The 72,089-nt window shown below is 37.0% G+C and overlaps 5 protein-coding genes and 1 pseudogene across 5 annotated transcripts; 5 read left to right on the plus strand and 1 right to left on the minus strand.

The window, feature by feature from the left end:
- Positions 1 to 2,224: 2,224 nt before the first annotated feature.
- Positions 2,225 to 4,949, plus strand: LOC133869505 (pentatricopeptide repeat-containing protein At1g28690, mitochondrial-like; annotated as a pseudogene).
- Positions 4,950 to 8,871: 3,922 nt separating this feature from the next.
- On the plus strand, positions 8,872 to 9,456 carry LOC133868043 (signaling peptide TAXIMIN 1-like). The gene is made up of 2 exons (XM_062304845.1): positions 8,872 to 9,106; positions 9,204 to 9,456. Exons 1-2 carry the CDS (start codon positions 8,988 to 8,990, stop codon positions 9,325 to 9,327), a joined length of 243 nt encoding a protein of 80 aa, XP_062160829.1. The 5' UTR covers positions 8,872 to 8,987; the 3' UTR covers positions 9,328 to 9,456.
- A 3,818-nt stretch (positions 9,457 to 13,274) lies between these two features.
- LOC133868042 (pyruvate decarboxylase 1) lies at positions 13,275 to 17,989 on the plus strand. Its single transcript, XM_062304844.1, has 7 exons — positions 13,275 to 13,984; positions 14,283 to 14,446; positions 15,208 to 15,769; positions 16,128 to 16,216; positions 16,313 to 16,430; positions 16,542 to 16,730; positions 17,553 to 17,989. The coding sequence occupies exons 1-7, from the start codon at positions 13,508 to 13,510 to the stop codon at positions 17,721 to 17,723; spliced, it is 1,770 nt and encodes a 589-aa protein (XP_062160828.1). The 5' UTR covers positions 13,275 to 13,507; the 3' UTR covers positions 17,724 to 17,989.
- Positions 17,990 to 21,786: 3,797 nt separating this feature from the next.
- LOC133869376 (GDSL esterase/lipase At1g31550-like) lies at positions 21,787 to 28,130 on the plus strand. The gene is made up of 5 exons (XM_062306354.1): positions 21,787 to 22,159; positions 22,285 to 22,512; positions 24,919 to 25,067; positions 26,914 to 27,190; positions 27,772 to 28,130. Exons 1-5 carry the CDS (start codon positions 21,907 to 21,909, stop codon positions 27,999 to 28,001), a joined length of 1,137 nt encoding a protein of 378 aa, XP_062162338.1. The 5' UTR covers positions 21,787 to 21,906; the 3' UTR covers positions 28,002 to 28,130.
- Positions 28,131 to 38,012: 9,882 nt separating this feature from the next.
- Positions 38,013 to 41,654, plus strand: LOC133869665 (GDSL esterase/lipase At5g45910-like). The gene is made up of 5 exons (XM_062306723.1): positions 38,013 to 38,366; positions 38,507 to 38,728; positions 39,269 to 39,417; positions 39,527 to 39,803; positions 41,364 to 41,654. Exons 1-5 carry the CDS (start codon positions 38,132 to 38,134, stop codon positions 41,582 to 41,584), a joined length of 1,104 nt encoding a protein of 367 aa, XP_062162707.1. The 5' UTR covers positions 38,013 to 38,131; the 3' UTR covers positions 41,585 to 41,654.
- Positions 41,655 to 45,511: 3,857 nt separating this feature from the next.
- Positions 45,512 to 51,003, minus strand: LOC133868957 (uncharacterized). Its single transcript, XM_062305948.1, has 2 exons — positions 50,781 to 51,003; positions 45,512 to 47,682 (listed from the first exon to the last, which is right to left on the minus strand). The coding sequence occupies exons 1-2, from the start codon at positions 51,001 to 51,003 to the stop codon at positions 45,512 to 45,514; spliced, it is 2,394 nt and encodes a 797-aa protein (XP_062161932.1).
- Between the last annotated feature and the right edge of the window lie 21,086 nt (positions 51,004 to 72,089).

Below are 72,089 nucleotides of genomic sequence, written 5' to 3' on the forward strand. Positions count from 1 at the left end.
ATATTAAGTAATAAAAGAGGTTTGTTTATTGAAAAGTCCCCCCCCCCCCCCCCCCCTAAGCAAAGGGAACAGGAAGATTTACAAGGGGATTTTTTTGACTGTTGATTTATAATAAAAAATAATAATAGAAAAATAAGGAGAAAAAAAAAATTGAAAATGCTTCCAAAAAAAATTATTTGAAGCAGTCCATTTTGCGACTTGATGATGTGCTGGGTGATTAGCACTCTCAGAAAATTTAGATGCAGTCTATATTTGAAAAAGGTATAGCTGCGGGTAAATGTCTCTTCAACAATTAGAACAAAAGTCCATTTCAGAAAAGTCTACCTACCTTTTGTTAATGTTTTGAGAGATGATGAGAGAATCCCAAAGTATGAGAAATTGGCTGCCATGATAAAGTGCATATTTCTTATCCTTATCTTCTAGACTTCTACAACTTAAATATTATTTAAATTAAATGGTAGGAGAAAGAAAGAGGAATGACAAATCTTTTAAATATTGTTTCTCATTTAGAAAAAAAATAAAAATAAAATTGTTTCAAATAAATACTAGAGAAAAAATAGAGATAAAAGATAATTTTTTTTAAGATTTTTTTTTATTATTATTATATTAAAATAAACTTTTGCTTCCATTGATTTCGGTATAATTTTTGTATTCCTTTTGTGTTCTACTGTTCTCTTAGCCTAGAAACAATAAAAAAATCTGTTTCAGAGAGTTTTTACTGTATACATTTAAAAAGAAAATAATAAATTTTAAAAAAGCTGCTGCTGCTAAACTCTTAATGGCTAGAGCAATTTCTCAAAATTTACCTCCAAACAAAACAGACATTAATTTTCGATCTCTATATCTCCCAGACTAACTATGCAGATTGGGATTAAACTTCAAAGCAAAATATTTAGGAGGGATCGATTGCAAACTTTGTATCATCTTAATTAATCAAAGACGTAATTTCAGAGTCATTGTGGCAAACCAAAACCCAATAAAGAATAAAATTATAAAAATGGTAGAGAAACAACATTATTCAAAAAAGAATCGATCTGATTCAGGTCATAAAGATGTAAAGAGAAAACATTAAAAAGGTGTAATACGATATATTGCAATACAACCCCCCCCACATGCCAAATATTTTTTTTCTTTAAAAAAATTTGATAAATATTTGTAAAAAAAATACAATATGTTTCAAACTATTTACAGCATTATAATATTTTGGGAATTATTTACAAAAATTTCATCTAAACTGGATTAGAAGAACTTCGTTCAAACCTAATCTATGATATATAGTGACATGAGTCTCCAACCATGTGAGAAGTATATATATATTTTTAATATAATATGTTAGATGCACATGCTTTTTTCATAAAAAAAAAAAATTCAAACTTTGTTCATATTTTTTTAAAAAAACCATGTGCTTTTTATGTGTTCAAGGAAAATATATCATTTTAATAGATTAAGTTGATGAAAATTCATTTAACCCAATTTACAAGAAAAATCCGTCCACTATATTTCACTATATATACCTTCTTCTTCTTCTTCTTTTATATTTTTATTTTTATTTATTATTATTATTATTATTATTATTATTATTATTATTTTTAATGTAAAACCCTATTTTTAGTTTGACGTCTGACGAAATGAAGGTTTGAGTTTTGTATCACTTTGATCGAATCTGAGGGCTCCTATTTTCTGTCGGATAGTATTTAAAATATGATTTTCAGGTTCAAATTATATTTTAGAGACACCATTTCATACAGATTTAATAAAGTGCAAGTATGATATTATAAATCTTATTTTTCTTTTAAAAAACATTAATCTAGAATCAGTAAGAATTATATTTATAGATAATTGTATCATTGGTCTCTGATGTTGGCCTAAATTACGAATTACTCCTTGTTGTATAAAAAATTATTGTAGGGTCTTTGTAGTAAACTAAAATTACGAATCATTCTCCGAAATTGTTTTCCATCCACAAAATTAACAGAAACAGTTAAGTTGCCACGTCAAACTAATAAAAACGTGACACGTGTCACTTTTTAATGATATGACAACTTAATAATTTGTAATTTTAATTTATTACAAAAATTTTATAATAATTTTTTGTACTACATGATCTGTAATTTATGTTAATCTCAATGACTAATGAATATTTACGAAAAGAATTGTGTTTTTGTAGATACCGAATAAATTTCCTAGTTTTTAGCCCGTTGCAAAAACGCGGGTTCTTTGCTATGCTTTCTCAGCTCAGGCGACCCGCAAACAGTTTGTATCAGATGAAATGGGAAGATGAAAAACGCCAGTTACGCCAGACTACCGACAATCAGACCATCAGTTTTATCATCACCCCAGAATCACAAACTTCAGGTTACAACAAACCAAACTTTCCCGCCAACACAAGACTCTCTCAGTCTCTCTCACCCAGCTGCCACCGCTCTCTCCTCTGCTCTGCAGCACTACATCAACTCAGATAACCCTTCCATGGCCAAAAGATACATTCCCATATTCTCAAAACTGGGTTCAGGCCCAGTACCAATATCTCCATCAAACTCATTATATTGTTCTGGAAATGCCGCTGTCTGAAATATGCACGCCAGGCGTTTGATGAATTATCTCAAAAACCTCTTTCTGCTTATAATTATTTGATTGGTGGGTACCTCAAACATGGGCAGGTTGAAGAATCACTTAGTTTGGTTCGTAGACTGGTTTTGTCTGGTGAAAAGCCTGATGGGTATACGTTTTCTAAGATTTTAAAGGCGTCAACTTGTGGTTGTAATGTGCCTTTGCCCAGTAGTTTAGGAAGACTGGTACATGCCCAGATACTGAAATCTGATATTGAACCGGATGATGTACGGCACTTGTTGACTCGTATATTAAGAATGGGAAGGTTGGTTATGCAAGGACTGTGCTTGCTATGATGTTGGAAAAGAATGTGATATGCTCAACGTCGATGATTTCTGGGTACATGAATCAAGGCTCTGTTGATGATGCTGAAGATATATTCAGGAAGGCAGTGGAAAAAGATGTGGTGGTATATAATGTGATGATTGAAGGTTACAGCAAATCAATTAAATATGCTAGGAGATCACTTGAGGTTCATGTTGACATGCAACGATCAAACTTTCGGCCTAGTATCTCTACATTTGCTAGTCTGATTGGGGCTTGCTCTGTGTTGACCACATTTGAAATTGGCCAACAAGTCCAAAGTCAACTTTTGAAGGCTGAATATTTCACTGACAGTAGGCTGGGAAGTGCTCTCTTAGATATGTACTCTAAATGTGGACGAATAGAGGATGCAAGAAGAGTTTTTGACCACATGCCTGAAAATAATGTTTTTTCATGGACTTCCATGATTGATGGATATGGGAAGAATGGATATCCAGGTGAAGCACTTGAGCTCTTTAGCAAGATGAAAAAGGAATACCACATTGAACCCAATTATGTTACATTCCTTGGTTCTTTATCAGCTTGTGGACATGCTGGACTTGTTGAGAAGGGCCAGGAGATCTTTGAGAGTATGGAGAGAGATTACTCAATGAAAAGGATGGAGCATTATGCTTGCATGGTTGATCTCTTAGGTCGTGCAGGGAGTGTAAAGCAGGCATGGGAGTTTGTAATAGGGATGCCCGAGAAGCCCAATTCTGATGTTTGGGCAGCTCTGCTTAGTTCTTGTAGGCTGCATGGTGATGTTGAGGTTGGAAGCATAGCTGCCGATGAACTTTTTAAGTTGAATGCTAATGATCGGCCTGGGGCATATGTTGCACTATCCAATACTTTGGCAGCTGCTGGGAACTGGGACGGTGTAAGTGAACTTAGGGAGATAATGAAGGCCAAAGGGATATCCAAACATACTGGCTGCAGTTGGGTTGAGTCTGATAGTGCTTTATAAGTTTTCATGTTGAGCCAAAGATATAAACGTTAACTGACATTTATTTATGAGGGAGATGATTCAGATTCACATAAGCCATCTATTAGAAGTCATTCTTTTTAAGGATTTTCAAGTATTGTTGTGTTTCTATGAACTTAGATCTGAAATTATATAATGCAGTTGACCGTGAGTGGAGACAATAATTGTTCTCAAGATAAATACATGCAGATAGCAAGGTTTGGGATGTTCTCTCTGGAAAGATTCTAGAGAAGTCCTAAAGGGCTCACTTCCACCATTTTCTTTGGTGGGCAGGTGGCTAGATTCATCCACTTTCTCCAAGGTTCGGTAATTCAGAACTTCCAAGTTATAAATGCAGTTTTGAAATTCGTGGGAGGGGCTTCAAAGACAGGCGTCTTAGGTCTTGAACCTGATGGACAAATATGAGGTAAGAGATCTGCGGCTTACTGCATACTCAAACAGGGGTTATTATTAATCTATATTCGTTCTATTAATGCAAGGCTAATGAAGTAAGTTCTCTTGCCACTCCTGCTGTATGGCCAATGTCTAAAGAATTTTAGGAGAGCAAGAGGCTGAACTCAAAGGCAAAATCAGTTCAATACCAGGTTGCTCATCGTTCCTGAGATGGAGATATCTGTTGTGGCGAAACAATAATTTGGAATTTGTGGTATTACTTTTAAACCATTCCCAGTTTATACACTTGAGCATGATTTGGTGGTCAATAGTTTAGATATCCAGTGACCTGAAGGAGCCTAGTCCATCTGCCTATCATGGCTTCATAGAATCATAGAGCACCAAAAGGATGGTATTACTAGGTTGCTATAATACTATTTGTAACTACTTAGTAAAAACGTTAGTTATATATGTTTTATCACTTTAAAATGACTAGTCAAGCTATAATTGGAGTTCCTAAAATCACTTATTGTTGGTACAGTTTCCGGTATGGTGTGAATCTGCACGTTTCTTTGATGTTCTTCATGCTTCTCAATAATCCTGCAAAACAACAAAATCTAGGGACCCTTCCGGGGATCCCGCTCCGATGCCTAAGTTAGCTTCTGTGAGAGAAATAATGCTCTATGCATACAAATTGAGTTTTCGTTTATACCTGAGGTATGAGCCTATTTATAGGCAAAGTGGTGAAGTCAAAGCTGGATTAGAATTCCTGCTCCTTGTCGATCTAGAACTGCTGTCAGAGTTCTAATCGAGATTTAGAATTGATGTCAGAGTTCTAATTGGACTCTGATATTTTATTAGACTTCTAATCTGATATCTTCTTAGACTTTTGATCTGATAATTCTTCTTATCTGATTTTCCTGAAGTAGTTGCTAAATGTCTATCTCCTCCTTGGATCGGGTTGAGTGGAATTTATCCCCAACAGTTACCCCCAATTCTCTTATCCGAAGCTTGCTTGAATAATAGGAATTCCATGTCTAAGGAAACCCGAGCTTTGTCTCCTTTTGAAAACCTGCTAACCTGCAAAACCCGAGGGTTAAATCTTACCCCCTATTACCTTCTTGTTTTTCCTTAGGGTTTTCTCCATGTCTCATGAAAAACCTGCAAAACCTGAGGGTTAAAACCGACCCCCCTGGCTCTCTTTATTTCTCTCTCTCGGCAATGATTGATCCGAGAATGCTTTCTTGTTGCTCTCGGCAAGGACTGATCCGAGACTCTCGGCTAGGACTGATCCGAGAGTTTTTCTTCTTGCTCTTGGGTAGGACTGATCCGAGAGGCTCCTTCTCGGTTAGGACTGATCCGAGAAGTTTTTTCTTGCTCTCGGCTAGGACTGATCCGAGAGGCTTCTTCTCGGCTAGGACTGATCCGAGAAGTTTTTTCTTGCTCTCGGCTAGGACTGATCCGAGAAGTTTCTTCTTGCTCTCGGCTAGGACTGATCCGAGAGGCTCCTTCTCGGCTAGGACTGATCCGAGAAGTTTCTTCTTGCTCTCGGCTAGGACTGATCCGAGAGGCTCCTTCTCAGCTAGGACTGGTTCGAGAAGTTTCGTCTTATACTCGGCTAGGACTGATCCGAGAGATTTCTTCTTGCACTCGGCTAGGACTGATCCGAGACTCTCGGCTCGGACTGATCTGAGAGTTTTCTTCTTGTACTCGGCTAGGACTGATCCGAGACTCTCGGTTATGACTGATCCGAGAGTTTCTTCTTGCACTCGGCTAGGACTGATCCGAGAGGCTTAGCTTCTTGCTCTCGGTTAGGACTGATCCGAGAGGCTTTACCTACAAAATAAGCGACATCAACGGGTTCCTAGTCCCTAGACCGGGAACACTCCGATGCTTAAGTCAGCTTTATTTATTTATTCTGAAAATACTTATTCCCAAAATCTGGGGAATTTTTTGTTTAGTCTGAATTAAAAATAAAAGTCTAGTTCTTTGCAAATATAAATGCTAAAAAATAAAAGCAAGCCTGAAATTCCCGAGAGTCCTTTTTATGGGATCACGGGCAGATACTGTTGTTGCCTCGGCTCTCTATGCCTAGAGCTTCTGCTTCCTCGGTTTTCTCTTCTTTCTACATCATCTCGGGGATCATTCTCTTGATGCCTCTCGCCTAGTTGAGGACGGTCTCGGGGATAGTAATCCCGTGGCTGCTGATCTCGGGGCTGATAGTTCTGATGATTCCGAGGCTTGTTATTTCCTTGCTGGTTCCGTTTTTCTCCCAAGAACCGAACCAGCTTGCCATTCTTTATGAATTCTTCTATTAACAACCTTAGGGTTACGCACCCCTCGGTGTAATGACCTGTTTGTTTATGAAAATCACAATATTTGTCTGCATTCCTGTAAGGAGAATTACCTGGTATCTTTTGTGGTTCTCGGAACACTGGATCTCTTTTTATCTCCATAAGGACTTCTGATATCTCGGCATTGAGAGGTGTAAAATTGTAATCTTTGACCTTCTTTACCTGCCTCTGCTCTTCCCCATCAGCTTTCCTGAATTCTTTCCTTTTCTTTTCTGGGGCTGTCTCTCGGGGTGGCCTAGAACTGGCCATAGACTTCAGCGTTTCTTCCTGATTGATGAATTCTTCTATCTTATCTATGAGGCCCTGCAAGGTACTCGGTTGCTTCCGGACCAACTTCTTCATCAAAGGCTCATCGAGTGAAATTCCTTGATAAATGGCAGCAAAGACCATATCCTCGGTTGGATCTTCGACCGTTACCTTCTCTCGGTTAAACCGAGCCATGAACTCCTTAAGACTTTCGATGCTTTGTTGGTGCAATGATAGCAAATATCCCGAAGGCTTCTTCCTTGTTCGGAAAGCTAGAAATTCGGTTAAGAATATTTTGGACAACTCCTTGAACTGATCAACGGAATTCGAGGGCAGCTTCCTGAACCAGTCTCGGGCATTCCCCGAAAGAGTAAGAGGGAAGGCCCGACATGCTACTTCATCGGTTGTCCCGTGAAGGTCTAGATGAGCTCGGAAATTTTCTAGGTGATCCAAGGGATCTCTGTCTCCTGCATAACTTAGAATTTGGGGTACCTTAAACTTATCGGGAAGCTGATAGTCTGCCACCCGTCTGGTGAAGGGTGAGTCTATACCCATTAGGAGCTTGTCCACCATTACGGATCTGCTTTTGTCCTTTCTTTCCATCTCCATGTACGTGCACCTTCTCTCCAGCTCAGCAATAACTCTTCTCAGATCTCCTTGGCAATCATCCTCCCTTCGAGGATTAGTGTTGCTGTTGTGATCTTCTTCCTCACGCTCATCCCTGTTCATATCAGGATTGGGCTGTTCCGGCCTCCTACGCAGCAACTCGGCATTCCGCTGTGTTAAGGATTCAATTTGGGCTTCCAGCGCTGCTATGAGATCTTGATCTCCACCCCCGGGGGAGGGTTCGGTGGAGGCTGCAAATTATTTTGAATAACTGGCTCCATTCGGACTATGGGCTCTCGGTTGGTCTGGCTTCCGGAACGTGTGTTCATTACCATGCTGGATCTTCTTTTTCTTTTATGAGGAACGAATAATCGTTCCCACAGACGGCGCCAAACTGTTGGTACAGTTTCCGGTATTGTGTGAATCTGCACGTTCTTTTGATGTTCTTTACGCTTCTCAATAATCCTGCAAAACAACAAAATCTAGGGACCCTTCCGGGGATCCCGCTCCGATGCCTAAGTTAGATTCTGTGAGAGAAATAATGCTCTATGCATACAAACTGAGTCTTCGTTTATACCTGGGGTATAAGCCTATTTATAGGCAAAGTGGTGGAGTCAAAGCTGGATTAGAATTCCTGCTCCTTGTCGATCTAGAACTGTTGTCAGAGTTCTAATCGAGATCTAGAATTGATGTCAGAGTTCTAATTGGACTCTGATATTTTATTAGACTTCTAATCTGATATCTTCTTAGACTTCTGATCTAATCATTCTTCTTATCTGATTTCCCTGAAGTAGTTGCTAAATGTCTATCTCCTCCTTGGATCGGGTTGAGTGGAATTTATCCCCAACACTTATAAAGTTAGTCTAACTTAATAAGAAATCAATGTAGGACTTAATACTTATGAGTATCTTTGTAATCCACCCATTCAATAATCCACTAGCTCAATGAAACAATAGTCATATGGTCTTAATATTTTTTGGGCAAGATAAAATTTCATTAAATTTACAAACGCAAAATACATGAAGAAGGGGGCAGGGGATCCAACAAAATGCCCATTATAGTTAATATAGTATCAAATAAAAATAATTAAAAAAACTAGAAATTAGCAACAATTAAAAAAAGAAAAAGGGAACTACAATAATTTCTTAACCCTCTGGTCAACAAAAGGCCACCGAAAATGACGATTTTTTAAGCAGTTCATAAATGATGTATATATACAAATCTAATGTCATAAGATGATTGGAGTTTGAAAAATAATTGTTACAAATGATATTAAAAAAAAGAAAAGAAAAGAATCCGAGGATGACGTGGGAATTTGGTACTGGTTGTTCAACCGTTTGCGTAGACGGCAGCATATTACTTGTGTTCTCCGTCCATATATATAGTATATATTGTATTTTCTGCTTCTTGAAGTTGCGAAGAAGAAACAAGAAGAAAAGGCCGTTAAGCAACAGAGAAGGAGGATCGAGGATAAGAAGAAGAAGGAGAGGAGGAAAGCAAGAAGGTAAGTAGCTATGTGCTGCTGCTGCTGCGAGGATTGTGAATGCAGGCCTCTGGGCTTTCTGTTGGGCCTGCCCTTCGCCTTCCTCTCCCTCATCATCTCCCTCGTCGGCATCGTCGTCTGGATCGTCGGGTTAGACGTCCCTCTCTTTCTCGATCTGTTTCGATGATTTTTTCTTTTGGGTATTGTTTTGATCGATTAGGAGTTTTTTGTGTTTGTGATGGTGCAGGTTGGCGTTGACTTGCATATGCCCATGCTGCCTCTGCGCGACAATACTAGTGGAGTTCGCACTGGGGTTGATTAAGGCTCCCATTCTTGTCATCAAGTGGTTCACTTCCAAGATCCCTTGTTAGAATTTAATTCATATTTAAACCTTCTAATACGTACAATTTTATTGATTGAAATTATATTCCTCTTGCTGCCCAGGCAATGGCCATGTACACTTTTCATATTTAAACATTGGAATTTTTTTTTTTCAATAAGGCAATGGAATGGCCGTAGACACATTGCGGAACTGTAAATTTTCTATAATTTGTTTTCTTTCCCCATTTTCTTTACTTTTCAATAAATTTTGTAGTCCGCGGCAATCCTAACATATGGTATCAGAAAGATCGATTTAGATAGTTTGATTTGGGGTGTTTTTGAAATTAAGTGACTAACTAAAAATATACGAGTTTTCTAGCTATCATGTATTGCCTGCTCAAAGTGCTCTCCATGCGTATGCTTTCCGGTAAGCATTTTTAGATCGATCCTCCGGATCTTCATAGGTCATAGTCTTGAAAGATTAATTGATATCAAAACATGTGGTTTAATTATGATTTCTACAGCTCCTAGAACTTGATAGTGTTTTCCTGATCAAGTTCTTGCAAGGATTTCAGCAATGGAAGAGCTAGCGCTAGCGCTAGCGTCTCTCATCTCCCTGATCACAAGAACAATATTCTAATTAATGTTTTCTTTTTGAAAATTAAGCTCAATAATTAATGCTTAATTTAGTCGTTAAGAAAAAAGTGTCTGTACGTGGTCGTGAGAGAAAAATGATTAAAGAAGTACTCTTGAAAAAACCTAAAAATTGAATTTTTTAGGTTTTGAAATCTCGTGGCAGACCATTGGAATGAATTATGTGGCGTTCGAATGGACTTTACTTATCATGCTTGACTCTGAAAAGAGGCAGTTGAACGGTCTTCGAACCAGATTCGAACACAACATAGATTTTTTGTTTTGAGGTCTTGACGTCCTAATCTCTTTTCTATACACTTGCTCACACCAGATCAGAGCCCAAATTAGCCAAGCTCACAAGTCTTCTAGTGTTCTTGCCCACGCTCGATCCAAGCACAATAAAAAGAAAAAAAGAAAGAAAGATGAAGAAGAAAAGCGGTCCAAGCTGGCCGCATCATGCGCCACGCACAAGTCGGGTTTGGTGTGCCGTCCCGATAACCTCTCAAGTGGGCTTATTCCGTTTTGAGTGTTTAGGCCCAACTTGCCCCCATTTTGATTTTTGGCCCGTTGTCAGCCGCTTTTTGGTTTTTGGTCCGTTGTCTTTCTTTCAGATTTTACGCTGCATATTTCGATATTCATATGATTGGTTTATTTTCTTTATAATAAGTTTATATATTAATGTTTTTTTGTTTAAGTCAATTTAGGTTTACTTGTATAAGTTGGCTTATTCAATTATAAATAGAGATCTATATATATATTATAAACAATCAAGTTAATGAGATACAATGCAACCCTAGAGAGACTATTCAAAATGATGAACGTTGGTGTCTAATACCAAATCATCTGTAATTTCTTATGTTTTTTTTTTCTATATTTGCTTCCGCTAATTCTTATAATTTATGTTCACACACAAATCTCAATAATGTACTTTGCCCTCATCTCTTTTAGCTTATCATTCAAATTACTATGTATTGAACATATATTATATTTTCTTAGGCCTATGCCCGTACATTGATCGTGCGTGATCAGATGATGCAATTTGTAATTGAGATTTCTTATTATTAAGCTACTCAAATTTTTATAAAATTTGAGCAATTTAATAATTTATAGGTTAAATAAATTATAGGTTAAATAATAATTCAAAAAGCATTATTCTACGATATTTCAGAATGTGATTTGTAGTGACAGTTGGTAACATATAATTTAAACTCTAATACTTAAAAATAGTATTGAAAAGCACTATTAATTATCAAAATAAACAACTGATCGAGGGGGTCAATTTTCTATTCTTTTTTCATTGCCTTCTATATTTGAACGATGCATTTCTTGTAGTTAATTAATTGTTATTTTGATTTAATATCCCTTCTTTCTAGCTATTACGAGGCATTTGAATGGCGTAATTTATTTATTTATTTATTTATTTTTATGATTTTTGAGTCTTAAAATATTATATTGTTTAATTGGTTATACTTAAATGGAGGAAATGTGAATTTTCTCTGCAGCTCCCAATTGTTTTTTGGTTGGGAATATTGGAACTGAAAATGTTTTCTGTCATTTAAATGGCAGGCAGGAATGCTCACATCCGTCCTAATATAGCACTAAACCCTTTCGACTTTTTGATGCTATTATTTATTTATTTTTAATATATTGGATATTGTTTTGGTCATATAGTAAAAGTTAGACTATGTGATAATTGTGTTATTTTTTAAAATTCTATTTTTTGGGTTTAATTGTGACAATTTGTAAAATTTGTTTACAAAAATGAATAACTATTTTATTCCATCCTAATAAAAAAATAAAAAATAAACTGTTTTATTCCACAAAAAACGAAAAATGAAGGTAACATCAACGTATAAAAGTAGAGAACTATTTTATTCCATGAAGCATAAATGGTGAAAATGAAAGGATTTTATTTGGTTATAGATAAAAAAAAGAAAAAGAAAAACCATAGTTTATATTATTAAAGTATTAGTTAAGTGATTAAATTTATATATTTTTTATTATACTGGACAAACATTTCAAAACTGGCCCTACGTTGAACTTGAAAGCTTCCTGTTTTCAAATTATCCCAACATAAATAAATAATAAAACAAAGAAACCCAGAGTCCCAATTCACATTCTCAGTCAGTCATGTGGGAAGTCTTTTCTGACGCTGCGACTCGGGCAAACTGGCCACACCCATCAATTAGGGCCGGCGACCTTATAATTAAAAATTGAGAACTTTGAATTATTTAATTTAAACAGATTAATGTAAGATTAATCTATATTATTTTTATACCCGATATCAATATCATATGAATTCAATAAGCGAACACGAATAGTTACTCTAACAACATCAATGCATGTATAAGAGTTATGACTGTAACCTTTATGATATAGTAAGTAATGCTCTGTTTGTTTCGACGTAAAATGATTTTCATTTTAAAATAATTTCGACGAAATTATTTTTAGAAAAAATGATTTTCTCGTAAATATTTTTCGGTGTTTGGATCGCACGAAAAAATTACAAAATTCAAAAATCAGAGTTTGGCAAATGCTGCCGGAATCCGGCAACGTCCGGTCGCAGTTGCCGAATTCTGGTGAGAACGTTTGACCAGATCCAATCAAAATGGCCGGATTCCGGCCGGAAACTTTCAGATCTAGCCGGATCCCTGCCGATCCGACTGGGTTGGCCGGAATTCGACAATATTTCGGCCGGCATACGGAGCCGGCGACCAGAAGGATACTGGCGACCGGATGTTGTCGGACTCCGGCGCTGGTTGGATTTCAACGATCGACAATTGCTAAATTCTGACAATCAGATATCAAACGTGCGTGTAAGAGCTAAAAGTTTAATTTCGAAAAACGATTTACGGTTTTGAAAATCGTAAATCGTTTTCTAAAAATTAAAAAAACTTTTACGGTCAAGCTGAAAACAATTTTCGTTGACCATTATTTTCGTCTCTACCAAACATCGTAAAATGTCGAAATCATTTTTCAGAAATCATTTTACGCCGAAATAAACGGAGCATAAAGAGAAAATAATATATTTACACTTTCTATGTATTTTTTTATACATTCCTATCAAATTAAGTTTCAAATTCATCATTGAATTTGTCGTAAGTAATATAAGACTATCGCTTCTCATTGAGCAAAACCACTTGACAAACTAAATCTAGGACTCCAAAACCGGAATCCACCTCTGATTTCTTAAAGCATCAAACTAAATCTAGAACTCCAAAACCAGCATCCATCCACCTCTGATTTTTAAAAGCATGGTCCATCCCTCCAATTAATTAATAAAGACTACTGGTCTCTACCGCCGGATTAGAATAATCATAAGTATTTAAAACCACAGCAAATACCACAACAGACCAAGACACTGGTCCGAACACAACCAATCAAACAACTGTCTGCTTCTTTGACCGTTTTACGCCACCGTTTGGTCTTGTGAACTTTGCCATACTCGCAACACAGCCCATAGTTTCCAAAAAGCCACTCTTTTTCCGACACCCATTTTCCTAAAACCTATATTAACACAATCAAAAACCCTTCAAAACCCGCAAAAGCCTGATCAATTTTATCTAAACCTTAATCTGCTTAAGAAAAAAAAGTATCATGGAAGCTGCTACTTACCTCGGCTCAGCTGGCAACCCCTGCCCGGCTCCTGTGCCGATCCGCCCCAACGCCTCGACCGGTTCGCTGGGGCGCCACTTGGCCCGGCGGCTCGTGGAGATCGGCGTGAGGGACGTGTTCGCCGTGCCCGGCGACTTCAACCTTACGCTTCTGGACGACCTGATTGCAGAGCCGGAGCTGGAGGTGGTCGGCTGCTGCAACGAGCTCAACGCGGGGTACGCCGCCGACGGGTATGCGCGCGCCAAGGGCGTGGGCGCTTGCGTGGTCACCTTTACCGTCGGTGGGCTCAGCGTTATCAACGCTATTGCTGGCGCTTACAGTGAGAACTTGCCGGTGATATGTATTGTTGGTGGGCCCAACTCCAACGATTTCGGGACTAACCGGGTCCTCCATCACACGATCGGGTTGCCCGATTTCAGTCAAGAGCTCAGGTGCTTTCAAACAGTCACCTGTACTCAGGTAACTTAAAAAAGAAAGATGATCCATATCATATGTGTGTGTTTTTCTGATCTTGATGGGTTTAGGTGATCGATATTCAACTTTAATTAATTGGTGGCTGTTTAATTTAGGAAGATTTGGTTATTCAATTTGGTTTTGAGTTTGATGACTTTGGGTGATATTGAAATGAATATTAAATCAAGTTAAATTTAACCATTTAATTAATATTATACCACTTTCAAAACAATCGATATCATACCATGATAACAAAAGCTGATTTTAATAATTTAATTTATATTTGCAATGGGTAATGTGGCAGGCAGTGGTGAATAACTTGGATGATGCGCACGAGCAGATCGACACAGCAATTTCGACGGCCTTGAAGGAAAGCAAGCCGGTTTATATTAGTGTCAGTTGTAATTTGTCGGGCATTCCTCATTCCACTTTCGCCAAGGAGCCCGTTCCCTTCTCTCTAGCGCCAAAGTATGGATTCTCTCTCGCTGTTAGATTTTGGGTTATGGTTCCAATAATTAACGATGTGCTTATGATAGGATTTACTGATTAATGGGTGTGATTTTTTTTTCGGCAAGTACGTACTTAAAGAAGTATGATGGTAAAGTGCAAAGAAAGGAAGGATGAAGGGTATATACTAGAAACAGTGTGAATAATATTGATAATGATATAGCATGGACTGATGGACACATTTGAAGTAAGCTGTAAATATCTTGATGACACCATACAGTAGAGGAAGAAGCTTGGTGTTTGTCTGTTTATAGTTAACTTCCTATTTACAGAAATACGTGAACAATCTGATGACAATGATATTTCTTGACTACAAAATTTTGGACATATATATATATATATATATCCTGTTAAAAATCTCAGAAAGCATTCTTATTCAGCCATTCAAGCTGTTTATTTGCTTTGTTGCTCTACATTATTTGTTGTCGATCACTCCCATCTCATTGCTCATGGACACATTGAATATTTGGAGTAGCTATATGCTTTCTAGCCAAATAGATATTTGATGAATTCAATTCAAAACCATGTAATCATGTTGGTCAATTTTGGTAAGCTCTGTATTGATTTTGTCTGATGGAACTGTAACTTCCTGGGTTTTCTGCGCCCTATCGTTGTTTGTCACGTTTTAAAGGGAGGAAAGCTCAGGGGATTGGATTTTAGTTACTTTGAAGCATTGGATTTTAGATATATCAGTGAATGGACTTACCATCCTTTTCATGCAGTGCCAGCAATCAATTAGGATTAGAAGCTGCTGTTGAAGCGACTTTGGAGTTTCTGAATAAAGCTGTGAAACCAGTCCTTGTGGGTGGGCCAAAGTTAAGGGTAGCAAAGGCACAGAACGCCTTTGTAGAGCTTGCAGATGCCAGTGGGTATCCGGTAGCGGTTATGCCTTCAGCTAAGGGACTAGTGCCAGAGCACCATCCACACTTCATTGGTACGTATTGGGGTGCTGTCAGCTCCAGCTTTGTTGGGGAGATTGTGGAGTCTGCTGATGCCTATGTTTTTGTCGGACCCATCTTCAATGATTACAGCTCTGTTGGTTACTCCTTGCTGATTAAGAAGGAGAAAGCAATTATAGTGCAGCCTAATCGTGTGACTATAGCCAATGGTCCCTCTTTTGGCTGGGTTTTCATGGCTGATTTCTTAAGTGCATTGGCCAAAAAGCTAAAGCACAATAGCACAGCTCTTGAGAATTACCACCGGATCTTTATTCCGCCAGGCATACCTCTAAGATCCGAGAAAGGAGAGGCTCTTAGAGTTAATGTTCTCTTCAAGCATATTCAGGTAAGTGACAAGAATCACTATAAAAACCTACTCTTCTTTTTTTTTTTTTGTCCTAGATTGTTGAGGTCTATGAAAGGCATGCTCATTCAAACTATTGTGTTCTCCCTTAAAAGAGTTATCCTTGTCAAATGTCTGATACGGGTTGGCACCAATGGTTTAGTATAGATATGCCGGGCTTGTTTGCCATCATTTTTCGTCCCATTATTGGGATTGTGAGATTGTGTCCTCTCCAAAATGGCAACCTTCTTTCGTTTCTTCTTTTTCTGTACCATCCTCATAGAGAAAGTGTTAAGTCTTTATTATGGAATTTTGGGTTGGTAATCAAAAGTGATACCCAATTCACTTATTAATGAAACAGGAGATGCTAGGTGGAGACACTGCAGTAATTGCTGAAACAGGTGACTCGTGGTTCAACTGTCAGAAGCTCCACCTCCCTGAGAACTGTGGGTAAGCTTGCTCTTCATTAAACACATTGCTTTCTAATTGAATACAAGATGTTTATCTGTCAGAAGGTAGCCAATGTTTTATCTCAATTTCATTTAGGTATGAATTCCAGATGCAGTATGGATCTATTGGCTGGTCAGTAGGTGCCACTCTTGGATACGCTCAGGCTGCCAAAGATAAGCGTGTGATTGCTTGTATTGGTGATGGTAGTTTCCAGGTTAGGGATCCCTGACCCTGCCCTGTCGTCGCATTATTGCTTGACCTTGCTATGGAATTTCAATGTTTTGGAATTTAGAGCATAGGATAAAACAGTTTTCCATTTATTCAGGTTACAGCTCAGGACATTTCAACAATGATTCGATGTGGACAAAGGACTGTTATATTTCTAATCAATAATGGAGGCTATACAATTGAAGTAGAGATTCATGATGGCCCGTACAATGTGATTAAGAACTGGGACTACACTGGTCTTGTTGATGCCATCCACAATGGTGAAGGAAAATGCTGGACTGCCAAGGTTAGCATTCATGAATAGAGTTCTAACATATTAATTACAATTAAGAGGAAATGGGCCTCGTAATTTATCATTTTATTACACATTCGCGCTCCCTTTCTCAACTTACCCATTGCAACATGCTTCTTAGGTTGTGAATAAGGTCCAAACTTTTACCAGTTATTTAATACCAAAGTATTGCTTCACCGGTAATTTAATTATCAACCATTTGTTTCTGAACAATGAGTATATTCTGTCGTATTCCATTAAAGGCCCCTGGCCAGAGATATACTGGTTCGTTTGATAATGTTCTTTGGGTGGTGCTTTTTGCTTTTTAATTGAAGAAGTATTCTGATGTGGCATAAAGGTTAAAGTTTTAAGTGTTTTGTATTTGAAGTTGTTTGTTAATGCTTTTATTTTTTTGCTTAAAAGTAAAAAGCAAACCTAAAGAACATTATCAAATGAACCCCATATATTTGTTTTTTCTTTGCCATTGTAACTCATTCTCTTCTCTCGCATTTCATTCTATTATTACTTTTCTTTTAAATGATTGTGTTATTTGAAAAGTATTGTTGTGTTCTGCTTTTTGGCATTCGTTTCCTGCTATTATCCCAGATTTCTTTGAAATCACATGATTCACAAATTCAAATCTGAAAGGATCGGTCAGAACCTTGTATGTCATAAGGTCATAAATACCAAACAAGATTGACTTATCCAAAATGACCCAAAATGCACTTGTGGTTTCCCATCTAGAGATTCTGAAGATGCATTGCAGAATGTTTCTATGATAGCAATATAGCATATTGCTTCTGAAGTGTATTGATGGATTCAGTTGGTAAAATACAGGTACGTACAGAGGATGAACTTACAGAAGCAATTGCAACGGCAACAGGAGCACGAAAGGATTCCTTATGTTTTATTGAAGTATTTGTGCACAAGGATGACACCAGCAAAGAGCTACTGGAATGGGGATCCCGAGTTTCTGCTGCTAACAGCCGCCCTCCAAATCCTCAATAACAGAATGGTGTTAGAAGAGTTCTTTCTGCAGGTTTGAAATTGGTGTCCTGAGCTCTAATCCAGGAGTGTCTTCCAGAAGTAGCAATAAGAGGAGACAGGGTTGCTTAGCTTGAAAGAGATTTCTACTTATCCTGTTGCTTCATCCTGATTTCTGTTGTAAAGAATTTTTATTCCTGTATTACTGTATATCAGTATTGAACCATCTGGAACTATTGTGTATGGCTGAGCTCAACAACTTTGATGAAGAATAAGCATATTTGATGGTAGTGGTAGATGGTAAAACTACAATCTAGTGGTGATTCCATCTCTTATATTTTTTTATTTTTTCTAACCGGGAATCTTTGCAAGGCAGAGCCAGTTCGTGTACTCATTTATGTCGGGCAAACTCTGGACTCATATAAAGCACTCCCTCCACATGGATTGGGTAAGGCTCCGACTTTGCTGTCGGGCGTAGCCCCAAGGAATTGTTTGCCCTAAAGGGGATTTGAACATTAGACTTGATGGGGATGTAACCAAGATCAAGGTCTGTACCACTTGAGCCAAGCCACCCCCCCTAACGATTTTTTTATTTTTATTTTTTTTTTAGCTGATGTGGCAATTTAAATGACATGTGATAGGTGTCGTTCTTAATGGTGCCGAGTAGCGCTGATGTGACATACCATTAGTTTTTAGACGAAAAATTTAATAGAGGTACTAATTCGATTTTTTTCCAAAATCTAAGTACCATTTGTGATACGAATTGAATTACATATTGCAAAAAATTAAAACTTTAAACCATAGGTATCGAAACCCTATTTAAACCTAAAAAAAAAAAAAAAAAAAAAAAAAATAAAAAAAATCTAAAACTAAAAAAGGTAACCGACTAAAAGTCTAAACCTAAACCTATACAAGTGCCGATCGTCGGCTTGACCAGCCAACAAATCAATTACAATGACGTCTACTGGAAGGAAAATAAAAGAAAAGAAAAAAAGAGGTTTACAATCTTAGGCTAATGATTTTTGTGTGCGTACATACTGTTTTATCCCACATCAAATTTGAGTGTGTATGCACAAAATGTGTGCACAAATAACACATCTCATAGTCTTACTAACCATTTTTCAACCAGATAACGTACCTTAGAGCATTCCTAGTAGCCTCACCAAATTTTAGTAGTCAAAATAATTAAAAATTACTTTTCTTTATGCTGATTAACCACTTTTTTAATGCAACCCTAGCAGGCAGTAACATCACTATTTTAACTATTCACTATCACTATTCCATTTAAATAATATTTTTTTTTCACATTTCTTTATTCTTTCTATATTTAATTTTTTTTTTTTTTTTTTTAGTATTTGTCTTTTCCTAATGGTCATATTTTTAAATATTTGTTTTATTCTAAAGGTCATATTTTTAAAAATTTGTATTATATTCTATTATTCTTTACAATATTTAAAATTGCAAATGCCAAGATTTTTCTTTAAAAAAATTATGTTGTGATGCTTTAGAGAACTCGAGACAAAATTGAAAAAAGTTTGATAAAACTTGAGTAGAATTTGAATATAAAAAACCTACCCAAACATGTTTTTAAAAAATAATAAAAAATAAAATGCTACCCAAACATGCCCCTTAAATTCCACAAAACCTGCAGGAATATGTAAACAAGAAATTTGTACGGCACTGAATGTTTAAAGTGTGAAAATATTGTAGTTTAAGAGAAAAAAAAAAAAAACACTTTTAGCCTAAAACATTGAAGAACTAAATAGAGCTATGCGTGATAAAGAAATAAAAAAAAAAAAATGAAGAGAGATAAATGAGCAAATTTTTGTAGTTTTTTTTTTTTTTTTTTTTTTTATGATTTGGGAGTGAATAGTACTCGATCACTATTGTTGGTGTGTGCTATACACTCCCCAATTTTTTTTTTTGTTTATAGTAGTAATGCTACTGTGAGTGATTTTTGTGTGTTTTAATTAAATTGTTTTACCAAAATAGCTAAAAAATTATTTTAGTGAGACTCCTAAAAATGCTCTTAAAGATAGAAAGATCTTCCACTCTTTCGATTGAGCTCAAGATCGAACAAGAAGAATATTTTGTGTGTGGTTACGTACAGGTCCAGGGAGTGGGAGAGATAGATAGTGAATGGCTCGCTTAGGGGTGGGCATCGATTCGGTAGGCGGTTAATTCGGTCGGTTAACCGACTTTTGTCGGAATGCAGTCGGTAAATTTATTTCGGTTAAGTTGGTTAAGCGGTTAATAGGCGATCGGTTTAAGTCGGTTAAGCGGTTGATAGGCGGTCGATTAAGTCGGTAAAGCGGTTAATAGGCGGTCGGTTAAGTCGGTAAAGCGGTTAATAGGTGGTCGGTTAAGTCGGTTAAATCGGTTAATATTCGGTTAATATGGGTAATGAAACGATGTCGTTTTAATTTTTTAAAATGAAAAAAATATGATCAAACATTTAATTTTCACTAAAACAACGTCGTTTCATTTTATGTCGGTTCGGTTAATCGGTTCGAAATCAAAGGCGGTTCGGTTCCGTTACCGCTTAAACAATGGTTCGGATCGGTTACCGCTTAAAAGACGGTTTGGTTTGTCTCGGTTACCAAACCAGCTTTCGGAATAAAATTTTATACCGATTACCGAACCGAAAATTAGTCAGTAAAATCGATAGGCGGTCGATGGCGGTTCGGTAGGCAGTCAGTTGGCGGATAATTTGCCCACCCCTAGACTCGCTGGAGGAGTTAGCTGTCCATGTAACTATGTAAGACTGGAGGAGAAAAGTAGCTCAGCCAACTATGCAATCATCTGAAAGTCCAAGTTTGAATTTCATACACAACTTGACAAGTCTAGTCTACGTCTGTTTTTGTTTTTTTAAACGAGTCTATCAAATAACAGGTTAAACCGGTTAAATATATCGTGTTTGGTCTACTCAACATGACATATTTGTTAAACCGGTCATGTCAAAATTGAAAAATCTTACTGGTTTAACTAAATGAATTGTGTCAAAGTTAAGTGGATCAACACAATCACAACACGTTAATCTGTGATATATAGTAAGCGAAATGGAAACACTTGAATTTTATTTTATCTAAACTACATCTCCACTGTATTGAAATATATTTTATATTCCTATAGAAGATTAGAAGTATGATATATATCTAAAGAAAAAGTTGAATGAAAATAAATATAGTAATCGAGAAATTTGATTACACTTAAACATGAATCATAAATAACTCAATAAGAAGAATATCAATCAATTAATAGAGAAAAGGTGGAATGAATATAAATATGACAATCAAATCAAGAAATTTGAATACACTTGCACATGCATAATCATAAATGACTATAACAAATAAGAAGAATGGTTGAAGTGATAAAAGCATTATTATAGTCTAAATTTGGGACTACAGAAAAAAGAGGTACCAACACAAAATCTATATACAAAAATCTCCCTTTAAACAAAACTAAAACTCAAGCAACATAAAAAAAGAAGAAGAAACAATCAAATAACAAAATAGCTCAAAAAACAGCAACTTCGGTGTCCGGCTAAGAGGAAGGCAATAAGGCATGGCGAAGTGGCCGTGGGATACAGAGACCAATGGAGGAACTGAACGTAGATCTAGCTCTGAAAAAGCTAGATCTAAGAATTTGGAGAAAACCAATGACACTGGGGAGAAGACGATGAATGAGGAGAGAGCCACTGGCACGGTGAAGAAGCCCAAACACTAAAGTAGCGGATTCAGGCAGAATAAATGGTATTGAACGACAGATAAAACCTCAGAAAAAATGTCACTCTATATGATCCCTATTGTCTATGCAATATATATTTTTATAGAGAAATGTTGGAGTTTCTTCTAGTGTCCTTCTATATTGATATGTCACCCTACTTTTTAGTAAAGAAAAACTATAGTTTCATTTTTCTTTATTGTTTTTATTAAAAAATATAAAGTGCTATATCAACATAAAAAGCCTCAAAAAAAAAAAAAAAAAAAAAAAAAAAAAAAAAAAAAAAAACACTTAAAAAGCTCTAACATTCTTCAGCTAACATTCTTCAGCTCATCATTTCTATATATGGTTTTCACTTCTTTTAGCGGTGGCCGGAAAGGGATGAAGTCAACTCTTAATTATAAGAAGCAATCATAACGTACATGCACTGAACAGGCTCTTCTCCCTCCCCCTCCCCGTCCCCCTCCCTCCTTTCTATTGAACCATGGCTTTCTGTTCCTCTTTTTTGTCGCTGAAACTACCGTTTATCAAACTCTTCCTCTTATTAGCCACCGTCAGGGGCGGGGTTGGACAGTCCTACACATCGGTCTTTAGCTTCGGAGACTCACTCGCCGACACCGGAAATACATTCTTCATTAACAAGTCTTGCCAGTGTCTCTTCCCTCCGTACGGGGAGACATACTTCCAACACCCCACAGGACGCTGTTCCGACGGCCTTCTAGTCATAGACTTTATCGGTACGTACGCATCCATGTGTACCCTTCATAAGCCTGGTTTAATCCTTTTTTTCGTACCATATATATATATATATATATATATATATTAATGTTCATGTTCTTAATTTCCTTCGATGGGCGCGCAGCTGAATCTCTTGGGCTGCCATTCTTACAGCCATATCTTGGGATTAACAACAGAAGTAATGCTACAAGCATTCAAGAGGGTGTGAATTTTGCTGTTGTGGGAGCGACAGCATTGGACGTAGCTTTTTTTGAGGAAAGGGGAATTTATAACGTAGCTACAAACTACTCTCTAAGAGTTCAGTTGGATTGGTTCAAGCAAATTCTGCCATCTCTGTGCAACACATCTTCAAGTAAATTTGCTATTTCATCTTCTTCATTTTCTCCCCTCCCCCCCCCCCCAACCCTTTTTTTTTATTTTTTATTTTTTAAATTAGCTTAATTCCAATTTAGGTAGACAAGACAACCTAATATTCAACCGAGTCATTGAATATAAAACAAGAATGTCGTCTTTTGCTTTTAAAAAGCAAAAATCACGTGTATTCCGTTTATAGTAGATGTCAATTCTTTTTTTTTTTTTTTTTTTTTTACCGTAAACTCGATATAAACTTAATATAAAATTAAATATTTAAGATTGAAAAGTCTAATTTAATTCGTTTAATTAAATGGGTTAGGTTAATGTTGATTTATATAATTCGTGAAAAATAATTATTGTACAATTCTTGAAATAACTCTTGTCCAACTTTACCTACGTGGCATTTTATTTTTCAAGAAAATGATACAGCATTTTCTCCCTACAATGGTTTCATCTTTTTTTTTTTTTTTTTTTTGAAAAATAAAAATAATGAAGAAAGTAAAAATAAAATGCTACGTAAGTAAAGTTGGACAAGAGTTATACAACAATTATTTCTCATAGTCTTATACTAAAGCTTTGACATAACCCGAATCCGACACAAGACATAATGAAATGCAATTTTTGACATGAATCGTGAATCTAACAAGAATCCAATATAAAATTAGAAGGTTATAGTTTATTACAAAAAAAAAAAAAGAGAAGATTTTCTGACGTGTCGTTAGAGACGTGTCAGAGGGTTTGACACGTCATTAACGGGTTGTGATGGGCTACCAGTGACGTGGATACCACGTCATTGATAATGTCGTCACTAAATTCAGTTAGTGATGTGGTAAAAGTTGCTATGTCACCGACACATCAGAAAATAAGTCAGGTTCGAGTTGACTTATATAGTTTTATATTTATATTTTGACACAATCTAAAATTGACACGTGAACATAAACTGCTACCCTAATCATTAGGGGACTGGATCAATTTTTATTTTATTTTTAGAACTTATGAAAGATATAGAATTATTTCTAGCTCAGTACAGTTGTAACTTAACATAATTTGATTATAATTAATATAAAGTACTTGACAAGACATAATCAAAGCTACCATGCGATTCATATGTCATTATAATATTAAGTGGACAACAAATAGTGAGATGATGTTAGCTGGACAGCAAGATCCTCATTATGTAAAAACAACATTTTTAAGATCCTTTAATACTACCATATATTAGATTATGAGACAGAGAGTCATAATGGGGCAAATCGCATTCGCTTAATTCGGATCCACGGGTTAAACACTTTTTAAATGTATTCTAATTTCTACATTCAATTGTTTTATATTTGGACGGTTCTCGAACCGTTAGGATAGTACTTAAGTTTAATCTCTGACGTTGATCGTTTGGATGGTGATCTAGCTAACAACGTAACTTTACTATTTTCCCATTAGTTACCGTTTGAATGGTTTTTGGGTGAAATTCCTCCTAAGTATTTAAAATCCATTTTTTTCCCCTCTTGGGCCCTTGCATGTGACTAATTTCACCACTAATATAAACACTTAGGCACTTAATAGGGTTTCCTAAATTCTAATATAGTGCAGGGTATTACAAAGAGTGAGAGGGGAAATAGGACAATGACCAATTGTCACATATACCTTTTAAACTATTACCCAATTATTAATGTATCTCTCAAAGTACCAATTGAGTCAATGTACCCTCATAAACTACCAAACAATATCCATGTCCCTCCAATGACAAAAATAATCTTCATAAAATTATATAAAAACAAAAAATTAAAAATTAGAAAACGAAAAAAGAAAAGAAAAAAGAAATAAAAAATAAGGTTTTTTATTTGTTTTTTTCTTTTAAGATTTTGTTTTATATAGTTTTCAGTCTGGCCATCTCCTTGGATTTTCATTTTTCTTGCTTTTTTTTTTTTTTTTTCAATCTTTCAAAAAAAAAAAAATTGTACTTTTTTTTTAAAAAATTTTTTTATTGTTTTTTTTCTTCTTCGAATTTATAAGGATATATTTGTCTTATGAAAACATTTTTAGGGTTATTTTCGTTTTTTTGTTGCCTTTCGGGGGATAATGACATTTTTTGATAGTTAAGTGAGAGACATTGGCACAATTGATAGTTTGAGAGGCATATTGACAATATAGTTATAATTTGAAGAGGTATGTGTACTTTTTTTTTTTTTTTTTTTTTTTTTTTTAATTTTTTATTTGTACAACAAATATCTGATTAAAAGCAAACAGAAAAGGTTTCGTATTTTCTGTTAATAAAAGAAAAAAAATAGTTAATTATTTCTAACCAAGATATATATTTTTGTTCCATGTTTGGTCAATCTCATATGTTACAGTACGTGTGAAGCGTTAGTTATATTCGTTATAATGTGATCATCATCTTGATTTACAGAATGCAACGACATGTTTGAAAGATCTGTATTTGTGATGGGAGAGATTGGAGGCAATGACTACAATTATCCATTCTTTCTGCTAAGAAGCATACAAGAGATTCGGACATTCGTTCCCCTAGTGATTCAAGCAATCGCTTCAGCCATTAAGGTAAGAATTTATGTTTAGTTACATTGCTGAGAAAATTTATTTTCTTTTAAGTTCCGTTTGTTTGTGCGTAAATATTTTATGTATTTTTTAGTGTTGGGTGCAGTTGAAAAAATGATGATCAATGAAAATCATTTTCAGTTTGACCGTAAAAACCACTTTAATTTTTGAAAATGAAAACCGTAGATCATTTTCTGGATTTAAACTTTTTATTTTTGCTAGCACGTTTGTGGGAATCTGTCATCGTCAAGCATTGGAGTTTGTTAGTAGTCCGAATTTATCGCCGAAGATCCTCGAATTTTGGTGTTCGATTGCCGGAATCCGGCGGCACTAGCCAGAATCTGACAACAGTTGTCAAAATCTTGTGAAAGTGACCGAAATCCTGCCGACCAGTGACAAAATCTTGTCACCGGTGATATATTTTTTGCCGTTGATGATTTTTTCGTAAGAGTCGAACGCCGAAAAATATATTTCAAGAACATTAATTTTCTAAAAAATAATTTCGTTAAAAATACTTAGTACGAAAAATATTTTACGTCGAAATATATGGAGCGGAAGACAAATTTATTGATTGTTGCATTAAGTTTAATTAATATTGTTTCACCAAAGTTGTCACAAATCACCATTAATTAAGGATGGACAACCTGTAAAGGCCCAGCCCATTGAGCCAAGTTAATTCGTTAACTGAAAGTCTTAGAGCCCCATGCAGGACATTACAAGCTAGGTAGCCTAGAGCACAATAAATACACAATCAATAAATTAATGCTGACGCATGCATAAGGCCTTTTCATGATAATCAAAGTTTTAAAATAAAACATTGTAAACATTTACATGAAACTTTTTTGTGCCCGAAGCACTGATCATTGATCAATGATCATTTTGAAAAAAACATTTAACATAAAATGAGATAATTAAACTAAACTAATTGATCCCCCACCACTTAAAATTTCTAGCATCCCGGCCGCCTAACTAGTTAATTTGCTCCAAAATTTTGGAGGCAAAAAACCAAAACAAAGATGAGTAACATTAAAAGTTTGTTTGAGATTGCATCGAGAAATATAGGTTTTAAAATCAGAAAGAATTTTTTTCAAAAGTGCATTTAGACCTTTTTTACAGCAAAAAGATTCAAAGAAATACTTTTTAAGTTTTTCACCGAACGGACCAATTTTTTATTTACTATACTAGTAAAGAAAGAATGCAAGTTTTGAAAAATACTTCATAAAATATTCTAATTTCATTGGTTTTTTCCCCCCTAGCTACTTCTTGACTCTTAAAACTTATTCTTTCACTTTTTACATACCTCGGTCTCATATACAATTATGCTCTGTATACATGGGGTTTTGCATAATCTTGAAGGACTGGGTAACACATATATAGTCATGGATATGCCAATCTATACTAGTTGATTAACTTTTAGGTGTACTCAACTTGACAAACAAGGTGATGGTGCACGTACACCGTCATGAAAATGTCTTTCAATGTGGTGTACTCCATCCCTGTCTTGATGCTGTGCTATATATGCATTCTCCGTTCTTAGACCAAATAGTTTGTTAAAATATTTTTCCATCTCTTGATTTGTGTGATTCATGGTATTCTAGTTATTATCGTGCAACCCAATTGCGAAGAAAATGACCCTATCAATCTACTTGGTCAGCGTTATGAGATAGTTGTAGAATGATGTATGATTTGAATCTTCAAAGCTAAGAGTCGAAATTGGTCCAACGCTAAGAAAAAATGACAGAAATTTAAAAAGTTTCTCTTCTTATCACCGGTCCAAAGAAGCACCTATATATCTATAGCATTTGGTGAATGAAATATATGTTGATTGCATCTGAACACTGCCTTGCAGGAGTTGATTGATCTAGGGGCAGTGACTCTCATGGTGCCCGGGAACCTACCAATTGGATGCTCTGCTGCCTACCTAACATATTATGAGACCGCAGATAAGGAAGAATATGACTCTGAAACTGGCTGTCTAACGTGGTTAAACAAGTTTTCAGAGTACCACAACGACCAGCTTCAGAAAGAACTAACTAGGATTCAAGCACTGCATCCTCGTACCAATATCATCTACGCTGATTATTACAATGCTGCAATGCGTTTTTATCGGTCTCCAACCCAATTTGGTAACTCCACTTTCCTAATAATTTGGGCAAACTTTACTTCATTACCACCTTGATTTTTTATCACTTTTGCAATCATACTCATGAATTTTTTAAAAAATGTTAATTTAGTATATCTATCTTTAATTAATTAATTAATTTTTTTAATTTCAGCCATCCGTTAGAATTTTTTGTTAAATCCTTACAGAAAGTGTCAAAATTTCTAAAATACCCTATATTTAATAGCAAGGATTTAGGCTTTAATCAGGATTTAGCAAAATTTTCAAAATACCCAGTTAGCCTAAATCTTGGATTTTTTTTTTTTATTTTTTTAATTTTAAAAATTGGTATTTTGAAAATTTTGACATGATTTAACGGAAAATCCTAATGGAGGGGTGAAATTGAAAAAAAAAAAAAAAAAAATGAATACACTAAATTGACATTTTTTAAAGTTTAAGGGTATGATTGCAAAAGTGATAAAAGATCGGAGACACGTGGTAATTAAGTGAAGTTTTCTCTAATAATTTACTTGATATATAATGCTTACGGAATTAGTATTTCTATAAATTCTTGCATAGTAATTGGTAGCGACATGTCCATCATAGGGTTTATTGGAGGAACGCATACAGCATGCTGCGGAGGGGGAGGCCCATACAATTATAACGCATCGGCGGAATGCGGCAGTAATCCGTTGGTGCGTGCTTGTGATGACCCTTCACAGTATGTTAGCTGGGATGGTATGCACTTAACAGAAGCGGCATATAGATTGATTGCCGAGGCCATTATACCACAAAATGTGACTGCTGGATATTCCTATTACTACACAAGTAAATAAGCTAGCTAGCAATATTGGTTCATTTGTGTATTAATATTCCCTTGTATGATTTTGGCTTATTTGGATGACCTTCTTGGCAAACTATGATTTTTGATTATTGGACTGTTTCCATTAAAGTTGTTTCATTAATTAATTCTCTGACCCCTTCGGCTTTTACAAGCTACATGTTCGTTGCTTTGCTTAACACACCATATATCTTTTTTTGAAATAAAAAGAAAAAGAAAATTAAATATTTACATAACAATATGGGAGAAATACATTTAATCTATTGAAGTATATACGCCTTTTCGATCTTATTTTCAATGTTTAAAAAGTGACAATGTACATGCTCGAAGTTTTTTACTTTTGCAATTTTGCCCATTTATTAGTCATTTTTGTATTTTTTTTTCTACGGAAAATGAACTACGTTCGTCGCAATATTGCCCATCCAAAATGCCTTCATTTTCCCTTAAAAAAAAAGAGTAAAAATGATGGTGGTTGTAACCACTCCATGGCCAAACGAGGGTGCTGAGCGAATGCATCTAGCCAGAATGAGAGTGGCGAACCTTCCCCTTGGCTCGTGGGGATGGTTCACCCGCCCCCAATTTTTTATTCGGAGAAAATGTGAGTATTTTCAACTTTTTATCTGCTAAAAACTCACGTGCGTCATTTTCGGTTAAAGAAGACAAAAAGGGCCAACAGAAGAACAACATTGCAAAAGTTGAAATCTTCATAGGGTACGTACATTGCAACTTTTCAATATATAGAAAGCAAGATCCAAAAAGCATGTCTACTTAGAACTCCCTAAAAATATTATGCAATGAAACATATAGCTGTCCTTGGATTGAGCAGACACATGTGGTTTGACTCACTCACTGGCCGGCTAGGGCCACAAAGATCGGTGATCGTTGCAGTAAAAGCATGGGGCAACTAATGCACGTAAGTGACGTGAAATTGTTAATCCGAGGACCACATGTTGCCCATGCGGTCTGCTTTCTTGTGAGCTTGATGCGGTGGAAACCAATCGATTGGACAGACGCCCATATCATATGCACGGTTACGTAAATTTTTTAATATTTTAGTTGTCATGCAATTCACCACTATTAGCCACGAATCGGGATGGATTACTCAAAAGAAAAAATAAAATAAAAATAAGAAACGTATTAATGTTGCTAAAATTGCCGTGATTATAAAATAGTGGATAACGGAATGCATTATATTACAACCCCCAGAAATAATATATGTGTGAAAAGCGAAACCTGAGAGAGAGAGAGAGAGAGAAAATTTGAGCATGTTAGACCTTGTGTTCTGTTTGTTTTCGGCATAAAATGTTTTATGAAAAATGTTTTCAACATTTTTTGGTGTTACGTGGAGGTAAAAAATAATGGTTAATGAAAATCATTTTCAGTTTGACCGTAAAAGCTTTTTTAATTTTTGAAAAATTATTTACAATTTTGAAAACCGTAAATCGTTTTTTGGATTTAAATTCTTCATTTTTTGCACGTACGTTTTAGGAATTCACTACCGCCAGGCACTGGAGTTTGTTGGTAACTTGACTTTACCGTCAAAGATCCTCGAATTTTAGTATCCGATTGTCAGAATCCGATGACGTAGCCGGATTGTGGCGTACCAGATTCCGGCCAAACTGATCAGTACGGCCATAATCTGGCCAGTGCAGTTGGATTCCGGCCAGTTTTGCAGGAATTTGGAAATTTCTGTTAGAATCTAGCGACTTTACTAGATTCCAGCAAAGTTGACTGGAATCTGGCCAGTACGACCGGAATTTGGCCAAAACTGCCAGGTTCCAGCCATTTTTTCAGGATTCCAGCCAATTTGGAAATTCCTGTCGGAATTCGGCGACTTTGTCAGATTTCGACAAATTGTCTTGAATCTTGCTAGTACAACCGGAATGTTGTCGTTGGAATCTGATCCCTGAATTTTAGTATCCGATTGCCAGAATTCGACGGCATTTGTATGAATTAGGCAAAATAGGCTGATATCCGGCGACGTCGCCAGATTCCGGTGGACCAAATTATGGCCAAACTGATAAGTACGGCCAGAATCCAGCTAGTACAGTTGGATTCAGGCTTTTTTTTTTTTTTTTTTTTTTTTTTTTTTTTCTTCTAGATTCTAGCTAGTTTTGACGGAATTTGAAAATTTCTGTTGGAATTCAGCGACTTTACTAGATTCCAGCAGACCAAATTTTAGCCAAACTAGCCGAAATTTGACCTAGTACGTCCGGAATCCATTCATTTTTTCGGGATTCCGGCAGATAAGATTTCAGCCACACTGGCTGGAATTTGACCAATACGATAGGATTTCGGCTAGTACAACCGGATTTAGGTCGTTTTGTTTGATTCCTCCTGTTTGGCCGGAATACTATCGCCGAAATCTGGCGACGACGGTCGGACGTTGTCGGATTTCGACGACAGTTGTTGAATTCCGTTTTACGCCGTTGGTGATTTTTTTATACGAGCCAAACGCAGGAAAATATTTTTAGAAAAATCATTTTAATTTTTTTTCTAAAAAATGATTTCGTCGAAAATATTTTACGATGAAAAAAATTTTACTTCGAAACAAAGTATTTAAATCACCGGCCACTAGTGGCGGATCCAAGATTTTAGTTTAGACTTCAGAGGGGCAGTTTTTATTTTTTAATGAATGAAAAAAAAAATTTGAACAAAAAAATATATTTTGCAGAATTCATCTATGCCACAAGATATTTAGTTTCAACCAATAACATATTTTTTGTTCAGCTACATATAATCATTTTATGTAGAGTTTAACTTGGGCAAAATGAAATTTTGCTTTATTCTAAAAATAATTCTTATAAACATACAAGTTACTTTTAAAATAAAGTTTATTAAATATATTTCTCCGTAATGTTTTTTTTTTCAAAAAAAAAAAAAAAAAAAATACAGATTGATCCTGGCACGACAATTATTAATTTTTAAGCGTTCAAAACCCTAAAAACTTGTCCTTCAATCCCCATAAAACCCTAAGAATCATAGGAGAAGAATACGGTGTTTGTATATCGATCTAGAAATACTCTTACAAAGAGTTAGGGCATCCTTAATCCTTAAAAAGCATTTTCGTTTTTATAATATTTTATATAAGTTTGAGCTTTTAACATAATACAGAATAAAAGTCTTAAAAAATTGAACTATCTTTATAATTTATTTTCTATTTCTGTTAAATATAGTTTTGCTTGTTTAAAAATAGGTTTGAACCACTCCAACTACTTCATAAATAGGATACAGGGACTTTTAAGCTACTAAATAAGAATTAGAGTGAAGTATATTTTAAAAGCACCCAGCAAATGTTGTTTGTTTGAAAGCTAGGATGCTTGTTTAAAAAAACAAAAATCCTATGAAGTAGGTGCAGATTTTTAAACAAGAAATTGTAAAACAAAACAGAGTTGGCAAAGTTTTCAAGTCGTGCCTCATTGCCCTATAGTTAAACAGTGCGTTTTTGGTAAAACAAAGCTCAAACGGTGCTTTTTGAAAAAATAAAAAATAGATAAAGAGGGCTTGCGTCGTCTTCAACCTCTATAAGTTTTCTAACATAATTACAGAAACAGCTAAAAGGATTAAACTAGGGGCAGAAAAAATAAATCACGGTGGAAGGTGGGCAAATTTGCCCTCGATGAGTTGGTGAGGGTGGGCAATCAAAACATAGGTATGAATTTTACCGAGGTAAGGAGAATTTTTGGGAGGTGGGGGGCATTTGACCCCCCTCAACCCCTTTCCCTCCACCCTTGCCGGCTAGTCATTCCAAAAGCTTAAACTCGTAGGCAACAGTGAATTTCATTATTTAATGAACATCAATTTAACACTTCCAATTACACGTGGTTTCAAACTTATCTTCAATATATTTATCACTTGTTCAAAAATTTTAAGCCGATAGAAAATGATAAATTTAATATTTAATTAATATTCTAATACTTTCTTTCATGTGAGAGCTCAAACCCCCCCTCAGCAACTAAGGCCAAACACGTGAAATATTTTAACTAAGGGTGTGTTTGGGATTGCGATTTCGTAGATAATAAGTGCGATTTTAAACCAAATCGCAGAACATAGATCGTTTGGGAACTGCGTTTTTAAAAATTGCGATTTGAAAACGCAGAAAATCTGCTTTTTCAAATCGCAGATAAGATGGTGCTTTTTTGAAAACACAGAATTTTAAAAGGTAAATTCGCGATTTTAAATGCTAAACTGTGATTTTGCCAAACGCTTAACTGCGTTTTTAAAAATCATTTTTTTTCAAATCGCACATTTTAAAATCGTTATTTTAAATCGCACTTTTTGAAATCGCAAACCCAAACGGACCCTAAAATGGGGTAAATTGTGGATTTAGGGTTTCAAACTCAAGACCTACTCTGATACTATGTTAAATCACCACTTATCGATCCCACCAATTGGTTTCACGAATAGATTTGGCTGTGCTTCACGAAATATTATGGCCCTAATCGAGCTCACATCCAAGTTGTTGCTTGTGCTGCACATGATCCTCACCCTTTTTCATCAATACATCATATTGTCATCAACGGAACTGAAGGCCAAGCTCACGCTTAGATTTTGAATCTTGCCACACAGATCTAATTCAGCCAAAACAAATAAAAAAAAAAAGAAAAAAAAAATTCCTAAAAAATTCAATTCTTTTTTATTTCAAACTCAAGCTTCCACCTTGAGTTTGAACGGATACTAGAATATAGGATTTTCTATATTAGATTGTTATATCCTTATTAGAATAGTTATATCCTTATTTGTACTCTCTCCACCTACCCAATTTTCTCTATAAATTGGGGTCATCACTCATTTGAAAATGTTGACAATGGTCCCAAAATATTTTGACCCCTTCGAACCAAAATCTTAACTCCATCACGTGCGGGGTGGTCTGCATGGGTGGGAGCCATGCAGGTCTCGATGTGGCTTTGCATTGGTAATTTAGGATAGAGTTCGTCTATACGGCTCACCATTCTCCCATCGTCCGACTTTTGTACCACGTGACACATGTTTTTTTTTTTTTTAAAATATATCCCAGCTTCTCAAATCATGAAATATATATACTAAACGAAATCTATTTCCCCAAAATTTTCAAACTCTCCCTCCCAACCCAAAACACTCCGCCCGTCGCCTCCCCACCACCCATTGCCTACAGCCAAATTTGCCCGGAGACTAGCTGACCACTGCCGTTTCGATCTCTCTCTCTTTGCCTCTTTTTTTTTTTTTTTTTTTTTTTTTTTTTATTTCTTTTATCCGCCCACCACTGACCAGTCTCGCCACCGCCTACTTGATCTCTCTGAATCCTAGGTTGATTTGGTTTATGGGGTTGGTTTGATTTGATTTGTGGGTTTTGATTTTGAATCTCAGATTTGATTTTGCAGGGTTTTTTATTTTGAATCTTAAATTTGATTTGGTTTATGGGTTTTGATTGAAGGTGGTGTTTGGGGTCTCCATTGAAGCCATGATTCCTCTCTCTCTCGCTCGCACGGTTGAAGGTGGGTTGCTTTCCTTTCTATTTGTGTCCATTGTTGAGCTTGATTGTTTTGTTTGTCTTCTCACCATCTAAGCCAATATTTGCACTGTGATGGTGGGCAGTGTGAAATGTGTGAAATTTGAGTAGTGGGTTTGGATCTCCTCTTTTTAGTGGGAGGATAAGGAAGAGCTATTGGAGTGATGGACCCACGTGGGGCAAGGGCAGCTCTAAGTAGTGTTTAAAACCTTTTATTGAACTTTTTCTCTCGCTAGAATAGTGTTTTATTGGAGTTCTCCCGCGAGGAATATTGAGGAATAGAACATCGTCCTTTTGATGCATGGAGGTAGGATAGGCCTTTTTTTGGGCGGAAAAAGAAGGAAGTGGTTGTAACCCCATTGATTCATGTGTAAGAATGGGGCTTTGAGGGATTCAGAAAAGAACCAGATCACCGTGTTCTTTTCCGGGGAGGACTGGTTTATGGTTTTCCCTGTGTATTGTGCATTTTTCATTTGATTATATATGATCTCAACCATTACTCTTCCCACACTCCAGAACCTCTGCTTGGTTTGGGTAGAAATGCAGATTTTTTATTTTTTTGTTTGAGGCAAGAGGACAAGTTGAGCACACAATTACTTGTATTTATGACTAGATATGGAAATGCAATTCGATAGATGTTTGTCATTAGAACTCGGTCATCTCAGCTTACATATGATTATCTTTGCTTGTAGTTGTAGTGAATTTCCTTGTGGCCCTCGACTTTTTCTCTCACTAATGCATTGCTTAATCTGAGAATTCTCTATGTAATCTTGTATGATCTTGCGCCCAAGAAGAAAAATGACAAATTAATTAATTCTATATGTAGGCTAATATTTTTCAATCACAATGATACATACAAGCATGTTGCAGACAAACAATTAAATCCACATCATTTTAGGTTCAATGATAATGAAATAGCCACGTGTAGCACACTAAACGTATAATCTAATCCCGAGGTCTAAATAAACCAGGGTTTTCTTAATTTGAATCAAACAAATAACAAGAAAATAAAGAGAAATTACATTTACCACCCCCCCCAAATGTCCTCCTTCCTTCAGAGTTCTCAGTGACAACATATCGATCTGAGAAAAGCAACAGAGTATGCAATACGAATAAGATCATATAGAGTACTATTGAAGGGGGAAAAAATCAAGAACCAACTCCCACGGCATGCAGTAATCATCAAGCCATAAAGAAGGAAAATCACTTTCCTTAATCGAAACCTTTTTTTTTTTTTTTTTGAAAGGACCTTAATCGAAACTTACATATAGATACTTGAACCATGCATCAGCCCCATTCATTTCCTTTGTTAGGCTGTGGAGTTGCATCCTTTGCTTTCAGTACCTAAACATATATAGATCACCAAATTATCTTATATATAGTTGCATTGCTCTTGTACATTTGCTCATTGCACCATGCTAAATTGGTTGAGACATCCCAAATCATGTTAACTATAATATTTTTATCATTTACATTGGAAAGGATCCATGTTAACTATAACCTTCATGCTTGACAAACCCATCACTTCTTCAAAAAAAAATTGTCCAACCTCTTTTATGGGTGGCTGACCACTCCCTTGGTCATCTCCACCAAACCTCCAGGAATGGTTGCATTGCTCCCGGAGCCTTCTGTTGGTCACGACTCATGACCACTCTCGACGAGCGAGATCTACTAATAATGATCATTCTCATGTGATGGTTTAAAGTGACACCGACTATGAGAGGGGGTATCTAAGTACTACGTAAGGGTAGCATGAGTTAAGGGCTGCCAAGGTTAATTCCTTTTCATCCATATTTGATTTGGGTCCATTTTGAATTGATAACTTGTAATTTAATTTAAATTATTTTCTATGTATTCCAATGAAGCGTGTAAGGAGAAAACAATTTGCATACGGTATTTCCTCATCAGTGCAAGTTGAATTTAAACAAAAAGGACTTTCCAATTCAATGGGAAATATGGAAATGGTGCAGAATCTAGTCCACACTAATCCAATGTTCTAAGCCGCAATTTCTCAGTGATTTTGTGCCTGCACAAGAACATGAGCAAACAACAACTCTGATTTCGTCTCTGGGTGTTCCTTATCCTTGTTGAAAATCTATGGAATCCAACTATCTACAAACTATAGTGGATGGTACAACATGCAAAGGATAGATATAGACAAGAGGCAGAGGAATTCATTGAATCACATGCGACTAAATGATGCAGAAATTGGATTGTCTATTGGTGAGGTGTTTGTGGAGCAGGACGAATTCTATAGGTGATGGAGTTTCTGGTTTATCTTTTAGGAAATCGTGGCTTCGATGGTGACAAAACAAACAAGTTCAACAATCACTACGAAAAAAAAGTTAATTCTGGACGGTTTTAAACCGTCCAGAAATGCAAAAAACCCGTCTGAAATCGATTCCAGACGGTTTTAAACCGCGCGTCTAGAATATGATGTCGCTAAATAAATTTATGGACGGTTTGAACAAAACTGTCTGCAATTACAGACGGTTTTGCTCAAACCGTCCAAAACAGGTTTTGGACGGTTTGGGCAAAACCGTCCAGAATTTATTATTATTTTTTAATTATAACAATTATAATTTTTTTAATATAATTTTTTTTTTGGTCCACCGAAAATTAGCTTCCGTCACCACTGAAATTAGCTCCGGTCACCACTGAAATTAGCTCCGATCACCACCGAAAATCAGCTCCGGTTACTCCCATCCACAATCCAGCCTTTCAGCCGCACCAAACCCCCCACCGAAACCCAGAAACACGAAACAACCCAAAAGCATCAAAACAACCCAGAAACACTGAAACCCACCCCAATTACCAACCCATCAGCTCCAACCCCCAACGACCCAGAGCCGATTTCGGTCGGATCTGGCTAGAAATCCCGACTTCCTCGCCAGATACCTCGGAAATCCACACACTTTTAAACACAGTCCAGAATCACCGAAACCCACCCCAATTACCAACCCGTTAGCTCCAACCCCGAACGACCCAGAGCTGGTTTCAGCCGGAAATCCCGAAATCCTCGCTAGATTTGCCGGAAACCCACGCACACCTGCGTGGGTTTCACAGATTCGGCCCTCCATCTCCAGCACTCTCTCCCGCTGTTCCGTTCCAGTCGTCCCGATCCCGCGGTTCCGTCCAGATCCCGTCGCTCGACTTCAGTCGCCAGCCGGATTGAGAAGAAGAAGATCAACGAGACTTGCACGCCCTGCCTCTTCGGAATCCTTGGCCAAGTCTGTGAATAAAGTAATGTGGATTGTGGGGTGGTGTTATATGAGTCGTTGATAATTTTGAAAGAGACGACTGAGATGTGGGGTGCTATTTTGTGGTGCGGATCGATGACATGGAATTAATAGGGATGAGTTTTAGTTATTAAAATTACAGGCGGTTTCATTTAAACCGTCTGTAAATTTTTCAGACGGTTTTATTTAAAACAGTCTAGAAATTTACAGACGGTTTCAAGAAATCGTCTGGAATTTTTTTTTTTTTTTTTTTTTTTTTTTTTTTTTTCGACGGTTCATCTAAACCGTCGGTAAATTTACAGACGGTTTTTTTAAAACCGTCGTAATTTATTTTTTACGGACGGTTTTCAAAAAACCGTCTGTAAAAATTTAATTTTAGACGGTTTTTAAAACCGTCTAGAAAAAAACCGTCCAAAATTTGCTTCTTTTTTTTTTTTTGTAGTGAATGGATACAAATAGAAAGGAAAGCAACCCACCTTCAACTGAGAGAGAGAGAGAGAGAGAGAGAGAGAGAGAGAGAGAGAGAGAGAGAGAGAGAGAGAGAGAGAGAGAGAGAGAGAGAGAGAGAGAGAGAGAGAGAGAGAGAGAGAGAGAGAGAGAGAGAGGAATCATGGCCTCAATAGAGACCGCAAACACCACTTTCAATCGAAACCCATAAATCAAATCAAATCAAATCTAAGATTCAAAATAAAAAACCCTACCAAATCAAATTTGAGATTCAGAATCAAAACCAACAAACCAAATCAAATTAACCCCATAAACCGAATCAAACTTGAGATTCAGAGAGATTAAGTATGCGGTGGCGCGACTGGTCAGTGGTGGGTGGATAAATGAAAATAAAAGGCAGAGAGAGATCGAAACGGCGGTGGTCGGCTAGTCTCTAGACGAATTTGGCGGTAGGCAGTGGGGGGTGGGGCGGCGGTGGGCGGAGGGTTTTGAGTTGGGAGGAAGAGTTTTAAAATTTTGGAAAAATAGATTTTGTTTAGTATATTTCATGATTTGAGAAGCTGTGATATATTTTTTTTTTGAAAGAACTTATGCCATGTGGCACAAAAGTAGGACGATAATGGGAGAAGGGTGAGCCGTATAGACGAACTCTTTAGGATAACAACTTGAAGGTAAGTGCATCCCTAGACCCCAGTGAGCTCTTTATAGTAAAAAAATGACAAAATATGGAAGCGTGGAAGGTGATCGAAATTCCACGTACATGCATGTCTAGACGCGCGGTCTTCAAATATGATTTGACAAGCATTCAAGAGAGACCCAAAATCTGGTTACCGGTGTCTTGCATTTAATGCTCAACTGTTTACAGAAAGGGAGGTCGATCGATCATCGAGGAAATTAATCCCCATTTGCAACATTTCTTGAGCACATTTCCATCCATCTCCAGCTTTCGCCATGAAACCTTTTTTCATCCTCTCCTTCTTGTACCTAGCTTTCGGGGCAGTTTTATCAAGTTCTCAGAAATATGAGTCAATTTTCAACTTCGGTGACTCCCTCAGTGACACAGGAAATTTCCTTCTTTCTGGCGCCCTGGCATTTCCAGTTATAGGAAAGCTCCCTTATGGCGAGACCTTCTTTCAACACGCAACGGGGCGGTGCTCCGATGGACGCCTAGTGGTTGACTTCATTGGTATTCACTCTCTTCTCTTCTTATCTTCCATTTTTACTGCTTCAGTTCATACTCTTCACAATTCAAATTGAAGATCTTCCAAGTTTAGATGTTTAAGCTATGACACTATATAATATAATTAATGTGAAATTAAAATGTAGCTGAGGCATTTGGGCTGCCGTATCTTCCTCCCTATCTATCAATAGCCGACGGTAAAGATTTCCGCCATGGAGTAAATTTTGCTGTCGCCGGAGCCACTGCACTTGACTCGCAATTCTTCTATGAACGAAAAATCGAAAAACTCCTATGGACAAATGACTCTTTGAGCGTTCAGCTTGGTTGGTTTAAGAAGCTTAAGCCCTCCCTTTGCACAAGCAAACAAGGTGATCACAAAGCCCTAAAGCCTATATATCATTCAATAATTTTTTTATCTTCATAAAAATTCACTTAATCCCTTAAAACTTTCGTTACATTTGTAATTCTTTCTTTAAACTTAAAAAACTCTCAATTTTGTGTATCAATTTTTCATTTTTTTCTTTTTCAATTTTACTCATCCGCTAGAATTTTCGGTTAAATAATAACAGAGTACTTGTATTAAAATTTTCAAAATACCCATAATTTTTTTGTAGGAAAAAGAAATTATAAGGATTTATGCGTTGTTCGAGATTTAACAGAATTTGTAAAAATACCAATGGTCAAATCTTTGATTTTTTGAAAATTTTGATAGAATGTAATAGAAAATCCCAAAGGACGAGTGAAATGGAAAAGAAAAATGAAATATTAATACACTAAATTTAGAGTTTTTGAAGTGTTGAGACATAAAAAGAGTGACAATTCAAGAGATTAGGTAAAGTTTCTCCTTTTTTTTTCTTTGTCTAAACGTAACCTTATCGATTAACCTTTATATGCTTGTACTGTGGAAGATTGTGATAACTACTTCAAGAAATCGCTCTTTCTCGTGGGAGAAATTGGTGGAAATGATTATAACTATGCTTTCTTTCTCGGTGGAAGCATTAAACAACTTAAAGCCGCCGTACCTCTTGTGGTTGGAGCCATTACTAGGGCTGCCAGCGTAAGTTTAATCATAAATGAGTTTTTCTTCACGTGGGTCAGGTGAGAAAAATCTGTAACATCATATTTATTTTATTGGCCTTCTTTTTTGTTGGGTTTCGTGTTAAAAGGCATTGATAGAAGAAGGTGCGGTGGAGCTGCTGGTGCCGGGGAATTTGCCAATTGGGTGCTCGGCCGTCTACATGACCTTGTTCGGAAGCCCAAACAAAGCAGACTATGACCCAACGAATGGGTGTTTGAAGGCATTCAATGGTTTCTCTAAGTATCATAATAATCAGCTCAAACTTGGTCTACAGGCACTTAGAGAAAAATACCCTCATGCAAGAATAATTTACGCAGACTATTACGGTGCAGCCAAGCGATTCTTTCATGCACCACGACATTACGGTGCGTTTTACACGCTTTTCTTCCATTCATGTCATTTTTATCTCAAATGGGAGAATTACTTAATTTATATTCTTTTCTTGGTGTGTGTATATATATATATATATATATATATATATATTATTCTGGTCCAAATAATTACCAAAAATATTAATATAGGAAATCCCCAATCCGGCCAATAATCCAGGCTATTATAATTACCAAAAATTTGCATGAAGCTAGTAAGGAACTTCTATTTGTTTTGTTACAGACAAATGAATGAAAATAAGTGTGTATATCTTTTTTCTTTTTAGGGGTAATTATCTTTTTCCCCATGAACTACCAAAAAATGCGCGATGCCCCATGAACTACCAACTCGACCAAAATAGAGCATTCAACTATCAAAGATAACCATTTTCCCCCCTTCCGTCAGTCAAAGGGGTTAAAACAAACGGTCAACGGGTCATGTGACCGTTACACACCGTTTTACCCTCATTTTTTTCCTCTTTTCCCCCCATGAACTACCACCATCTTCCTCTTTTCCCCCATGAATTACCACCATCTTCCAACATGTCCCCATGTAAAACGGCACATGACCCGTTGACTGTTTCTTTTAACCCCTCTAACTGACGGAAGGGGGGAAAATGATTGTCTTTGGTAGTTGAATGCTCTATTTTGGTCGAGTTGGTAATTTATGGGGGAATCGCGCATTTTTTGGTAGTTCATTGGGGGAAAAGGTAATTACCCCTTCTTTTTATTATTATTTTTCTCCTGCCTTGCTTGTTTATTTTTTTTTCTTCACTAAGAGTACTACTATAAAGGTTTATTTGAATTTGTGATTTGAAAAGATACTATTTAAAAATAACAATTTTAAAATGTGCGCGTAATTTAAAAATACGATTTTTAAAAATATAATTAAGCTGATAATAACCGCAGTAAACGTGCTGGTGCGATTAGTAAAATCATAATACATATGAGGATACGAATATCTAAAAGTAATTTTCGCATTTTATGAATGTGGCTGTGGATATTACAAATAACTACCCTACCTATAACTAGTGATAAATGGGCAATATTTGAAGACCGTACCCCAAATAAATAGAACACGGTGATTTTAGGAAGTTCCATGTGAGAAAAGTTAATGATCTCCCAGAAGTGGGGCACCCTAGAATCATCAACTCGTTCAAAAATGGACAAATTATTTCTAGGTTATTGTTTTATGCGGCTCCATTAAATGCGACTCAACCCTCAGAAGCAAATTAAAGTAAACAAGTCTTTTAAATATGTATTAGTTTTACAAAGTTCCTATAACACTATAAGCAGCAGCTTCTTAAATTCTATTCCTTTTTTACATACATGCATGTAAAATAAAAAAAAAAAAATTAGGAAAAAACCCTTCAATCAAAACATGCAATTGTCAATCACGTTCCCTTCGATCTCTACTGGTCGTACAAGAAAAAGTGGCCTCTACCGATGTTTTTATTAACGTTACCATTTTAGTCTGTGTTGTGCATGGCGTGGCTTTAAACAGCTGATGGGATCGATGTACTTAACTAGTTATGGCTTGTATTGATGATGATGCAGGGTTTTTCAGTGGAACCCTAACAGCTTGTTGTGGAGGGGGAGGGCCATACAATTTCAATTATTCAGCAAGGTGTGGTCACTATGGATCCGAAGCCTGTAAAGATCCATCGTCTCATGTAAACTGGGATGGAATTCACTTGACAGAAGCAGCTTACCGTCATATTGCCAATGGTCTCATCAGTGGCCCTTTTTCCACCCCACCCCTGATCACCTCCTCTTAATTCCCTCTGAGATAAGACTAGATTAATGCTTGATCTCATAATTCCCTCTCTAGAGAATAAAAGGGGGGGGGGGGGGGGGGGGGGGGGAAATATTATGGCCTTAATTTATTAGGTGAATAAGGTTATCTTTGGACGTTTAATTTCAAGAAACATACATAAATAATGGGGTGTTTACTGTTTTTTCCAACCTTCCTAGCTTCTACTGTACTACTTGGCTCTACCTATTCGGTGGATTTCAAGATGGTCACCTGTACGTATAGCTAGCTCATTGCTTGGAGAGAATTAGCTTAATGCATTTGTCTGTGACCTTGTTGTGATATATATACAATAAATGCTCTTCTTAATTTTAGGCAAATGTTATTTCCGATGTGTTAGGATATTAATATTTAAATGATTTAATTTACAATTTTCAGGCATTTTTTTACTAGTTTTACCTTCATTTTCTTGGACAAGGATTCTTTCAATTTCAAATAAAATGGATAGTATCGATTTCATGGTCAAGATTTATAGTTGGTGCATCTAATGGTGTAATTTTTTAAAAGACGTGTCAATATTGACTTCATATACACTGTTAAATGCACCAAATTTAAATCATGAGCATGAAATAAATACTATATATCTATAAGGACTAGACATAAACAATGTTCTTTGTGCCCTTCAATAATAGCTTGCCACATCAGATTATAACACCAAAACAATTTAAGGTGGAAACACCGTACCAGATTACACCAAACTCACGTTTTGATTTTTGTGGACCTCCTCAAATAGATTTGCCGCCGTCGGACCACAGCCCCAATGCCCGTGCCAAACAAAAATTCCTGTTCTTTAGCCTTCTCAAACACCCGATTCACAATATTCCCATCGAAACCCTTTCAATTCAACACTTCCCCACACTTGTTCTTTTCTTTTTCTTCGTTTTTGAGGAGATCCACAAAAATCAGAACGTGGGTTTGGTGTAATCTGGTGTTTTCACCCTAAATTATTTTGGTGTTTTAATTTGATGTGGCAAGCTATTATTGGAGGGCACAAAAGACATAGTTTATGCCATGTCCTTATAGAAGTTGCTCTCTTTATTTGAAATGAAGAGGATCCTATTCCCATTTTCCTCCGTCCAAACATTTGAAACCCTTTCAAAATTAAATATAAGTAGCTATGTTTTATCTTGAAAATTTTATCTTTGTGGAAGTCATTAATAAGTTTGTGATCCAGATCGTATATACGATGCGTATAAGTATGATCCAACGATTGGATATCAACAACAAGATTAAATCGAGTTATATCAAATGGATGAATTGAGTAATTGTTGCTAACAAGTATGATCTAGTGTTCATAATCAATAATTGTTACTTTAAGTGCAATCTTAACAGTCACGATTAAGTGTTCGTTGATAAAAGTATGACCAAACGGTCAAAATTTAGTGACAATTAAAACACATTTTATTTTTTAAATTGCCTATTAACTAACTAACAAAGAAAGTTGTTTAGGTGAAAATCACATTGGTTGACTCGAAATTGAATTAGGATCGGATGGAGGGATGAACACTCGACTATGACTGCATCCCTTCCTGACCTGGCTGGCATATAGAGCTCGTACCATGCCCAATCTTCCTTGATTTCTCTAACCCTTTGTTCCAAAAAGTAGGGACTAGTTATCGGTTGGGGTTTTGAAACCAGAGAAAGAAGACCCGGTTGGGCTTGCTAATGAATCGAAGAATCTTCAGGTAGAGCTTCCTCTATCGATTGACTCTGGACCAGTAGGAGAGGTACTTAATGAAAAGGGGAGAGAGCCACCTTTGCAAAAACTCTTAAGAGACTTTTTTTCTCTTTTCACTATTCATTTATAATTGAATAGCCCAATGATTTACAGAAACAATAAGTATAACTTTTTTTCTACTATCTCTCTTGTTAGTTTTTTTTTTTTGATGAATAAGTAGAACTATTATTAACAAATGAATCAACTGTACAAAGAAACCAACAAAACATCAAAACACATTACAAACTAACACTAACTCAGTATGTTAACATCAATATTCCATTTGTGACACAAGTTGATGTTTTCCAGAGTCTTCTTGAACTTCCCTTTCCCAGAAACCCGGAACCTCACCTCCCAGAAAATTAACTTCAATATCTGCTCTTCATTTCTAGGTTGACTTCCAAACTTTATCTCATTTCTTGTTCTCCAAAGACCGTATACAGCAGAGCTCAATATCAGTTTACATATTGACCCCATCAAGGACTTAGTCTTCCAAGTTCTACACCCTTCTTCTATCAAACCATCCCAACTAGTAGGAGGATTTAAGACATCACAACGTTGTAAACAGGTTTTCCAAATTCGGGAACTAAACCCACATGAAAAGAATAAGTGGTCACGACTCTCAGTTCCATTTTTGCAGAAGACACAATTTGTATCCCCCTCATAACCCCAAGCCAGCAATTGATCGCCAGTGGTGAGCCTATTATTGACTGCTAACCAAAGGATAAATGCTTGTTTTGGAATAGCATGCTGATGCCAAACCAGAGGCCACCAGTTGACAATGGCCTTTTTCTGTCGAAGATAATTCCAAGTATCAGAGCAATCATAGGAACCAGAACGAGATATGGACCACACAGGCTTATCAATCTCACCAATAGGCACTTCAGGTAACCTACTCTGTATATCAACTAACATCTCAGATCGTGCAGGCTTCCAGCACCATACTCCATTTTTTTTAAAACAGAATCCAGTTTAGCGTCTAACCGACTATGAGAGTCATACACAACTCTATAGCCAAATCTATCAACCAATCCTCCAAATGGGTGCCAATTATCAATCCACATATGAATCTGACTCCCCGTGCCTACTTCAAACTTAATGATGGATATGGAAGATAAACTAGCATCTGAAAAAATAAGCAAGTCATCCGCAAAGCATAAATGGGTGAGTTTCATCTTAGAACATTTGTGATGAAACTTAAATCCCGACCCTTCTCTAGTATAATCCTTCATTATCCTTGAAAAGACTTCCATAGAAAGAACAAACAAATAGGGGGATAAAGGATCCCCTTGCCTCAAGCCTTTCTCCCCTTTAAAATATCCAACCAAAGTCTCATTAAGGGAAATAGAAAATCTGGGAGATGTTATGCACATTTTGATCCAATTTGTGAATTTGGCAGGGAAACCAAAACAGGAAAGGCAATGAACAATAAACTCCCAATCCATTGAATCATACGCCTTCATCAAGTCCACTTTCATGGTGCATCTAGGAGAACCACCATTCCTATGATAATTTCGAACCAACTCTTGAGCCAGAACGACATTCTCAGAGATACATCTACCTGGAATAAAAGCAGATTGATTCCTACTTATTAAGGAATTAAGAATAGGCAGCATTCTATTAGACAGAATTTTGGTTATGCACTTGTAAATAACATTACAACATGCAATAGGTCTAAAATCCCCCATAATCGAGGCATTTGGCTTCTTAGGGACCAAGGTTAATATAGTGGCATTAACCTCTTTAAGAAGCAAACCAGTATTGAAAAAATTCTGTATAGCCTTAACAACATCTTCACCCACAACATGCCAAGAAGACTTGAAAAACTCAGCTGTATACCCATCCAGGCCAGGAGCCTTATTAGGCTTCATGCTGAAAAAAATACTCTTAATCTCCTCAGCCGTAACATCTCTATCCAACACAGCAGCTTTATCAACTGGAACAATAGGAGAAATCAGGTGCTGAATTCTCTCAACAGATGCAGCAGTGAAATTAGTACTCTTTGACCCCAAAAGCTTCCTATAAAAATCCACAGCCATCACCTTTAACTGAGCAATGTCTTCCACCTTATTGCCTTGTTCATCATACAAGAAGGATATAGTATTCCTTGCTTGCCTACCTTTGAGAACCCGATGGAAAAAAGCAGAATTTTGGTCACCAAGCTGCAGCCATTGGTTAATTCCTTGCTTTCTGTTTCAAGAAAGCCTCTTCAGCTTTTGTGATGGAAACATAAGCATGAAGACATTCCCGCTCTTTCTGAAGACAATCAGCCCTTCCTCTAAAGTCCAAAACAGTCCTTTGAGCCATATCAAGTCTATCTCGAGCTTGGATCACCTTACTTCTAATATCACCATAACAACTTGCAGTATTAGTCTTCAAAACAACTTTAAGGGCTTTTAGTTTACTGCACAGCCTATACACAGGCACTCCATAAACCTCCTGTCCCCACCCAACAGTCAACCAATCCTGAAAATCAGTGTTCTCCAACCAGAAATTACAGAATTTAAAAGGTTTTGGACCGAAACTCATCAGTGTACCCACTGTAATTATAGCAGGAGAATGGTCTGAAACACCTCCAGAAGGAAAATCAACTTTGGTACCCCCAAACTTAATAAGCCACTCTTCATTTACCATAACTCTGTCGAACTTCCTAGCCACAAAATCGGCCCCTTCACTCTTATTATTCCAAGTGAAAAAACAGCCACTAAACTTCAGATCAACAACTTCTAGGTTATTTAGACATTCCCCAAACTCCTGCTCATAAGCATTGAGCCTATCCGAACCCCACTTCTCAGCCAAATGTCTCACCACATTAAAATCTCCACAAAGGATCCAAGGATTAGGAAACACCCTACCCTTTATGGTTTTTAGATTCTGCCATAACACCCTTCTTTCAAGAGGCTTATTAGCTCCATATACAAAGGACTGAAACCAAATGGACCCCTCTTTAAGATAATGTACACAACAGCTCACACTTTGATCACATTTATCAATAATAGTGACATCAAACTCCCCTTTATCCCAGCAAACCCAGATTCTGCCTAAAAAATGATGCTCATAATTGAAGCAAAAACCCCAATCTGGAAACAAAGCAACCACAATATCATTAGACTTATGAGCCTTAACTCTAGTCTCAATAAGGCAGACTAATTTAATCCTCTTCTCCTTTACTATTCTCCGAACCTCATTTTGTTTGGGGGGATGGTTCAACCCCCTCACATTCCATACTAGGGGGTTGAACCATGTGGAGAAAAGCCCCTCCTCATATGGAGAAAAGCCCCTCCTCATATCCACATCCAATTCCTCCAATTTACCCTTTCCTTTGTACACAGAAACAGGAGTCTCCATTTCATCCAAAGCCTGTTGCAAATCTATATTAGATTTTCTAACCTCTGCATCATCAAATTTTCTGCCATCCACCCGAGCTAGCAGCTGAAAAGAATTGGTCCAGTGGGAGCTATTATCAACTGAACCAGACCGAGTCTTTGGAGTTTTCCTAGATTTAGCTACAGACCATTGACCAACACTTGAAGGCCCTGATTTATCAACCCCCTTAGCATTCTTAATAGGAAGCGCTTGTTGAACTACTTGTTGGACTGGAACTATCTTCTTAGGCACCCAAACAATCTTTTCAGTCTTAGAGCAAGTATGTGTAGCATGTCCAAACAATCTACAATTCTTGCATCTAATCGGCAACCAAGGATACTCCACACCAATTTTTAGTATCTCCCCATCAATGCCAATAATACCTGGTGTCCACCTTCTTAGGATGATGGGCTTATTGGCAAAATACCACAATTTCTCCTTCAGAACAGCATCCTTACTTTTCTCATCAGCAAAACGAAACAAATATAACCCATTTTCCAAGAGGAACACCTCAATAGTACCATACCTATTCCAGAGGCTATCCACAGCACGCTTAACCACAAAGACTGGAAGCGGTTTATCAAGAAATTGTCCAATCATTGCAGATGACCATTTCTTAATCCCTTCTTCAACAGCTGCCCTTGGAGGCTGAATAAGAATCTTTCCATTTTGCCTAGGTGGCTCATGAAATTGGAGAGACCCAGTAGATTTTCCAGATTTGAAAAGCTGGCACCAATCTTGAATTGCCCCTGTATTCATCTTGTGTACACCCCTCTCATTCTGCCCCTGAACAGGAAATTCCGATCGCATGACACCCACCAGATTTTGCTCCTCAGAATCAATCCCCTTCATCTCTAAATCAGCCCCCTGCTTTTCCTCAATACCAACATCAGATACAATCAGATAAGATTCCTTACTGACCTCATCTGCATCCTCAGAACCCTTCTGGACCGAACCCTTACTCTTCTCAACATCAAGATCTTGTTAGTTTTTAGGGTGGCTAATTCAGTGTTCAAAACACTTTGATGTAATTTGAATTAAAATTAGACAAAGTATACTTAGGTTTGTTTGTAAAAGTTCAATTTTGAGGGTCCAGTTCGAATTGAACATTTTTTAGTTCTAAGTCCTAAGCCATGTTCCAATTCAAGTTCAAACCGAGAAGAATGAAGATCATTCTTGAGTATTTCGTCCAAAGTCTCGTTCCATTTTAAGTTCGAACTGAGAAACATGAATATCATTCCCGAGAGTTTCGTCATAAGTCTTGTTCCATTTCAAGTTCAAACTAAGAAGTTTGAAGATCACTCCTGAGAGCTTCTTTCTAATTAAGTTCCATTCAACCTGCAATTTGAACGCGCTGTCAAAGAAAACTTTGTTTTTAGATTTTAACTTAGTTCAGTTTGAACTGAGAAGTTACCATTTCGAATGGAACTATATTTCTTGCAATAATAAGGAATTTGATTTATTTCTTGGTGGCCAAGTTTTTCAAGCTTATTTAAGGACATGCCATGAACATCTTTTGTAAGCTTTTTAGGTCTTAGAACCTTATGCTAAGAGATGTTTAGTTTTCGTTAAAGCCATCATGGTATTCATCTATTAGAGTTTGTTTCTTGAAAATCACACAGCTCTTGTTTTTATAACAAGATTTCAGCCTATCAGAATTCCAATAAAGAAGATCAAGTACAAGAATCTTCAAGACCTTCTAGAGGAACTACTGTCGTAATAGACAAGCAAGTCACTTGTCTAATGCAAGATAGTGTCAATTTCAAAGGTTTTGTAATTGTGAACTTTTTGTATTTTCATTCTTCTATAGTTGATTGATTTTCTGGTTTGATTGCTTTGGAGTGATTTTTATTTTTTAGCTGCTCAAAAAGTTTATACTTCGTCACCAAATTTCTTGGGTTGATTGATTTGTTACTTTTATTATATTTAGTGAATGTTTCTGTGGTTACTTAATTTTAAATTCCGTGTTATTTTGACATACACATATTCAACATCCCTTTTAAGTGTAGTTTGGAGTCTTACGTATTATTTTTCATCTTTCAAAACCTTATGTCTTATACAAATTTCGTGTTTGTTAGGTTATGTTTTTGCAATTCTAACGTTTTTGCTAGAATATATAGAGAAGTCTTCAGGTGTTTTGGTTTGATTTCTTTTTGTGCAAAATGTATAACATCAAAATATTTTTTGGGTTCCAATGTATACTGGATGCGTATTTGTTGTAACTTGGTGCACATTCAGTCCATTGTATCCAGGGTGGTTTAGGTTCGTGACCTGCCGTGCATGGCGGGTCAGACTTGATTTTTTTTTTTTTTTTTTTTTTTTTTTTTTTTTTTAAAAAAAAAAAAATTAATTTTTAATCTTAAAATCAAGGTGAAAATAGGAATTGACTTCTAACAATAAAGTGTGTGCATAAGTGTCAACAAAAATTAAAGCACAGCGGAAAGTAAATGACACAGAGTTTTTGTTGACGAAGTAGAAACTCGGTTAAGAGAAAAACCACTACGGGGCAGCCAAACCCAGGAATTCCACTATTCAGAAGACAAAGCTAGATACAAGACAGTAGCACTCACATGTACCGATGCAGTGGTCTTACCTTGATCTCTGACGTGTAACCCAACACGAACGCTTCCCAACCAGGTTCTCCAACCTGAAGGGGTCTTCAATGGAACTCCTTACTTTAGAGCCAACCTCTAAGATAGACTTCGATTTATAGCACAACACGCTTGTAAAACGGCTTCAGAGGAAATATCACGTCTCTGAGCTCTAATGGAATTCACACTGAATTCTTGCAGCTCTAAGTGCCCAGGGGAGCCTATTTATAGGCTGGGGGTCAGAATGGGCGTCAGGCAAAATATGCTTGGGGGCCGTCCAGAAGGTGAACCATGGCCGTCCGGACGGACAACTGTGCGACAGGATTTTCTGAAATTTTTGCGGAGAAATCTTTCCTGTATAAGAACATCGTTCGGACGGACGCACGTCCGCTGCAAGTAATTTCCATAACAGGCTTCGCGCGTCCGGACCATAGGGCAGGAGCGTCCGGACGGCTAAACTTCAACACGCAATTTCCATATCTGATGCGCGTGCGTCCGGACCATGAGGGGGAGACGTCCGGACGGTTGAAGTCGAATCAGCAGTTACCATATACGATGCACCAGCGTCCGGACCACAGCTGTCAGACGTCCGGACGGTCCATTTTGAACTGCGATTCTTGCCTTACGGAGATACGCGTCCGGATGGGATACCACATCGTCCGAACGGTTGATTGATCTTCCCTTTCTTGAAACTTGGAAAGAATCAGTGAACCGTTTGAGAACTGATAGGCGTCCGGACGTGCTGCTGAAACGTCCGGACGGAGAAAGCTGGCACAGAAGCTTCTCGATACGATGTAGGTGTCCGGACGGAAGAAGCACGTCGTCCGGACAGATGATGCTTGTCTGTCTGATGTCAGGACGGAATGACACGTCATTCGGACGGATGGAACAGTAGACAGATGGGCGTCCGGACGGGATGACACATTGTCCGGACGGCTGACATGGAACTTTGAAATTCTTCTGACTCGCAGGCAGAATCTTCTGACATCACTCTTAAAATGGAATCCCTGTTTACCGTATTATTACACATAAGTGATTTTGTCCAAACACATTATAGGGCCAAAATACTAACAAACTCCCACTTTGGCCATTCTGGGACAAAAATCACTTGACTGGTTTGGAAATACATTCCCGGTCCAAAATAAAAATTACTCCCCCTTTTTGTCACAAAGGGACAAAGGGTAAAGAGAGTAATAAAACAACCAACTGAAAATAAAAATTACTCCCCCTAACGGTCTTAGAAGGACCCGGGAAACAGAGTAATATAAATCCAAGAGTTATAATAAACAACAAATTGTCTCAAAATAACAAAAAACAATAAAAAGTCAACAAAGAAACACGAGGGAATCAAACATCCTCTGCCATAGGTGTAGCTCTGGGAGTCCGACGTGCAGCCTTTGGTGCAGTAGCCTCATCATCACTGCTATCTGGATGATGGACTTGGAGGCACTCCTGAAGGTCCAGATGGGTCTGCTCCACCCTCTTGCCAATGGACCGCATTTCCAGCTGCATGGAGAAGATAGATTGCTGCATGGTGGTCATCCCTCCCTGAATAGCAGCTAAGGCCTCCATGACCTGAGAAAAATTTACCTTCGGCTCAGATGGCGGTACGGTATGAGAGGAAGAAGCCACGTCCGGAAAAGCAACATGCATCGCAGCAGGCATATCATCATCGGACTCATCTCTTCGTAGCTGCGCATTGGACTTCATCAACGTCTGTTTGCTGAGGGGCTGCTTGATCTTCATCCGAGGCTCTCCATCAATATTGATGCCAGACTGGAGGATGATCTGAGAGAGGAGGCAGCCAAAAGGAAGACCAGCAGTGCCCTCATCACGAGCCTCGAGCATGACTCCCAGAATATGCTTGCAGAGACATAAAGGCAAGCCAAAGTGAACAACATAAACAAACTGGGCCTTCTTCAATATCAGATTACTGCGCCTGGTAACTGGCCACAGATTGTGTAGAATAATTTTGGCCAACATACGATGGGCTGGACCTAGAGCACCAATCTTGATGGAGGTCTGATGCCCCTCACCCTGTGGAACAGCATGGAAAAACTCTCGGAGCTCATCCATAGAGGGAGGAAGCACCACTTCGTTGAATGGACTGGCAGGTAGATCGAGAACAGGTACCCGGATAAACTGGCTGATGATCTGGGGATCAACAGTGATTATGTGTCCGTTAACAGTGGACTGCAGTACCGTCCCATGCTCATCATCCTGAGCAACCTCTAAGTTTGCATAGAAAAGTCAGACTAGCTTGGTGAGGATGACGCAGGCACAAGTATAGAGGTAGGTCCACTAATAATGCTAGATAGTCTCATGGATACTGTTCAGCGGAGGCACCATGATATCTACACGGACCACGTTCTGTTCAGCAATGACAGTCCGGTCCATAATCTTCGCTTGTATTTCATTTTGCTCTGCTTCTGTCCTCTGACGGACCCGGCGCTGGGAACTGATGGCAGACATGATTCTGCAAAAAGAAAACCAACAAGAATATTCCAAAAAAATAATCCCCAAAAAAAATCTTGTTAGGTTAGCAAAAATTTTGGGCAGGATAACAGCAGAAAAATGACTATTAAAAAAAGGCAGAAATTATCATAGTCCTACAAATAATCCCAACATGGTATAAGCATCTCAAACTCTCAATAACACTCCTAATCAAATATTGAAATTCTAACAGTGTAAGAACTGAAAAGAATAGGACAAGAAAAATACCTGAAGAGTGATTGATAATGCAAAGAGACACAAAGGGATGATATTACTCCAAAAACACCAAAGAAAATTACTCACAAAAAGCCAAAAGGTGGATTTGGTGGGGTATGAGGGAGAGATGGCCGATTCTGGGCAATTTATAGCCCCTGTGGGTGACCCGTCCGGACGGCGTTTTCAAGACGTCCGGACGCGTAGGCCTCGGGAATGTGCGTAACGGTCACGATCGTCCGGACGAAATAAATTACCTGTCCAAACGAAGGTGACAGCGCACGTGCGTCCGGACGTACAACAAGACATGTCCGGACGTCGAGGTACTGAACAGGTCTAGACATCCAGAGAATACCGTCCGGACTACCATGCTTCACCCGTTCGGACGCCAAAGGATACCGTTCGGACGCTCCACACTGAAAAGCTGAGAAAAATATTATAGAATCAAAATTTCTCAAGACAAAGTCAAAACACGCATGTATAATCAACTGATAACACAATCAGAGAACATATCAAAACTGAATCAGAGATATAAATGAGAGTCAGAGATTTCAATTAGCACAAGTATTTTTCCTGATCACAGAAAATTCAAATAGGCAACTCAACTCAAGCAATGCGTGTGTGTGTGGAGACTCTTTTCCCACAAGGTATGACTTTCCAAGACATGACAAAGAGCAACTAGATTTTCTAGACACGAGAGAAAATCAGAGACAGATAAGCCAAAAGTCAAACCTTATAACTTGCTAGGGTCTAGCCACCCTCATCTGATACACTCCCCTAAAGAAACAACATATATTCTGTTTTACTTGTACCATGTAGAACAAGGTAAATTTTTTACTTGCTCATAGAGGGCAAGGTAAATTTAAGCACATAAGCAGTGATTAAACAAATTTAAAGCACATAACTTTTTATGAATTACTGCTCGAATCTTATGATACTGCAAACCGAAGGGAGTGCCAAAATTTACAGATGCTAGGTTCAACTAGCCTGTGGTCAATTTGGCCATATAATCAAGGACTTCAACTCATATCCAAAATCTCCAAAAGCAAAGAGTCAGAGAAGGAAAGAAGTACCTTAGGGGAGCCCGGGATAGTTCACTTTTTCCATCGCATGAGGAAAGAAGCTATCCTACTTTTGCATAAATAGGAAAAACACTTGGCTAATATAGTCAAAACTCTCGAGTATATCTAAGCAAAGTAAATTAATGCTCACAGAAGAGAGATATCAGGTAAGGATACATACAATACCTAATAAGCCAAGAGAAAGAAAATCCTGCAAATTCTCCCCATTTTTTTTTTTTTTTTTTTTGTTGAAAACCGATAAACAGAAAAACAACAAACACATGCTCAGAAAAGGAAATGACATCTAATCCCAGTATGTAAGGTAAAACCAAACCTATCCACATGGAGAGAGGTTTAGAAATACCAAGACAGAAAAGAAGCCGCCCGACGTGCTTTTGACTGTCATCCCCAAAAATATATGCAGATGTTTCTCAAGACAACAAAAAAAATGATTCCTCAAACAGAATGCAAGGCATGAATACGATAAGACAAGATAAACAATGCAATGCAAACATACCTGACATGCACTAGGATTAAGGAATTGGTAGCGATCCAACCGATGATTTAAAAATAGGAATTTGGTTTTACACTTTATCGGTTTTCACAACTACGTGGATTTTAATATTTTTAACCACTCGCAATAGTACGGGACTTTGTAGTATAGTACTAAGGAGGGTATCGTACCACAAGGATTGTAAGGTTGTTCAAGTTATGAAGTACCTAGGACGTTGCCTAATTTAATTATGAAAAGATGATTTGTTTTGTTCTAATACTAAGCTAAACAAATAACAATGAAAAGTCTAAGAATAAGGAAAGTGTAGGGCATTGATTTCACTCAATCCTTAAGCACATGGTATATTGTATTCCTCCCGGATTTCTTTCACAAATGCAATACGAGCGCGTAATGATTGTCAATCACACGACGACCTCAACATGAAATTACTTTAGTTAAAGACAATGATAAACCATCTATTCATACAAAAGTCATTCAACCTATATTTAGGGTTGAATGATTCATGCTCCCTAGTATGGATTATAAGGTTTATTAATAAGCATACACATTTATGGAAAAAGCATAAACCATCTTAGTTTAACACATAATCTCCACATAAACTTACACTAGAATGGAAAAACATTTAAGCAATAATTAAACTAAAAAGAGTGTGGAGAGATATGTGTTCCCTAGCATGAGTTTATCAAATTCACATAAATTATGTCATAAGCACCATTACACAACCATCCTTAGGTTATGTAATCATCACACTTATATGGAAATCCAAGAACAACACAATCTACCCCATGGCCTTTAGAGAGAGTTCATCAACACCCTACAATTAAATTAGCTACTCATGGAGTTATGGAATTCTCTTATAGAAGAAGAAGAACCCATTACTCTAGAGGATATAAAAACTACAACCCACACTAATAAGATGTAAAAACTACAAACTTTAATTATTGAATCTACCTTATCAACTAAAAAGATACTCAAAAACAAGCTTTAAAGAAAAGAAATTCTAAGTAGAACATTAAAGAACAAGCTACGGCCTCTGGAATCTAAGGATTCCAGAATTGTTTTCAACATAAAATAACACAAAACAAAAGGAAGAAGAAGAAAATAGTGCTGGAAATATAAAGAAAATATAAATAACACTTGAATAAATTAAACTCCAACTTCACTTTACTATAAAAACGAGTTTAGACTAAATTACAGCATAGACATACCTTGAAACTAGCTCTCTGGAAAACATGAAGAAAAGAGTGCATCACTTGAATGCACAAAAGCTCAAAATACAATTTATCAACTAAACTAACTATATTATTAACCCACACGTCCATCCTCTATTTATGGAGGATTTGGTACGAATAACCAAGCTTAAACAATCACTCTCAGCCGCACAAAATGATGGTGACAACTTCTGATTAGAACCGCACAACTTGAGGATGAATTTGAGCCACACAAAAAGCTGCCGACATCTGCAGATCTTTCTGAAATATCAGAAGTCGATCGATCGATTTATTTTGCCTTGGAGATTTCGATCGATCGAATGTAGATCGATCGATTTATTTTCTCAAGGAAATGTCGATCGATCGAATATACTTGATCGATTTTTCTCTTCTAGGCAGGAACACTTGAACTTCACATATCTTCATTAGGCTTAACTTGTTGATTTTTTTCTTGTTTTCAATTAAGACCTAAAAAAGAGATGAAACACTAAAACATACTAACACGTTATTTAACAACACAAACTAGGGTTTAACATATGTAAATTAAGGGGCTTTGAATGTAAACATTCAACGCTTATCAGGAACCACAATCTAGGCATGGGAGACTTTACCTTTACTAGGTAAGTCCACTCCCCCTCAAGGGGTAAATGGTCACATCCTTCCTGACCCATACCTGCTTAACCCAAGGCGGTAGCTTGCAAGTTTTGCCCATGTTGTCCATTCTCCTTAGCATACCTTGTATTAGGTTCAGCAATCCTTCATGGGCATGGCTGCCATTGGGTTTATGCGGCTTTCTCTTGTGGCACCTTCATTTGCCACTCTGATTTGCAGGAACAAACTTCTGCTGATGCCGTAGAGCCCGAAGAGCCATCGGAGGTGTAGCTCTTATTGGCAGCTTCCTCTGAACCTTCAACTTCTGGAGTTGTGGACATTTGAGTCGGATGTGACCGGTGATGCCGCAGTGATGACAGGTAGGCAAGCTTCTTTAGTTCGAATGCTTCTTTGTATTCTCTGCAAAGTTATGATTAGCATTCTTACAAATTATAGTGCCCTTACCTTCCATATGTCTCCTATGCGGAGGAACATATTTTGATGAGGAAGAATCTTCAACTTTACATTTCCTCATAGCATCCTGCTTGATCCAAGACCTGTGGGATTTCAACAAACAACAATTTGGCCTAATATGACCAATCTTCCCACAATTATGACAAGTAGGGACAAACTTACCATAAGCTTGTGTACCTGTGTCTTTGGATTTTGGCATCACACAATCATTCAAGCAAGAATTATCCAAACAAGCAGTGTCTACTTCAAAAACAGAAGCATGTGAAGTACTCACATCATTAACAATTAAAGCAGGCTTGTTAGAAATATCTGAATGAATACACAACATGCTTTTCAGATTATCACTAGAGAAAACTGAATCTTTTAATTTAATCTCTAGTGAATCAATAATGTTAAACAACATGGTATTCTCAGATCTCAAAGAGTCAATTAAAGCATGTGATTCAGACAATTGAACAATCAAAGGCTCTTTTTCTTGCTTCACCTTTTTAAGCTCTTTATGAAAAGTTTTTGAATGTTGAGCATTCTTCAATTTATTAAAAACTTTAAAGAGCATAATATCCGAATCCTCACTAGATAACAGAGAAGAAAACATGATAAAAGGTGTAATAAAAAATAGAAGTCACAAAGAGATGAGGATCACACTCAGGAATTAAATCCTAAACAGAGTGTGCCTGCTCTGATACCAATTGAAAATCGAAATTGACTTCTAACAATAAAGTGTGTGCATAAGTGTCAACAAAAATTAAAGCACAGCGGAAAGTAAATGACACAGAGTTTTTGTTGACGAAGTGAAAACTCAGTTAAGAGAAAAACCACTCCGGGGCAGCCAAACCTAGGAATTCCACTATTCAGAAGACAAAGCTAGATACAAGACAGTAGCACTCACATGTACCGATGCAGTGGTCGTACCTTGATCTCTGACGTGTAACCCAACACGAACGCTTCCCAACTAGGTTCTCCAACCTGAAGGGGTCTTCAATGGAACTCCTTACCTTAGAGCTAACCTCTAAGATAGACTTCGATTTATAGCACAACACACTTGTAAAACGGCTTCAGAGGAAATATCATGTCTCTGAGCTCTAATGGAATTCACACTGAATTCTTGCAGCTCTCAGGAAAAATATGCCTGGGGGTCGTTCGGACGGTGAACCATGGCCGTCCGGACGGACAACTGTGTGACAGGATTTTCCAAAATTTTTGCGGAGAAATCTTTCTTGTATAAGAACATCGTCCGGACGGACGCACGTCCGCTGCAAGTAATTTTCAAAACAGGCTTCGCGCGTCCGGACGGCTAAACTTCAACACACAATTTCCATATCTGATGCGCGTGCGTTCGGACCATGAGGGGGAGACGTCCGGACGGTTGAAGTCGAATCGGCAGTTACCATATACGATGCACCAGCGTCCGGACCACAGTTGTCAGACGTCCGGACGGTCCATTTTGAACTGCGATTCTTGCCTTACGGAGATACTCGTTTGGACGGGATACCACATCGTCCGGACGGTTGATTGATCTTCCCTTTCTTGAAACTTGGAAAGAATTAGTGAACCGTTCGAGAACTGATAGGCGTTCGGACGTGATGCTGAAACGTCCGGACGGAGAAAGCTGGCACAGAAGCTTCTCGATATGATGTAGGTGTCTGGACGGAAGAAGCACATCGTCCGGACAGATGATGCTTGTCTGTCTGATGTCTGGACGGAATGACACGTCGTCCGGACGGATGGAACAGTAGACAGATGGGCGTCCGAACGGGATGACACATCGTTCGGACGGCTGACAGGGAATTTTGAAATTCTTCTGACTCGCAGGCAGAATCTTCTTACATCACTCTGAAAGTGGAATCCCTGTTTACCGTATTATTACACATAAGTGATTTTGTCCAAACACAGAATAAGGCCAAAATACTAACACAAGGTATTTTTGTAATTTTATAAACATCTTAGGGGCATAAGGAATATTTTACTCCTCAACCGTTTGATTTAACCTTGAATTTTGATGAAAGGGTTGACATTGCGAAAAATTGAAAAATGAAGATGAGGGATAGTAAAGTGAAGTTTTTCTTATAATTTACACTACCAAAAAAAAAAAAAAAAAATGAGCACACTACAAGAAATTTGGTCTTTAGCAACGACAATTTGTTGTTGCTAATAGTGTACAAGTTGTCGCTAATCACTTTTAACGACGACAAATCGTTTCCGATAAGTCCTTGCAAAAAGATGGACCTTGTTGCTCATCAGCGACGACTTTTTGTTGTCCCTGATAACTCCTTATCAGCAACGACAATTGTTGTTGCTGATAAGCTTCATGTCGTTGCCCTCCGATCCCTTTAGAATGAAAATGGAATAGAAAATGGGTGTCGTTGTAGATAGTGGCTTATTAGCAACGACTAAAAGTCGTTGCAGATCGATAGTGAATTATCAGCGATAGTGTGTGTAGATAATGGCTTATTAGCAACACTGGAAGTCATTGCTGATAACCCATTATCAGCAACGACACTAATATGGTTGCTGATAATCTATTATCAGCAATGACATAAAATTGTCATTGATTACAACTTAATTGTTAGAAACAACCTTTATTGATTTTTATTTATTTTTTTGTTAAATTTGTAATTTTATTTATATATAGTATTATCAATGCTAAATTTGCCATTAAATTTCTACACCATACAAAATATTTCACTCTCTTTGGGTAAAATATGATTTACATTTAATTAAAAATATGAATTACAAATATATATATATATATATATATATATATATATATATATATATATATATATATATATATATATATATATATATGTTCAAGCCTAACAACTAAAATTCACATTGGCCATAAATTACACTCAATCACTACACTTTATTCCACATTGTTTGATACACAGTTGCTTCTTCTTCTTCTTGGATTTATGTACTTGCTTCCTTGTCGTTAAAAGTTTTCTGTAAAGTTGAAGAAAGCACACTTTATATATAACTAGAGTATGGATTGCCAAACATATAAAATTGATAGAAAATGGCATAATAAAAGGGCAACACCATTCCAAAATTCCTAAAGAAGATCAGTACACCTTATGTAAGCATGAAGGATTGGCTTAATTACTTCCTGAATTTCTACCACAAACTTTGGTAAAGAGAAAGATCTAATCCACACAAATATTGTAGAAAGTGAAAAAAGTTATAAGTTTTCAAAATATGAAATGCAAATTCTGAGACAAACACCAGCAGGAACATGAACATACAGATCTCATTGCCGTATTTCCTTGATTGATATTGCAGCATTTGTTTCTTGAAAGATACTTTACTGAGACTGTCAAACAGAAGACAGTCAAATTAGCACTCAGAATACAATATGAAAAAAAATATCAAGGCAGAAAAGCATAGTCCTGAATTTTGTGAACAATGGGGTTATCACTTGTCTCCCATCTTTCTCGCACATTTTCTACAATTTGCCAATTCCAACCCAGACAAAATTTACAACACACATTGCAAGACGATGAGTGTTAAGAAAATTAACAACATCAATTATAAGGAAAATTAAAACTGAATAACATGTCATTGTCAGCGATCAAATTATTACATGTCAATTAGAATTTGCAGTGCATAACGTTACAAGTTCAAGAAGGATATAACACTTCAACCCTTCCCTTCTGGTTAGACCAATTTGAATAAATTTAAATACCAAGAAAAAAAAATGGAATAGAAGCTAAGCAATCATTTTCAGTTACAGTTGACACCAATCAACAAAAAGCAATAAACAAGAAAACAGGCCAAGTATATGGCATTGGCACTAAGATAACCATAATTCAAGGCTGCATTTTATAGATTAAATTTTCCATCTTTGTAAGGTTTTTGAAAATTCAAATACTAGCTTCAAAACATAACCAAGTACACATTTACTGCTGTACAAGATGTACAAAAATTGTACTTAGGCATTCAGCTTCTACTTTTTGCATCTCAAGCCCAACTACAAGAAAAGCCTCATTATTGGACACTAAGAGGCTCTGATGGGGAGCGAGAGAGAGAGAGAGAGTGTGAGAGAGAGAGTAAGATTTCAACCCCATTCTTATTTAAACACATTTGACTTGTTGTGCTAATAAGTGGCATTTGATTTTTGCTCAAACCTTAAGCATGGCCATACGACACAAGGATATAACATGCCAAGAGTCATTTCAAGAAAAAAAAGGTTGCAGTAGAAACAAGAAAACCAAGCAGAACGAGTTAGCATTTCAACTAGACAAACTTGTAATTGAAAAGAAACAATATTAAATTGAAAAATACCTCCTGACTCTTTGTGACAACAGGTTCACTAAACCTGCTGATATGCTTGAATGTAGGATGACCTTAAAGCTTGGGGGGTTAAAAGAAAAGAAAAATATCTATTTTAGATGAGAGACAAGAAATTATATATAAAATAGATAGAACATCTATGATTTTGGAAGTAGAGTTGACAACAAGGGTAAATTTACCTTCTCTTTGAATGCCTCCCACTTTTTACTTCATGGGGACTGCTTTAACGGTACAATGACGATATCAGTTTTTGCAGCTGAAATATTCTCTTTCATGTTGGCAGAAACCTAAAAACAACAATATCATGAATAGTACTTCACTAATATAGATGCTAGTCACTTTTGATACTATCAGAATACTTTCAACTTGGTCGTATTCACTTGCCAATGAAACAGAAACCTAGACTTCTCATTAAAACATTCAAAAAGAATAAAAACTAGCAGCTTTTGAATCATCTTCAGAATACCTTCCTCACTCATAGAAATTCAGAGTATCTTCAACTACACTTTAAGTAACAAGATATTATTAATCTTATTGATAGATGATCATCTAGAAATGCTTAAGAGAGTTCAAGTCACAATTTGAGCTAAATATAGAAATGATCATCTCAATGCTTTTAGTTAAAAACAGGTATGTTGAATCCTTGTCAATGTACAACCTAACCCAAACACAAAAAGAGACAATTTTTAGGAAAATGATTACTTCTGTGATTGCTTAAAGTATCAGAAATCACTAACCTCACAACCTGAAGTCCTACACCAACTGACATCCTTGTAACATCTTCAGCTTTGTGGCAACCTAGTAAACTTACAGTAGTTCCTGCAATAAGCCACTTCAGCAGTCATTAGTCTGTAAATCAGTGGAAAAAGCTCACAAGTAAACAACATTGATCACAAAACCAACGAAAGTTACACCTCCAATAAAAACTTTAATTGTCAACATACCTTAGCCATAAAACCGATCACACTAGACAATCCATGTGCACGCATAAATACCACCCTTGCTTCATAAACTGTTATACTATATAATATGTGGGAAGGGGGGAGGCGAAGATTCAAAACTAAATAGAACACTAGAGGCTAACATATACAAGAAGCTTCATAATTAAATAAAATACAAAAAACTTACAACTATATGAGCTTAATAGTAGGAGGAAAGACATACAAAAGGCAAACTACTACAAAAGGTGTTAATGAGTTTTGTTTTTTTTTTTTTTTATCACAAACTCAAGTGTCTCTCATCCCTAATCTTTCCCATTGCAACAGCTCATATTTTAACATAATTAGGCGACCACGCATAAGTCTACTATCACTATAAATCTGATAGACACCTTCAGTTGAACTATGTTAAGAGAGGTTGCCCTAACTTGAATCACCTTCCACGCTCCGTCCAGGCCTAGGAAGAAGAGAATTTCATATCATAATCATGTGCATTATAACAATTAGTAAATGTGTGTAAAAATAAATTATATTGTAAATATTCTATCATCACAATTGCCATTAGCATATCTATCTTCTCCTGCATCGCCTCCGTTTTTTGGTTACACTCTTCATGGTTGTTCACATGGATCGCGTCATGAAACAGAGATGAGGATGAGGTAGGTATGACACCAAACCCCATGCCTGTCCAGATCGTAGCCCCCTAGTACTTGTGTCATTATGGAAGCTTCCTCTGTGTTGTCAATGTCTTCTTTGGCTATTAAATCCTTCATTTGATTCTGCATAATCAGTATAAATTTTAATTAAATTGTTCATGCAAGTAAGCTAATTATAGAAATACATTATAAGAAATCATGATTATCAAATAAACGTTCCATTTACTTACGTATAAAGTCTCACAATGTGGGTTCACAAAAGAACCATTTTTTTTTTTTGTGAGTCTTCTTAAAAAACTCTATCCAACGAGGTTCGACTCCAATTTTCTTTGTCTGCAAATAATACACATATAATAAACGTATACTTCCAACAATGTTCTTATAATAATATAATAGTTTAATTTTTTTACTTCTTCATCGTGATGACTTATGAATGGTTTGGAGCCAGCCGTGTGATTTGTTAACAATCTACGTCTATTCTTCTTATTTCGTCTAGACTTAACTTGTCGAATAGTAGCCCGAAAACTCCTCTTCGTGTTCAAAGTCTGTGTTTTCATTACTAGACAACTCTTCTTCATCATCGGAGTTTGTATCATGTTCTTCATTATACAAGTTATCGTCAATGAACATGTTTTCATCAAGTTCCACATATACTTCATCAACAGCTATTGGGGTAGGTTCTGCATCGCCTCTACATAACAAATTTGAGTCTTCGTTATTTGCTTCTATAGTAATGGCATTACCCCCAACACATTCACGTTCTTGGTGTACCTCACCACTGACTCCTTGGTCCTCTTCTTCATTATCTTTCTCTAGTATTGTTGAAATATCATAAATGTTTCTATGGGTCATCTTCTGCACCACTTTCCAACTACCACCCAATTTGATATCATTCAAGTAAAATACTTGTGACGCTTGAGATGCTAAGATAAATGGGTTAGATTCATACCATGTACGAGAAGTATTCACAGTTGTAAAGTATTGGTCTGTTTGCATTCCCGTTGTAATCCCAGTGCTCCACCAATCGCACTCAAACAAATACACGTGATTTGGGCCCGGGTAACGTAACTCCAAAATGTTCCTCAACACACCATAGAACTTAATATTCAACGTGCCATGCTCACCTCGAACAACAATACCACTGTTTTGGATAGTACGAGTTTGTTCAAATTTTGTTGTGTGGAACCTAACCCCATTCACAATACAACCTCTGTATGATCTAACTAGATAATCAAGCCCGCATGCAAGATCATATAATTGTTTCGAAACATTCGCCGCATTGCTCCCACATATACGATTTTGAAACCAACGTTCAAATTCGGCGTCATGTCTCTTCTCAATGTGAAGGTTGCATTCTCCACTAACCTTTTGATAGTGTTCACTGCATAAAAAATACAAATAAGTACTCATCTTCACTATCAAGTACATTGCACATAAAGGAAAAATAAACAATCGTTGTTACACTTACTTCAAGTACGAAGCAGTTTCCTTAAAATTGTTAAGAACATACCATCGAGCCCTTGTGAAAACCTTCTCTTCAAGTATTACAAATTTTGCCGCTCCCAAGGGTCGAACTCGTTGAGAGAACACATCCAAGCCTATACTCCTTTCCTCTTGCCATCTGTCAGCATTTCTCTCTTCACGAGTCCATCCTATCTCAATCCCACGAAGATAAGATGAGCAAAATGTCAAACATTCATCAGATAAATAACACTCGGCAATTGACCCCTCTCGGCGTGCTCTATTCCGCATAAACCACTTATATTTACCAAGTGTTCTTTCCACTGGATACATCCAACGGTATTGTATTGGCCTAGCAAGCTCAGCCTCTCGAGGTAAATGAACAGCTAGGTGAACCATAATATCAAAAAAGGCAAATGGAAAAATCTTTTCCAACTTGCATAGAATCACGACAATGTCGTCCTTCATTTGCTTGAAGACATCTAATTTCAATGTCCGTGTACATAGTTGCTTAAAAAAGTTACTTAGCTCAATCAATGTTGTACGTATTTCGGTTGTTAAATGTCCACGGATTGCAACAGGGAGTAAACGCTGTAAGAAGACATGACAATCGTGGCTTTTCATTCCTGAAATCTTACCAGGAAGCTTGTTCACACATTGACCGATGTTAGATGCATACCCATCAGGAAACTTCACACCTTTCAACCAATCACATAAAGTTTTCTTCTTGTCTCGATTCAAGGTGTACTTCGCAGGTGGCATTGATCGAGCTGCACCATTTTTCTGCAAGTGCAATTCTCTGCATATACCTATCTCACATAAATCCATTCGTGTCTTAGCCGTGTCCTTTGTCTTCCCATCAATATTCATCAATGTACCCAAGACACTATCACATATGTTCTTCTCAATATGCATGACATCTAAATTGTGTCTTAGTTTCAGTGTTGACTAGTAAGGCAACTTGAAAAAAATACTTTTCTTTGTCCAATTCAACTCATCATCTGTGCGCTTCCTCTTTGTTCCACATACTTTTCCAAACTGCACATCTGTAACATGCATTAGTTGTTATAACAGTTGATCTCTAGACAATTCTTTAGGTTTCATTCTATGCTCCTTAGTACCGTCGAACAATAATTTGTTTTTCCACCATACATGGCCTTGAGGTAAGAAACGACGATGACCCATGTAACACACATTTCCACCATACTTCAACCATTTGTATGTTGTATTCTTGTTACATATTGGACACCCAAGCTTTCCCTTGGTAGACTACCCAGATAAATTTGCATATGCAGGAAAATCATTTATAGTCCATAATAATGCCGCATGCAACTTAAATGTTTGTTCCGTCAACGCATCGTACTTGATTACGCCTTCATTCCATAATTCATGCAAATCATCCACCAAAGGTCACAAATAAACATCAATTTCGTTTCGAGTGCCGTAGGCCCAGGGATAAGTAACGACAACATCATATGTGTATCCTTCATACACTTCCATAGAGGAAAATTATACAGCATAAGTACTACTGGCCACATGCTATATGAAGTACTTATATTACCAAATGGGTTGAAACCATCACTTGCTAAACCAAGTCGCACGTTGCGGGAATCTTGAGCAAACCAATCATGCTCTTTATCAAATTCTTCCCACACAATAGAATCAGCTGGATTTCTTAGGGCATTGTCATCATGTTGTCGTTCATCTTTGTGCCACCTCATATTCTTGACTGTATCTTTTGACATAAACAATCATTGCAACTTGGATTTTATTGGGAAATACTGTAAGACCTTTTGAGGGATTTTCTTACCGCTACCTTTGATACTACTCCATCTTGAGGTTTTGCACTGTGGACATTCTTCTTTATCAGCGTGTTCTATCCAAAAAAGCACACAATCATTCTTGCATGCATGTATCGACTCATATCTAAAACCCAAGCCTTGCCTAAACTGTTTTGCTTCATAATACAATCTAGGCAATGTCTCTCCATTTGGGAGGGCTCTCCTCATCAAATCAATCATCATATTAATCGCCTTGTTACTCATGTTGCAAAGCGTCTTTATATGAAGCATATTCACAATGAAAGAGAGTTTTAAAAATTGCGTACAGCCTGGATAAAGTTCATGATGGGCATCTTCACACAATAGGTCAAAGGAGGTTCTATGTTCGTAATCATTGGTCGTGGGACCTTGAGTAGTAGAAGAATTGCCTATATTAGGAACCGAAATGTCCTCCTACGAATATCGTTTAACAAGTCATCAATCTCATCAAGGTCCTCTACACTTGCATTGTTTGGTGTATGCTCAACATGCATATTATTTGTAGTAAACGGATCTTCCCCATGAAATATCCATTGATTGTAACTTGAATCAATTCCATTTTGATACAAGTGATTCTCCACCATGTTTATATATATTCATAACATCGATGTTTGAAGCAGTTGGTCAAATGTTCTATAGTTTATCATCATGTTTTCATTTAATTCACACTTAGAGCCATAAAAAACATCATAGTCACTACCAATTTTCTCTTTCCACAATATTCTGTCATATTGTAAATGTATGCTTCTCCTATATATGTGGAAAGATATGAACAAGGGCTGATATAGAAAATAACTCTTCATTTTCATAGATTTTCTTCCTATTAACAAATGCAAACCACCATGTCTTTTGATATTCAAAAAATGTACGGCAGCTGTTGAATTACAAAATAAAGAAGAATAAAATTCAATAGGAAATTACAACGTGGTTCTATTCAAAACCTCACATGGGCTTGAGCTGAATTTGTTTTTCAACCATTATTTCAAAGCAGTGGACTTCAACTGCAGATTGTTAATGTTGCTTATCAATTTTTAGTCGAAGTTGTATTCAAGAATTTCTAACAGTTGAGGTGAATTCAAGAATTTCTCTCCACCCAAACATGACACACATTTGAGCTGTCCAAGCATTTCTTTCTTTTTATATAATGAATAGCTAGCCTACTGTAGTTCAAAATGCCAGCCTCCAACAAACCTGCCTATAAATCCAGAATGTATTAAGTAATTCCCTTTACATTCTGCAGTATTTTTGCAGAAAAAACAGAGTATATATCACTAGAATATCTCATAGAAGAAGTGTCTATATAGGAAATACAAATTGGCATTCAATTAATTATGATTCATTGATTCCATATACAGGAAACAAAATTCCATTTCTTTTGATACTGAACGGGGCAATGATTCTAACGACAAACAAATTATTGACCAATTTATTTCCTATATAGATTCTAATGACAAACAAGAACCATGTAATGCTTTCACTTTAAAGGGGGAAAAAAATTAAAAAAAAAACTGCATCATCTTAATTGAAAAAGAGTGGAAACAAAATACATGTAGTGAGAGGGGGTTTACAGGTTCTAATCCAAGTTTCCACAATTACAGAGAATCTAACCCAATCTTCAAATGGATATAGGAAATCCCCAAATTTGCAACACATAATCATCGTTGGTGCTCTACCATAGATGGAAATCGCAAAGAGAGAGAACCGGACCTGGGCTAGTGAGAACGAAGGGGAGTAGATCGAACGGCGTGGAGGTAGCCGGCGGATTTAGACTGGGATGCGACAGCGAGGGGGGTGGCGGTGTCAACCAGCGCTGTTTCAATTAGAGAGAGAGATATTTGATATATTCTATTAGAGTGAAACGTGTAGGAGATCGAGAGAGAAGAGTTTATTTATTTATTATTATTATTATTGCAAAAGGGAACCTCAAAATGACGAATTTTTTTTCACTTTAGCGCCTTCTTTGTTTTACCTTAGCGCCTTCCTTTCCTGCGTTAAGTATTGGGTATTATCAGCGGCGACACCAACAGGTCACCGCTAATAGTCATATATTAATAATTTGAACGATTTTTTTTTTTTAATTTATTTGTAAAAAAAAAAATGTTATATATTTCTTAATAACTATTTAAAAATATATATGATATACATATATATATAAAATGTATATATAAAATATAGACACGTTTGCGGTTGTCTACCCAAAATAGCATTGGAGTTATTAAAAAAAAAAAAAAAAAGCCATTTGAAAGAAGAAAAAAAATTAAAATTAATGGAACCCTTTTTGGTATTTTTAATTTTCCCCCCTTATGTATATTTTTTAATAATTTTCATTTTTTTTCAAATGGTAATTTTTTAATAACCTCAAGGGCATTTTGAGCAAAAAAATGACTAAGTGTCTAATTTGACACGCAGTGGTAAATCAAGGGGCCCTAGTGTCAATTTTTAAAGTTTGAAGGTGTAAATGAAAATGTTGTTATGTTTATGGGCTAAAGTATATCACAATCGATCGGATTAGAACTTAAGATCAATCATACATTAGATCAATTTAATGTTCGATCGATCGTGATTGATCCAACAATCTTATCACAATCGATCAGATTAATGCACAAGGATCAGTGTTATGCACAAAGATCGTTCGGATGATCTTATCACAATCGATCGGATGTTTGTATTATGATTGACAGTTCTAATGTACAAGAATAATAAAAAAAATCCATAGAGTCATGATTGATTAAAATAGCTACAAAATGATCGATCAAATGTTCTTAGTGTGGCTCATCATACTAATGCAAAATCCATAGAGTCAAGTTAGATCGAACTAATGCACTATGATCGATCGGATATTCGATTGATCCTGCAATCCTATCACGATCAATCGGGATAATATACATTAGGATTAATAGTACACAAGGATCGGTCTAATGCACAGGATAATTCGGGTGGTCTTATCACAATTGATCGGACTAATGCAAAATGATTGATCGGATGTTTGTATTACGATTGACAGTTCTAATGTACAATGATAATAAGAATAAAAATCCATGGCAAAACCCTTTGATTGTATAACAAATTATCGTTTAAATTTAATTGTTCAACAACCAATTAATTTAGACTTAAAATATTGATTTTTCACAATATAAAAATATATATAAAACAAATCTCTACTAAAAATTGAATAGAATGGAGCATATATAATAATAATAAAAAACTTACAAAAAATACACTACAAGGATTATTTATTATTTATTTTATTTTTATATATAAATGTGGGTTTTAATTTAAATTTAAATTTTTAGATGTATTAGGTTATCAGCAACGACCCTTAAAATTGTTGCTGATAATGATTATTAGCAACGATCACATAGTTGTTGCTAATTATGCAATAGGTTATCAGCAATGATACATAAAATCGTTGCTGATAATCAAGTATTAGCAACGATCCTCAGTGTCGTTGCTAATGAGTGGATATCAACGACGACAAGAAGTCCTGGCTGATGTGCTTTTATTTTTATTAGTTTTAATAATCAGAAGAGCAATAGCTACAACTTTGTAGTTGTTGTTGTTAATCAATTATTAGCAACAACATACTAAAGTCGTTGCTAATAAGTGACTAATCAGCAACGACATTTATATCGTTACTGGTGATCTACTTATCAGCGATGATAATTGTCGTTGTCGATGTTAATTACTATTAGCAGCAATTGTTGTCGTTGCAAATGGTATATTATCGTCGTTGATACTTACCTGCAACGTAACGCGCGTGAAAAGAAAATTACCGCAAAGGTATTTGTGACGACTTATTAGCGATGCCACGTTTATCGTCGCTGATATAAATGTTTTTTGGGGAAAGTACTCTTTACGCCCCTGATGTATCCATCTATTGGCAATTTGACACCCAATGTTCAATTTTTGGTAGATTACCCCCCTGACGTTAACCACTTGTCTCAATTTGAACCTTCCGTCCACTTAGTCTGGCAAAAGTGACAGAAAGAGGGTCATGTGCAGCTCATATGACCACTTAAAGGCCAAAGTTCCAAAATTACCCTCAGTGTTCAAAATGGTGAGTTTGGCCACATATAATTCCAAAATTCCAAAACGCACCGTTTCATTTAACAGAAGCTCATTCCTGAACATATGCAACCCGCTTCTCCGAGCTCCTCTCTCGTCCACCTCCCAGATTTCCAAACCCTCACTGGACCGTCTTGTGACTCTCGTCCCTGAATTACTCTGTTTGTTCTTTAGCCAACCTGTTCATTTCCTTCAACGACTCCACCTCATATCTGAACAAGCACGACGACGGCAAAGACGACAACTTCGCCGTCTACTCCAAATAAACACATAGTTAGCACAAAGCAAGAAATCATCGTACACAAGCCATTTGATTATTAACAATTTTCAACCTTAATTTTGAATTACCCATACACACAAAAAAAAAAAGAAAAAGAAAAAGGAGAGCAATAAATTACCCATACCAAAAGCACCCTATCCCAATTCTTCCTTGAACCCATCTGTAGCTTCTACAAGCTCTTTGTAAGTAAAACATCACAAATTCATGTCCACAGCACACGGGGGGTAGAATCTGAGAAAGGAAATGGAGATAAACCAAAAAGTGGGACAACTACCGACATAATTGGAACATCTGGACTATATTTGGCAACCAACTTTGCTTTGGTTCCTCCACGTGTCAACACCAACTTGGTGTATATCATGGTTAGTGGCAAGTGTAAGCAGACGTGGAATGGGCTAAGTTTGGAAACGTGGTACTTTCAGATACTGGTGTTGGTTGCTGAGTTTGTGATCCAGGTGCCATTACATTTGGCTTCAAAATGCATGGATTGTTGAGTGAGGGACCGCTTGTGGCATAGCTAGCAACAATAGGAGCAAGCTTCATTCCTATTAAGGTTTGTTGGAATGTCATGTTCGTCGTGGGTACAAGAGCTGCTTCTATATATTTGAACAAAGTCTCTCTATCATTTGTGCCAATCAAAAGGCAACGACAAAGAATATGTTCAACACACTCTATTTCGGTTAATATAGAATTATTGAGGACAAATATAGCACCACGTACATTTGACCTTCGCATGAACTCTAGTTCAGTGGGAAGAGGAAGAGATCGACCGTGGCATATGATAGTTCCACGAGGGGCCTTCGATAGAATTACCTTGTTACAAGCCGACAACTTGTCATACACCAATGGCAATGTTTCTGTTACGACATAGCCTGGGAAGATGGTCCATCCAATAATTGTCTATAAAATCACAAGTTTGATGGACAACCCATTACCCATGCATGCTGAACATGAGGGGTAACCGAAAATATTATTGACAGTGTTGGCCTTTGTTTTGGATGGGTAAAACAGAGGTGAACAAAGGAATGTTAATGGCCTCCATACACGCTATAGTAGCTCTGTGCCATAACAAAAATGGGTCATTGCATGCACATGCAAAATCATGTGTACGTACGAAATCGAGTTACATGGCACGTACGAAGTACACAAATTTCAAACGTATGTGAATTTATTTATTTATTTTCCTTCAGACTGTACCACCTTGGAGATTATTATACCTGTCGGGTTGGTAGCAACGTACGACATAAAAAAACCCAAGTTTATTTTGTTTGGTTGTGTTTCGCGCGTTATACCAACCAAACGTGGATTTTGTGTAGGCGTTGGGGTGGATCGATATGGCGGCCGCGCGACTGAGTCTCTCGTCCTCTGGTTTTGGCAACGTGAGGGAATGGAAGCTAAGTCTCTCGTTCTCAGTAAGAACAAAGCACGAAAAGCTAAAATTTTCAAACACCCAGATGCCAAAACTGACCAAACCATGAGAGCAAAGAACCAAAAAGGTGGTCAAATTTAGAGTACCCCATGAGATTGACACGAAGGTGGATGCTTTGTTCAATGAAGAGCTCGTACATCTGACCCAGATCGGCGGCGTTGCCGTGAGAGTAAAGCAGAGTAAAGGTGGCCATGGGGTCCCCCAGCGAGTCGGCAGTTTGAGAACCTCGACGTTTTCGCTGTTTGAGAACCTTAATATTTCCTTCAACAACTCCACCCCATACCTGAACAAGCATGACGACAGCAGAGACGCCAACTTCGTCATCGACTCGTTCAAGGAGTACAGCGGAGCCGCAACTGGCCACAGCGATGGTGAGGTTGAGGCGGCCACGGATGCCCTGGTCAGTGCAGGTCCGCATGTATACAGAGAGGACGCCGATGACTAAAAAGACGCTGACGAGGATGACCATGATTAAGGCCATACGTTTGTCGAAACCGATGCGGGCGAGCGGGTCGATCTTGTGACTGCGTTCTCGTTCTCGTTCTGGACGGTGGCATGCGGTGACATCTGAGAGAGAATAAGCAGCTTGGTTGGGGAGCACATACGTTCCTGACGAGAGACCGCATTGGTATGGTGTTCTGAGAGAGAGCGAGAGAGAGAAATGGAGTTGCGAGAGATAAATTGATTTTTAATTTAAACGGTATGTCTTGGCCAAACTCACTATTTTGAAGAAGGGATAATTTTGAATTTTGGTCTTTAAGTGGTCATGTGCATTGCACGTGACCTCTATTCCTTCTCTTTGGATGGATTAAGTGGACGGAAGGTTTTAAGTGCCAAAGTTGGTTATATTAGGGGGGTCATCTACCAATTTTTAAACATTGGGCATCAAATTGCCAATGGGTGGATACATCAGGGGGGTAAAGTGTACTTTCCTCATTTTTTTTTTTTTACATTAGCAACAGTTTTCAGCAACGACATATAAGGTTAAGTGATCTTTAGCAACGAAATAAATTAAATGTCGTTGCTACTGGCCAAATTTCTTGTAGTGGCATTTAGTGACGTAAAAAAGTTGCATGTCACTAAATTATTTAGTGATGTGCAAAATGTAGCATGCCACAAAATATTAAGTCAATATAATTTTCTCTTTTTTTTTAAAAAAAAAAAATATAATTTTAAATTATTAGTGACGTGCAAAATTTGACTCGTCACTACTTTAGTAACGTGCTAAATTGAGCAAATCACTACTTTAATGACATGCTAAATTTAGCACGTCACTAAATATTAAGTCAATATAATT

This window comes from Alnus glutinosa, chromosome 5, assembly GCF_958979055.1.
Source record: "Alnus glutinosa chromosome 5, dhAlnGlut1.1, whole genome shotgun sequence".
Classification (NCBI taxonomy): Eukaryota; Viridiplantae; Streptophyta; class Magnoliopsida; order Fagales; family Betulaceae; genus Alnus; species Alnus glutinosa.

Coding starts and splice junctions, on each gene's coding strand:
- LOC133868043 (XM_062304845.1), top strand. CDS start 8,988: ATGTGCTGCTGCTGCTGCGAGGATTGTGAATGCAGGCCTCTGGGCTTT. Junction 9,107..9,203: donor ATCGTCGTCTGGATCGTCGG/GTTAGACGTCCC, acceptor GTGATGGTGCAG/GTTGGCGTTGACTTGCATAT.
- LOC133868042 (XM_062304844.1), top strand. CDS start 13,508: ATGGAAGCTGCTACTTACCTCGGCTCAGCTGGCAACCCCTGCCCGGCT. Junction 13,985..14,282: donor AAACAGTCACCTGTACTCAG/GTAACTTAAAAA, acceptor GTAATGTGGCAG/GCAGTGGTGAATAACTTGGA. Junction 16,731..17,552: donor GAAAATGCTGGACTGCCAAG/GTTAGCATTCAT, acceptor GGTAAAATACAG/GTACGTACAGAGGATGAACT.
- LOC133869376 (XM_062306354.1), top strand. CDS start 21,907: ATGGCTTTCTGTTCCTCTTTTTTGTCGCTGAAACTACCGTTTATCAAA. Junction 22,160..22,284: donor TCTAGTCATAGACTTTATCG/GTACGTACGCAT, acceptor ATGGGCGCGCAG/CTGAATCTCTTGGGCTGCCA. Junction 25,068..26,913: donor CAATCGCTTCAGCCATTAAG/GTAAGAATTTAT, acceptor ACTGCCTTGCAG/GAGTTGATTGATCTAGGGGC.
- LOC133869665 (XM_062306723.1), top strand. CDS start 38,132: ATGAAACCTTTTTTCATCCTCTCCTTCTTGTACCTAGCTTTCGGGGCA. Junction 39,418..39,526: donor CCATTACTAGGGCTGCCAGC/GTAAGTTTAATC, acceptor TCGTGTTAAAAG/GCATTGATAGAAGAAGGTGC. Junction 39,804..41,363: donor TCATGCACCACGACATTACG/GTGCGTTTTACA, acceptor ATGATGATGCAG/GGTTTTTCAGTGGAACCCTA.
- LOC133868957 (XM_062305948.1), bottom strand. CDS start 51,003: ATGAAGTCCAATGCGCAGCTACGAAGAGATGAGTCCGATGATGATATG. Junction 47,683..50,780: donor GCTGGAAATGCGGTCCATTG/GCAAGAGGGTGG, acceptor AAAACTAACAAG/ATCTTGATGTTGAGAAGAGT.